Genomic DNA, 72,089 nt, shown 5'->3' on the forward strand with positions numbered 1-72,089 from the left:
ATATATATATATATGGTTACAATAGGTAAAGTCAAACCTAAGAGAGTAATTACAAATAATAACAAATATAAGTATTGAGAATCAAACTAAATTACAAGAAGAATATTCTATTCTATCCGATTTATTGTGTTTTAACGAAAGAAAAAGTATTTATGAATATATTATTGTGAAGATTTGGTTTAAATACTTGACAAACTACAAAACATTGCAGCTTTGTAGAAGGGGAACACTTCTTCGTGCACATAAACTTGGAAGTCCTCAATGTTCTTGTTAATACTTTAGGCCATGCATCATCTTGTTGCATGTACAAATTTAATGTGAAACTCGATCTTGGCTTCGTCATATAAAATGTATAGTTTAACTTGGTAAATGTTTACGCATCTTGCTCTTTTGCGGCTAGGAGGATTATATGGAGGGATCTAGTTCAAAGGAGAAGGAATGGTTTAAGTGAGGATGGTGTCTAGGTGGTTATTTTAATGATGTCTTTCATAAGGAAGAGAGATTAGGGGTGGGGTTGTATGCAAGAAGCAGTGAGATGAAGCCTTTCAGAAGTTTCATCGATGATATGGAGTTTATTGATATCCCATCAATAGGTTCGAGATATACTTGGTTCAATGGTGGAAGTACTGCGATGAGTAGACTTGAAAGTTTTTGTTATCTGAGAATATGGTGAGTGATTGGAATATCTCTGGGAATTTGGTGGGGAACAGAGACATCGTCGGTCACTGCCTCGTTTAGTTGAAGTGTTGCAATAAAGACTGGGGTCCTAAACCTTTCAGATTTAACAATTGTTGGCTTAAACATGTTTATTTTTCTAAGTTCGCTAAGAAGGAATAGTAGAATTGTGTTTGTTGGTAGAGAGGATTTTAGACTCATTGAAAAGCTCAAGCTTTTAAAAATCAGTTTGAGAAGGTGGAACAAAGAGGTTTTTGGTTAGATCGACATGAGAGTGGAGGACAATGTAACTTGAAAGCTTTGGATAATTTGTTAGTCGACAATAATGGAAACAACATTCTAAAGTTAGTGGAAGAGAGAGATAAGGCAGCTGATGAGTTGTGGAAGAATCTATAAAATAAGGAAATTTTCTTAAAACAAAAGTCTGGGCAGATTTGGTTGAAGGAGGGGGGTCAAAATTCTAGATTCTTTCATGATGCGGTGAAAGTTATGAATAGACGTAACTTCAATAACATGGTGGATACCCCTAGTGGAAAAGTGGAAGAAGTAGAGGAGGTGAAGAGTGTGGTTAAGTCACACTTTGAAAGTTTATTTAGGGAAATTAATTTCTCTAGACTTATACCCGAAGATCTAGATTTCAAGTGTCTTAATGAGCAGGATGGGTTAATGTTGGAGGAACCTTTTTTGGAGAGTGATATTAAAGAGGCAGTTTAGAGTTGTGATGGTAGCAAGAGTGCTGGTACGAATGGTTTTTCCTTTGATTTCTTGAAGAATTATTGGGATTTTATCAAAGAAGAAGGGTTTCTTTTTGTTCAAGATTTCCACTCCAGGGTTAAGTTAATTAAGGCTTGCACGACTTTTTTCCTTACGCTTATTCCTAAATTCAACAATCCTCAATCCGTTTTTGAGTATAGATCTATTTATTTAGTGGGATGCCTTTATAAGGTTTTGGAAAAGTTGTTATCTTCAAAAACGAAAAAAGTTATTAGGAAGTTGATTTCCATCAAGCAATCTGCATTCCTCACAGGAAGAAATATTATGGATGAAGTGTTAATGGTGAATGAAGTTATCAATTTGGCTGAGAGAGAAAATAGAATTTTCTTACCTCTAAAGGTTGACTATGAAAAGGCGTATGATAGTGTTAGCTTAAACTACTTAAGATTTATTCTGGCTAAAATGGGCTTTAGTGGCAAGCGGATTATATCGATGGAGGCATGTATCTTTAGCAGCTGTATCTTTAGGCAGGGGCCCTTTATCCCCGTTCTTATTTGTATTAGCCATGGAGGGATTAACTTGCTTGGTGAATAGAGCGGTGGAAATTGGGAAAGTACAAAGGTTTTCGTGTCAAGGAGGAGGTCAAAGTTGACATTTTTCAATTTGTAAAGGATACTTTAATTCTAAGAGATGGAGGAAGCAATTATCTTTGGAGTCTGAAGGCCATCTTGGGAGGTTTCAAGAAAATTTCTGGATTGAGGGTTAAATTTCACAAAAGTAACATCTACGGGATCAATATGAGTGATAGGAGTATGTTAGTTTCCGCATCATTTTTGTCTTGCACTATTGATCATTTCCCTTGTAAATTTTTAGGGGTGATGATAGGGGACAATTCGAGGAAAGTCTATTTATGGAAATATCTCTTGAGAAATCTTAGGAATAAGTTGTCGATGTGGAAAGGTAGAAATATCCCTATGTGAGGAAGAGTTGTGCTGATAAATGCTATTGTAATGGCTATTCCTGCTTATTCTTGGTCTTTCTATAAAGCTCTAGTTAAAGTCTTGAAAGAGATTCAGTGAATTCAAAGCAATTTTTTGTGGCATGGTGTTGAAGCATTAGAGGGTAAGCAACAAAATATCACTACAACACGCTGGGGCTTTAAAAGCGCTTTTTATGGGCTTTAAAAGCGCTTAAAAGCGCTGTGAAAGCCAGCGCTAGCGTAGGTAACAAAAGCGCTTCAGAAAGCGCTCTGGTAGGCCCCCCCTATAAGAGCACTTTTTTGGAAAAAGCGCTCTGGTAGGCCCCCCCCTATAAGAGCGCTTTTCTGGAAAAAGCGCTCTGGTATCTCCCCCTATAAGAGCGCTTTTCCAAAAGCGCTTTCGTATGTTGCGTTTTTTTTTATGCTTTTTTATTATTCTTTGGCAGCGCTTTTACTAAGAAGCGCTTTTGTAGGTGGACCTTTAAGAGCACTTTTTAAAAGCGTTGTCGTTGCTAAATGAGGTATTTTAATGTGCAGCCTGTAATTTAATCCTCCCAGTCGACCTGTAATATTTTCGACCTGTAATATGTTTTCAACCTGTAATATTTTCGACCTGTAATATATTTTCGACGATATAATTTCAGCCATCAGTAAGACAATATATATATATACTAATATAATACCATTATAATATCCAAAATTATATATATACATCATTACAACATCAATAATATTATAGTTCAAATCGACACAAATCCTACATGAAAAATTGCTTAATATAAAAGTGACACAAATCCTCTTTGATTTCTTCCAACTTAAGTCTCGGGTACCCAGCAGCACGGAATTCGTCAAGGTACTACAAAACAAAAACATAATATGAATGATATATTTAGTTAAATGTAATAAATTATATGAAATTATCATAAGTTATAAATTCATACCGTGAGCGGAATCTCTAATTGATTCGCCTAAAGGATTTCTTTCATAAACCTCAAAACAAAGTATCCGCAATCTGAACTATTTCGCTGTTGCGGACACTACATAGAAAAACAAATAAGATTTTATAGTTGTCTTGTTTTATCAAGTAGCATAAATATTATAAGCAAAATTGTGAAAAATAATGTACCTGCACTTTGATCCAAGGAATGTTGTTTGAATTAGTCCGGGATACCTGTGCGTCCCGTTGACTTCGGAACACTTGTATTGATCTAATTAACAAATATATAAAAGCATGTTTAGATCAATCCCACAAATAAGTAAATATATAAATATACACGAATATTTAGAACGATCCCACTTACAAATCAACGATTTCCTTCATAGCCGGATAATTGGTCCAGTCACCATTTACCGAATTCAGATAATACACGACTTCTCTTATAGGGTTGATAGCAAGAAACAACCAGTGTGCTCTATAAATTAAAACAATAGGTTATATGAAAATTTTGCTATACACAAAAGAAACAGAGATTAGATGAACCAAGAATGAGAAACTAACCCTACTGGTCGGGTATTATATGCCCAAAGATGCAGACTTTCTGAATTGCCGATGGACATGAATCTATCGACTAAGAGCTGTCTAACTGATTCCGGTTCCAAAGCAATTGCCATTCCAGTGCAATGGGTGGAAGACACGAAACGGAATCTGTTAGACAATACAGTCCCGCGCAACACTCTGTCATACAACAACCTTAAATAAAAACATAATAAACATTAGATTATTTTCATTGAAATGTGTAAATAAATTATATTGTGGGACTAATTAAATAATATATCGGATGAGTGAATATTACCGGATGTATGAGTGCATATTACCGACGCCTAGTTGTTCATGCGTAAAAATCTCTTCCAAGTCATCAATTGCAATATGTGACTTGAATTCAATACCGAAGACACTTTCATCCATATTGATTTCACGTAAAGCACCATCCTTCAAATCGGACATATCAACAATTGTTGCGAGCGTCCTCCGGTATCGAGGCACAAAAGCACCGCCTTTTTTTGCCGCTATCTTCGGAGGACCAGTGGGTGGTACGCTACGAACTTGCTGCGTCACTTGTTGTGACTCCCGAGCGGATGCCTAAAAATCATATAAGTTAGGTAAAATATAAAATCATGCAGATTTAGATTCAGATTATATCTTAACACTTTAAATGTACCTCTTTTAGTGATGCAACAGACTCCTCCTCCTGTAAAATCCCTTTACCCTTAATTGCGGGTTTTATAGGAGCAGTCTAAAATTAAAATGTAAAAAATAATTAATAAACGGTTTAGAATTGACATTCGAAAACTAAATGATTCATAATCGTTTTCAATATACCTCATCACTAATGGTAATGAGCTCCGAGGGCCATGCAACAAATGATCCTATTGCATCTCGCAGCAATGTCGTCTCTGAGACCATGTCAGGTACCTGTAGCATCGCATCATGATCTAATACAACATCCACCGATACTTTCAGGTGTCCATCCGGGAGCGTTCTATGGTGAAGTAAATCTCCCAAAGTGTTGTGCACTTTTCCCTTGCCAACTAGTCGATAATTCGGTGACGATAAGTATAGTTGGCAAGATGAAATGCCCTAAACCAATAGTAAATATAAAGTCATTATCATTAATAAAATAGAACAATTTGTAAGGAAAAAAATTTATAATTACCTCGGGAAATTTCCTTTGACAGTTGATACTAGCCTTATCACTAGTTTCTTTCACCGATGAAGTGTTGCACTTTTCTCTCATATACATATCTTTATCTCTTTGCAATTCACAGACTTGTGCTTGCAATTCCTGCAACTTTTGCAACACTTCTTCATTGGTAAGATTTGATCTTCTCCTAGGACTCTTGTAAAAAGAGGTTGGAGTCACACCATGACCCTTACCCCTCACTCGACTGGGATACTCAGGAGCATCTAGTGCTCTACTAAGTACGCTCCCCTCACCGGTGGATACCGATTGCGACAAGGTCTCCTGTAATTCATTTACATTTCAATAATTATTAGTGGAGATAAAAAATCATTTATATATTAAAAAACATTTGATTTAATTAAAGACACATCATTATACTTACACATTCAGTATAAACTCTCTGAACATCGGGATCGACAGCTTGATTCTTGCCCACACGAGCTTCCTTCCACAACACATGTACGGGAAGTGAAGTTTCCTCACTTTTAGTCTCCTCTAACTATGCATTGACACAAATGATAAAATCGTCAAATAAAACATGCACATTTAGACAATTAATTAAAACGTATTTCTATTTACTTACAATTTTATCCCCTAAGCGTGCATATCCCAAACGCCCTTTTTTGTATGGATACGCGGGTTTGGATGCTCTCGCACTATTCGTGGCACTCCTTTTCCGAAAATCTTCATCTCTTTGCTTTACAAACTCAGCCCAATCTTTTTCATCAATGAAGATCTCATACCTTTTTGGCCGTCCCGGTGCCTCTTCAAGAAAGTTTCCATCTTTATCCTTAAGATAGGTGTTTGTCAAAAAAGCTTTCCACCCTCTATATCTTTTGCCGGCCAAACTAAGTATGTAGCGTCTACGATCATCTAGTATCTCAAAAGTCCTCTGCAAAAAAACATACGCATAGTGTGTTAGTATAAGTAATTTAAACAATTTATCGTTAAGATAATAACAACAATTAACCATATATGATATATACCTGAAGCTCGTCCCAAATCGCTTTTTTTTTCGCATCCAACTCTTCGCTTTTCAGATTCCATTTAGCTATGGAGACCGGAATATGCATACGAACAAGTGTACCAATATAGCTTGTCAACTTTGCAAAATTAGGACCAATTGCTTGTTTATCAGAATTCCAATCCAAATGGTATACTAATCCTTGGTCTCTATGTCGAATGATTCCCTTCATAATGGTGATGCCTCGCGCAACTTCTTTTGCTTCAGTATCAGGTGGAGCATTTGTATCCGGAGCATCTCTTTCTTGAGCATCTCTTTCTTGTGAGTTTTCTTGTGAGTTTTCAGGTGGAGCATCTCTATCCGGAGCCATTGAACCTGTATCAAACAAACTAAAGCACATTAGTACACTATTAATAAGCTAACAATCTATACAAGTCAAATGGAAGTCAAACCATGCATGTACAAGTAAATCGGAAACGAAATCGGTACAAATCAAAATAAGCGTCAAAAAAGAAAGTTGTCGGAATTGAACGAAATTTACATGGCTATGGTAAAACGTCCCCACGGACTCAAAAATAAAGTCGGTTTTCCGAAATTCAGACCCTAAGCCCGATTTTTTATTATGGGCAGAAGCAAAACCGATAAAAAAACAGTCCCGAAATGTAAAGAAGTCAACAAACGAATACATGGTTCAAAAGTTATGTACAAAACGAGAATATGCACCAAAATTGAATAAGTACTATACTATTGAATAAAACAATCGGTACACATTGAATAAAGCAAATTAGTCGGAATATGTATACTATTACCTTTATCACTAACGTCTCTTTCTTTTCTTAGTAGGATTGTGTTCTACGCGTCTCTAACAACACGGACGGTTGGATTGATCCAAATACCCTCATTATGATCATTTCTAGTACACGATTCATTCTCATTTTGATCGTTTCTTGTACAAGATTCAATGCCAACACCAATATCACCTTGATCTTCAATGTTTTCATCAACTATTTTGTTAGATAAAAGCACTATAGACCATTTCGTACTTGTCGGATCATTGACATAGAACACTTGTTTAGCTTGAGAGGCTAGAATGAAAGGCTCATCTTTGTACCCCACCCTATTGAGATCCACTTGCAAAAATCCTGACTTATCCATTCGTATGCCACTATTATTTTCAACCCACTTGCAACCAAATACAGGAATCTGAAACTTCGCGTAATCAAACACCAAAATGCGCTCGATAACCCCAAAATATGACAAATTTGCAAATTTCGGATTTAAGTCATTCGCACTTGATATGTGCATTGCTTCAGCTACCAAGGTAACACCACTATTTTGCATAGTACTTTTATCATCCTGTTCTTTGGTATAAAATGTGTATCCATTAATTGCGTATGCGCTATAAGAAAGCACAATTACACTTGGACCATAGGCTAAACATCTCAACCTTTCTGTTACTGAAGCAGGATCTGAACGATACTTTGAATAAATATGATCCCTAAACCACGGTATGAAACTTCGATTGTGCTCTCGTACTATCCAGTTCTCATTTCTATTTGGATTTAAATCTCGGAGAACAACCTTGTGCATTTCAACATACGGCTCAACCTCAATCTCATTGTGCAGAACATACAAGTGCGCTTGATCCCGTTCGACCATTGATATTGTCACAACTTTATTTCCAATTAGCCTTTTTCCTTCTTTTTTTCGACAATATGAGATTTGGGGAGTCCAATTGATTGAACATTTGACAGATATTCAGTACAAAACTCAACCGCTTCTTCAACAATGTATCGTTCGGTAATACAACCCTCCGGTCGACTTCTGTTTTTCACGTACCCTTTTATTTTCATATAACGTTCAGCACGGTACATCCATCTCATATAAGCTGGTCCGCACAATTGTGTCTCTTTCACAAGATGAACGACTAGATGAACCATTATGTCAAAAAACAAGGGAGGAAAATACATTTCAAGATCACATAAAGTAACAACTATCTCTTTTTGCAATGTTGGTAAGATCGCTGGATCGACCACCTTACTGCAAATTGACCTGAAGAAGAAACACAGCTTAGTTATTGCGCTTCTTACTTTTTCTGGCAGAATAGAACGTATACCTATTGGTAAAAAGTGTTCCATTATAACATGGCAATCATGCGTCTTCAAACTCTTTAACTTGAGGTCTTTCATGGACACAAGTCTTCTAATATCTGAAGAGTGGCCTTCTGGAACTTTAACTTCACTGAGGAACTTACACAATGTTTTCTTCTCCTTTCTAGATAGAGTGTAAATAGCAGGTGGCAGATATGTTCGTTTTCCTTTCGTCACGGGTCCCAATTCAGTTCTCATTCCCATGTTTACCATGTCCTTCCTTATGTTGAGGCCACCCTTAGACTTTCCTTGTATATTGAGTAACGTACCTATGACGTTGTCAAATACATTTTTTTCAATATGCATAACATCCAGGAAATTTCTTACGTACAACGACTTCCAATATGGAAGTTCAAAAAAAAATTGACTTCTTCTTCCACCCACCCTTGACAAGTGAATATGCAAAAGGCTTGCCAAACTGAGTGCTCACATCTTTCACCTTTTCAAAAATTTGATCACCTGACAAAAAAGGCGAGGCTGTACGATGTTCGGCCTTTCCATTGAATGCTTTTCTCCACCCACGGTAGTGATGATTAGAATTTAAGAATCTACGATGGCCGAGAAAGACATTCTTCTGACAAAGCTCCAATCGTGTCGTATCGGTTTCATCTTCACAAACAGGACACGCCTTTTGACCTTTATTGCTGTACCCGGATAGATTTCTGTATGCTGGAAAATCATTAATTGTTCCAAACAACATCGCCCTCAAGTTGAAACTTTCCTTCCTATACCCATCGTAAACCTCCACACCGTTCTCCCACAAAAACTTTAAATCTTCGATTAACGGTGCCAAGTATATGTCTATGTCATCCCCTGGTTGTTTAGGCCCAGAAATTAGCATAGATAACATCATGTACTTACGCTTCATACATAGCCACGGAGGTAGGTTATAAATCATAAGAATCACAGGCCATGTGCTATGCGAGATACTTTGAATACCATGCGGGTTCATTCCATCAGTAGACAATGACAACCGAAGGTTTCTTGCTTCTTTTCCAAATTCAGGATAATCAGTATCAACTTTCATCCATTATGGTGAGTCTGCCGGATGTCGCAACTTTCCATCAATAATTCTTTCATCTGCATGCCAAGTCAAATGTCTTGAATCGGTCTCACTACGATACATGCGTCTAAATCTCAGAATTATAGGAAAATACCATAAGACTTTAGCAGGAGACAACTTTTTCTTATATCGAGGGGCACCACATTTAAGGACACTCATTCAACGCTGCATACTCGTTTCGAAACAAAACGCAATCGTTTGGACATGCATGTATCTTATCATAGCTCATGCCAATAGAGGACAACATCTTTTTGGCTTCATACGTTCGATTGGGAAGAACATTATCCTTTGGTAGCATATCTTTCATAAGGGCTAATAACTCTGTGAAACTTTTATCCGACCATCCATTGTCCGCCTTTAAGTTGTACAACTTTAACACCGCAGACAATCTTGTGAATTTTGAACAACCATCATACAACGGTTTCTCTGCATCACTTACCAACCTCTCAAACATTTTGGGACAATCCGCAAGATCTTCTTCAAGCGCTTCTGCAATCTCTTCGACTCGATCGTAATCGTATGTGTCTGTGCAATCGTCGTTTGAAGCATACTTCCTATTACAACTCGACTCAGCATTCCCGTTACTTTTCTCACCATGCATTGTCCAACATGTATAACTTCTATCAATTCCAAACCGTAGTAAATGGGATGCCAACTTATTCCCGTCAACCTTACCCCCATAACAGCAACCCAAGCAAGGACACTGCATTCGAAGCGGGTCTTCGGAGTGCGCAACCGCAAACTCAACGAATTCCCATACCCCTTTCTCGTACTCTTTCGACAATCGGTTTGAATTCATCCATGTCTTATCCATGTCTTAATTAAGCTAAACAAAAACGGTCAAACTTTCACTCTTCACAAGTAACCCCTATGGCGAATTCAATTCACAAAGTTAGTAAGTTCATCACTTAACGATTAACGAAATTGACATCAAGAATATTCCACATGTCGGAATAATGAGTATTACTTAATATAATCTAAAAGTTACAAAGTTAGTAAGTTCATCACTTAAAAATCAGAGAATATTCCACATGTCGGAATAATGAGTATTACACTCATGTCTTAATTAATTAAGCTAAACAAAAACAACTAATTATTAAGGAACAGAACGGTATAATGCGTTTCTGTCAAAACGCAAAGGATACACGGAATGAATCAGAAGCAATAAAACGCAACATATTACTTTGGCGAGAGAGAACAATTAATTACCTGTATAGTAGTAAGCAACTTCTTGAATGAGATCAAACTTTCACTCTTCACAAGTAACCCCTATCTAGCAAAGATATTCCTAAAAAATATAAAATAAAAAACTTAATTGAAGAATATAAAAATTAGGTCATAATCCATAGCTTAAAAAAATCAGCATTGTATCATTATGTCAAATGCATTTAAATTCAAGTAAACTCACAAACTAACACAATTTTCAAACCAAAAATGAAACAAGATGCAAGAAGTCACATTGTACCATGAGAAATTGGGTTCAAAACAAGTTCTAAATCCCTAAACCAACATCCCGGACAGCCATGATATACGTATAAATTGGCTCTCAAAATTCACTTCAAACAAGTTCAAGATGAAAGAAAGTAAACTCAACCATAGCCAAAAGATCTATCGATCAACCAAAATCATGCATATTCAAATATCAAAGCTCAACGATGTCTTTAGAATCAAAATCAAATAATATCAATACAAAATATGACTTAATTCCACTTCAAAACATGAGATCAATTCCAACCACCTTTGAATCAATTAACTTAGAAACCGGGAAGCCACTACACCAACCTATTAACGCATACTTAAGTTCACTTCAAACATGTCTACACAACGAACTCGGGCAGCCATGAACATGAACCAAAACCAAAACTCAAAGAGAAGCACAATATCATTCAAACCCAATCTAATACAATATATGGATTATCAAACACTTAGCAAAAAGAACCACCAATAGTTATACTCAAACCCGACACATAACTATGCTAATGTGAGTATTTCGAGCCATACAAAACATGAGAATTGAAGGCGTGCTCTAAAGTAAGGTTAGAAATACAACTGCCAAGTTCTTTATGTTATAGTAGTTAGCTTTACCGGAATTCTAATGAAAGAAAAGAGGGTTGAATTGGGTATCTTTAATCAAACAAAAACGTGGGATTTTGGTAACAGCAAAATTTACTTTAGAATAATAAAAGAAGAATTGTGGGTAAGGGATGTTTTACGAAGCACTGATACAGCAGAACCAAATACAATTATTTTCTATCCCAACACTCCAATAGAGCCACACAGTCACCATTCGTAATTCATACAAGACTCAAACTTAGAGTTATCCAACAACCATTTCTACTTCGTAACAAAATACTAGGAGCTAAGTAGGGAAAATATATGCATTCCAAAACTCCTAAATAGTCTAAACCACAGAGTAGGTAAATTGAATGTATCTCAGAGAAAGAACCTTTACCTGTATGTGTCTCTCGAATAATCTGAACAAAAGCCCAGAGAAGAAGACGATGAGAACAAGCAAAGAGCAGAAGACGATGAGAAGAAGACGATTGAGAACGGAGAATGGTGGCTCACGATTTTATGAGATGGTGAGTTTTCTGAGTTGAAATGGTGGGCAACGATGGAAACGATTTGAATTCGATTTTCAGATGAAATGATTTTCTGAGTTTTCTGAGTTCAAAGATTTTCAGTTTTCTGTGGGCAGCAATGAAGAAATTAGGGATTTGGAAACGATGAAGCGCGTTTAGTATAATTTGTTTTTAAAAATTTTAATTTTAAAAAGGGTATGACAGCGCTTTTGAAAAGCGCTTTCGTAACTAAGGCTATACCAGCGCTTTTTAGGATAAAAGCGCTCTTGTACCCCACCTCCTATAAGAGCGCTTTTGAAAGCGCTTTCATAAGCCCCCTATAAGAGCGCTTTCAGAAAGCGCTTTCGTACCCCCCACTATAAGAGCGCTTTTTGAAAGCGCTTTCGTACCCCAGCCTATAAGAGCGCTTTTTGAAAGCGCTTTCGTAACCCCCCACCTTTAAGAGCGCTTTTTTAGCGTGTTTTTTTATTTTGTTTTTAGCGCAACCTATACCAGCGCTTTTTACTAAAAGCGCTTTAGTAGGGGTGCTGCTAAAAGACAAATTTGATATAGTGAGTATGATACTCTTTGCCTACCAAATAATAATTTTTTATACTAAAATTACACTCAATCATTAATTGCATCTTCCTTCAAAATCTACTGGAATTTATATACTGTCTTCTAATATCAATAACTTTATTGTCTTCTAATATCAAGAACTGTCTAAAGGTAGTCTATTATTCATTGCCTCATAGGTATTCATCTTTTGTTGTTGGCTTTATACTTGTCATTCTAAACTTTTTTTTCTTCTATTAATCACTTTTTTTTCCTCGTATTTCTCTCAATCGTAATGAATTCCATTCCAATTAACAATTTTTTGTTAATGAGATTTAGAAGTTTATATAAATTTTGTATTATAATTCATTTTATCTTTTAAGTTATTATTTTTTCATGTTCATTCAAGTGTGCCCTTGTAATATTTGACTTTACTAGCCAAGCCATGGTTCTACCCAAATGAAAATAAGTCCCTCTCAAGAAGGTACAGAAAAAGTAGAAAGAAATAAAAAATCCAAACAAGGTACAGAATAATAGAATACCGTAATTGAAACTTGAACTTGAGATATAAAACCAACATAAATCTAAGCTTCATATTATGTAAACATTTCTTCAATTATAATTGAAATTTATTGGTGCCAACAGCCATATTTGTACAGAAAAAAAATTCATAAAAGCTTAAGTTTTCAAATAGGACAAGCGAGATTTGAAATTATAATTGAAAATAGTGATATTTTATTTATTTTAACAGAAATAGTAAAGAAAATTCTGGAAAAAAATTATTGACTAAAAGGAAGAATAAAATATTGCCATTTTTGGTTTGGACTGAAATATCTAATCTTAACTGCCCTCAACTTATTATTTGGATCATGTGCATCATACTTTATTTTAATTATTTAAATCTTATCCATTAATTAAATCTGATGGTTTATATTAATAGTTCTCGTTTCTCATATAAATAACAGTTCTCACTGGATACGCTCCCTATATATATATATATATATATATATATATATATATATATATATATATATATATATATATATATATATATATATATATATATATATATATATATATGGGTATAAGTGTAAATATTTGTTTCTTTAATATTACTTGAATAATCGGTTACCTACAATCAATCATAACCATTGCATTTATTTATTATTAAATCAATGGTAATTTTAATGGTTCACCATGATGAGGAAGTAAATTAAGTTCACCATCCTTTCCTTCACAAAAAATGCAATGAAAATATTAATTATTAAGTTTTAATAAAAATATTATACAATTTTCAATAAAATTTTAATTTAACTCTTAACATGTTCCCTTAGGGCACAAGTTAACATTACCCTAATAAAATATGTCATAAAATATTAAGTGATGAAAGAGAAGGGAAACATGTTTTGAAATTGAAAAAATCAGAGTTATCCAATAAGTGTCCAATGTTCATACACATATATTTGAATACTAATTCAAAGTTTAACAAATGAAAGTACACATTTTACAATATTAAGGTTGTTCAAATTTTTGATGTTTTGTTAAAACATAAGAAGATATTATTGAGTAAGTATTGTAAAATTCCTCCTTTGTATAAATAAGGTGAAGAAAGTACGATAAAATCCATAACCCTTTTGTCATCACACTATGTATGCATATATTTTAGGAATACAATCCTCAAGCAATAAAAAAGGCAAACGTGCTTTCTTTTTAAAGCCTGTAGCTTTTGTTTGCATGAGTCGACTCATAAGGCTTTTTAGGTCGACACATAGTAGAAACTTTTCTTCAATGAGTCGACTTATGGTTTGCATGTGTTAACACATGTGTCAAAATGAGTCAACATATGACTTACATGTGACGACACGTGTAATTTCTTTTGAAATTTTGAATTCTTTTCTAAACATCTAGTTATCTTTTTGGCTCCAACTTGCACACATATAAATACCTTATACATGCATCATTTCAAACTTGATGAAATTATAAACATATATAGAGTTAGCTTGATATTCAATCTCTCATCTACGCATACACACAACAATTACACAAAATCATTCTTGTTGAGTTTTATCTAGCTTTAGATTGATAACGTCCAATTTAGGTTGTTGAATTATAAATTGGGTTGATAATCTTTAGGGGTTTCATTAGGAAAAACCAGTTAGAGTTTGTCCTCCAAGATCAAGGTATTGATTTGGGGGTTTTGTAGAAGATTTTGAAATTCGGATTCAGTCGAGTGAAAGCTTCGAAGAAGGTGGTTCTCTCGAAGAAGTAACGGTAACGGGAGGATTGTTTGGAAATATTGGGTCCCGATAATTCGCAATTGAATTCATCTGAGTGAAAGCTTTGAAGAATGTGATTTTTTGAAGAAGTGGCGGTAATCGATGGATCAATTAGTATTTTCGGGTTGCTTGATTGAGCTCAAGATCAAGGAAAGAGAAAGAGTTAGAATCAACATCAAGCATTGGGGTTGTAGGGTTGTATTGCTACTTTTTTTGTTGTAAATAGATTTTGCAAAGTAAGATTGATATTCTAATTCCATTTGGAATTGGAGCAGACGTAGCCATAGCAAGGACGATTGGTGAACTGCCAAAACAAATCCTTGTGTCATCTTTCTCTCTCTATCTCTCTGATTTACATTCAATTGAAAATTGTTGAATTCGTTGGTTGTGCAATCGACACGGCTAGATAAACTCTTTATAATTTCAAAACTGTTGATTACAATCTATAAGATTATAATTTGATTTTAAATCAATAAAACCATAAGAAAATTATGGTCAACATTTATTACACATCAAGTGTTTGATAATTTGGTTTATCCGAGTGTCTTCTGTTTGCCATAGTTCTCATAGTTTTAAAACAGGATTTTTAAAGTTTATTTTTAACTTGGGATCTATCTATTCACCCCTCTAGATAATTTGTCTTCGTCTAACACTAGAAAGGTGTAAACCAACTAGTACTATCAAAGATTTTCGATACCCCGTGTTTAAAGACACACAAATTGGAACAAAGAAGTTTGGTCTAGCCTAACTTCGAAGAGGCTCGTGTGCTCAAAATGGTTTAAATCATGAAGGCTCTTTAAATGATTCCTAATGATGACATCAATCAAAGAAGAAATATATTAAGCCTATCAGTCAAAGATATCATATTTCAGTCAAAATTCTAGCCATTCGTGAATCAAGCAACAAAACTTGAAGACTTGAAATTATGATCTTGAATTTTGAAGATTTGAAGGTGTGAAAGTGTGAAAGCTCGCCTAATTATGTGATTAGGATTTTTCCTAGTCTTGAGCAGGTTATTGTAAAAATAACAAAAGTATTGAGATACTAAGAAAATCAAATACACACACAAAATATTTTCAAACCTCTTTTCTTTTGATAAATCTTCTAAAAACCATCCAAGCAAGTGCTTAATTGATTAGAAGCTTGTTTAATCAATTACGAAGGTCAAAATACATTGTTTAATTGATTAAAAGGTCTTTTTAATCGATTAAATTAAAGTGCATTGCCTCCTAATCGATCAATGGGGATAATAATCGATTAAGTGACTCAAAAATTCCAACTTTCCTAATTTAACTTGGTTAATCGATTAATTCATGGATCTAATTGATTAACTCATGTATTGTTTCTTTTTCTAGCCAATTTTTTTATATATAAATTTAGCTTGGTTGATCGATTAATACATGGATCAAATAGATTAACTTATTAAAATAACTCATAAATATATATATATATATATATATATATATATATATATATATATATATATATATATATATATATATATATATATATATAGGGGACGACTCAAGTGAGAACACTTGGTTATTATGAGAAATAAGAACAATGAATCACGATCATTAAATTCAGGTTTTGTTGATTTTAATAGACTGGATTGATTTCTCTTTCTATGATCCTTAGTATTTATTTTAAATCAACATAGAAAGAGAAACCAATTCAGTCCATTAAAAGCAACAAAATCAAAATTTAATGGTCGTGATTTATTGTTCTCATTTCTCATAATAACCAAGTGTTTTCACTTGAGTCGTCCCCTATATATATATATATATATATATATATATATATATATATATATATATATATATATATATATATATATATATATATATATATATATATATATATATATATATATATATATATATATATATATATATATATATATATATATATATATATATATATATATATATATATATATATATATATATATATATATAAAAGGAGTCTTCTCCTCATTTCAAACACATTCATTTTCTAAATAGAAACTCTTTCATCATTTTCTTCTCTCAATTCTTTTATAAATGTTTTTTTTATTGAAAATTCTGTGAGAGCTGTTGTATTTTTACCTGTCCTCATTTTTCATATTTTTATCCTGTTTATTATAAATATTTTTTACGATACTCATAAAAGTATAAGCCAAATTACCTTTTACCTTCTCTATTATTAGTAGAAATCTCAAAAGAAATTGAATAGACTAAATGGTTAATGAAAACCAATATAATTCTTTCCTGTGATTTCTTTATCTATTCTCTCTATTTTCTTTATTTATATTATTTTGTTGCTTATCTTTATGTATTTTCTTATTCTTGTTTTTATCTCTTATTTCTACTCTATTTTCTACCTTTTTTTTATTTCTTCTAAAATAAATATTTTAGTATCTAAGACATCACAGTCTCACGATGCTACCATCTTCAATCTTCCATCTACAAACCATTTAAGAGATTTCTAAATAGTAAGTCAATTATAACTAGGACTGTGACCAAAATTTGCTTCATAGAAAGCAGAATGGGGGATACACAATTACACGTAGCTTTTAGAAGTTTACCGCCCAAGGTCTTCGATTTATTTATGATCTTTCAGTTTGATTTAGCAACCATAAGTCAACCATGTTAAAAGCTCGAAATTTCTGGAAATTTCATTTCTCTCTTATTGTAAGATTTCACTTTCGAGATTTCATTGTTCCTTTATATAAGATTTTTTTATTTTATAAAAACTTCATGCATCAGAGGTAATCCTATACAATAAAAATCTAATATATATATAAAAAATATTATATATAATAAAAATTTAATATATAAAAAAAAGAGTTTAATAGTAGTGCGCTGTCAATGTAAAAAATATTATACAGACATCCAATCAAATTATTTTAAACTGTCAAATCATATCAATAATTTAAAATTTACATAGTGATTTGGTAGGATACATGATTGTTATTGATTGACGGTGTAAAAATAATTTACATTTTCTATAAAAAAATGATTAAATTATAATTAAATTTATTTTTAATTGTATTTTTGATATGTTAGTTTTAATATTGTAATAATATTTTTTAATTTAAGTATATATTTTTAATTAAAACAGATTTTCATATTGATTGGATCGTCCCTACATACATTACTATTTGTTATTCTTTATATTTAAAATTCTTATAATTTCTTTCACACACTAAAATACAATTTAATAAGAATAGCCAAAATTCATATCACAAACAAATTAATTATCTTTTAAGTTATGTAAAATAATTAAATTAATTTATAGTTTTGAACGAAGGAGTAAAGACCATGGAATGTTGCAAGAATTTCAAAAATACTTGGGCCTTTGTTATGTGATATTGAGGTCCACTATGCCTCTATGGTTTTGTTTTGATTTGGAAAACATATTCAGTTTTGCACTTTAATGTTGAATTTTTGTGAGGTTGCTAGTAGGACCTGCCATTTTTCCTTATACACTTCCGTACACACAAGCTTCATCCTCCTACCACGAGCTGTGTTTCATCCTCCTGCCCTCCTCTTTCATTTGTTTAAGAAAAATGCTAAATATAAATACTTTTGAAACATTGATTAAGAAAATTAATATATAAATTTTGTGTTGAAAATTAGCACATTTAAATTTTTAGAAATATTAAAAAATTATTGTTTTTAAAACACAATTTTGGCTTTTGATTTCTCTAACTAGTTCCACATGATAGCGTACCATTTAATTTATTTATTTTACAAATAATTGCACTGCTTCATGGTTTAAATTGGGAAGACCCAATTTGCAAAAAATCGAAACGTCCAGGTCACAAAGGTAACAGCGCTGCAAGCTTACCACCAAATCATTCATGTTTAGGTGTAAATAATTACAAAGGAGTTCTATATATTAATGCTCCATTCTTTTTCAATAATATATATATGTTTAATTTTATTAATGTATTATTTAATAATTTATTAAATAAATAATTTACTAAAATGTTGTATATAATTTCAAATTAATAAGTTTAGGGAATAATTTTTATAAAAAAAACTGTACATATAAAATGAATAATTTTTTAGAAAAAACGGTACATATTAATATATATACTTTTAGAAAATTTATTTTTTTATAAACTTTATTTTTTTATAAACTTCATTTTTGTATATATTAATTAATAAACTAAAAAACTGTACATATTATTAAGAATTAAAAAAACTGTACCAAAGGGAAATTTTTTTTGTTTGTTTATAATTTTGTTTGTTTATACATATTAATTTATAATTTTTTTTGTTTTATGTAATATATATTAGAATCATTATAAAAAAATATATAAAAATGATTTATAACACAATTAATTTAACACAATTAACTTTTATTTATAACTGAATTTTTAAAAATGATTTTATTTATTGTATATATTAACTAAATAAAATAAGTATAGATAATGCAATAATTATAAAACTAATTATATTTTTCAATTATAAAACTGAGCAATAATTAATAATTAAAAAAACTGAACAATAACTATATATAGATAATGTAATAATTTAAAAAATTGAGCAATAATTATATATAGATAATGCAATAATTAAAAAAACTAAGCAAATTCCTAACAAATATTAAAAAAGTTAATTAAAACATGGAATAGGGGGAGTCTGAAAACATAATCTTTTTTCTAAGGGGCGAAGACTAAATTTTTTTTAATAGCAGGGGAAAAATCAAAACACGCTACTATTGCAGGGGGGTGAAAGCTATTTATCCCTAAAATCAATCAAAAACTTCTAAAATGTGATAATTCGAAATTTTTACTTATGTCCAATGTTTATAATGTCACGAGACAAGTGTTAAAATCAATCAAAAACTTCTAAAATGTGATAATTCGAAATTTTTACTTGTGTCCAATGTTTATAATGTCACGAGACAATGGAAACAATTCAAATATAAGGCACCACGTAGTAAGATGTCTTGGGTTCGAACCCGCGATCCTGCATGTGATAACTCTGCACAGCTACCAACTGAACTGACTTAACGAAACTTTATCTTTACTTATACATTTTTTAGTTTAGTAGTTCATTCAAAAATGCAATATCGTACTTAATACTCTTTAGATAAGTTAAAGAACTCACCGTTGAGAAACTATATACTCTTTAGATAAGTCAAAGACTCACTCTTGAGGAATGTAGTTCATCTTTGACGTTATCGTTTGAAATGAAAATAAATTTATAATTGTAGGCTATTAGTCGACTCCTCGACTAACTATCAAACTTATCAACAACTATATTACAACAACTTAATAAAATAAGCATGTTATCAAACATCAAAAACAAAAATAAATTTTACAACCTTAAGATCTAAGACACATCGATGTATAAAAAATATTAGAAATACATATACTTATTGATACTAGAGTCTTTCATGAGAGTGATTATGGACAAGACTCTCCCAATATGTTTAAACTTGACCATAGGGTTGGCTTGGCCGCAAGTGCTACCCATGACTCAAACCTTTGGAGAGTTTTTTCTATTTATGGGATACAAAATTTATACGTCAGGAATAAGTAAAAAATATTAGAAATACATATATTTATTGATATTAGAGTCTTTCATGAGAGTGATTATGGACAAGACTCTCCCAATATGTTTAAACTTGACCATATGGTTGGCTTGGCCGCAAGTTCTACCCATGACTCAAACCTTTGGAGAGTTTTTTCTTTTTATGGGATACAAAATTTATACATCAGGAATAAGTAAAAAATATTAGAAATACATATACTTATTGATATTAGAGTGTTTCATGAGAGTGATTATGGACAAGACTCTCCCAATATGTTTAAACTTGACCATAAGGTTGGCTTGGCCGCAAGTGCTACCCATGACTTAAACCTTTGGAGAGTTTTTTTCTTTTTATGGGATACAAAATTTATACATCAGGAATAAGTACAAAGACTAATGAAACTCTATTACCAATTGAATTGGGTAACAAGCACATGTTTGCTTGTGACTATTGCTCAACTAAGACTTCTTATGGTTATCACTTCTCAAATTTGAGGGGAAATAAGCAACATTGGGTGTGTTTAGTATATTGAGAATGGTGATCTTTATGTATGGTAAGATAACCAAATTAAAGCTCTCGTTATTTATAAAAAAAAAAGTCAACAATAACATTTACTCAATATTTAAATTTATATAATCAAATAAACGACTTCAAACATAAGAAGAGAGCGAATTGAGGTATTTAGATTTCATAAAAAAAATTAGGAAACAGTTGATTTTAGGTTGGTTGATTTTAAGAAGAGAGTAAAAGTAGAGATTAAACCACATAAAAGATGAAAAAAATAAAGATATAAGGTTTAGAGATTCCACAGCAACAAATTATTATGGTTCGACCTTAAACCACACGGCCTACAATAGTCCCAGAGAGGTTGGTTGTTTTTAAATTATAGATTGGTTGTTTTTGTTTGATTGATTTCCTTTCTAACTCTTCATAGAAGAACTTGGATACTTTGCTTTGAGATTACTTTGCTTTGATTTATAATATATAATATAATTAAATAAATATATTTATATACAATATATTAAAATTAATATATTAAAATGATAATTAAACAAAATATATAACAAAATATTCCAACACTTAATGTTTATTTTCTTTTTTTTATAGTATCTCACTCATTGGACCTCTAATCTGATTTGAATGTCATTTCTACTATCAAGTGGTTACAGCCCCTTTCCGATTCCATTCTTTTATTTTTGTTTCTTCTATTTTTGTTTTTGCTGTATTTTTTTTTTTTTGTCAAGTTGTTTAATGGTTTAAATTTATTCTTTAAAGATAAACAAGTGAGATGTCAAATATTCGAATCCACACTCCTGTATTTTTATTGTACTTAAGTTTTTTAATAGTACAAAAGTAAAATAATTGATAAGATGTGGATATAATTAGAGAAAAAAAAGTAATTGATATAATCTTAAATTTTTAAAAGAAGAATAATTATGATTTATGAGCATTTTTCCCTTAAAACAACGACAATTATGAACGAATTCATGGAATTTTCCTTTTACACCAGATTTGCTAATGAGAGGTTATCTTCTTAACTTTCCTACTAATTATTTATGGCTAAGCATGTGATCTTATTGTAATTGCCCTCAAGTGCAACAAAAAGCATATTACACTCTTTGACTCATTGGAGACAAAAATTGAGTAAACAATAAATTAACGGGACAATAACAATTTCACATCCAAGTAGTATCCCCAATAAAGGCGGTCTGAAGTTTTTAGAGATCATGTATTGGTTAGTCATAGTTTAATATAATAAAACTAATATAAGATTTTATTTAATTATAATTTAATTTGATAAATAATAATTCAGCTATAATTTAATTTTAATAAATATGAGATCATGTAAAGTAGTTCGCCTTGCACGCCTTCAAAAATGACCTCGATTAGAAGGTTGGAGTGTAAATTTGATTTTGGTTTTTTCCAATTCTACCAAATTTATTTTTTGTTAAAATCAATTATATTCAATATTGTTGTGAATGTTGTTGTGAATTACGACAAAATTCAATATCAATTTGTGAGGCAAAGAATAGTAGCAACCAAAATAAATGGTCTACAACAATAATAGTTCGTATACAGATAATATAATACAATAAGGCGAGAAAAAGACGAAGGTTTGTTTACCCAGTTCGATCAAACGATCTACTCTGGAGGAGAGAACAACTCTTCAATTCACTATACTCAGAAAGATGTTAAAAGAGATTACAAATGAGTTACAAGAAAATAGCTTTCGTCGTTCTCAAAGAACAAATACTATTTTTTACTCAATTGTTTCTCAACCTCTCCAACTCTCAATATAAGAATCACTCAAACCCAATGTGTTTAGAAGTATTTCTCAATCCCCTTAGATAACTTCAAAGGTTTTTCAAAAACTTTTGTCTTTCTAAGTTTTACCTTGGAATTCCCTAAACCTTTATTCTCCCTTGTTGTTGTAAGTTCTAAGATTATCACTCTAAAATAATAGAAGAAAAACATATTTATAATAGACAAAATACAACAAATCCATAACAAATCGCAAAACATATCTCCTTGACTCTTAGAATAAAAGATATTATTATAATCTTATAATATCTCTCAAATATTATAAATATCTTATAATATCTCTTAGATCATTATAAATATATATTTTATAAAATATTATAAATATATATCTTATAATATCTTTTAAAATATTATAAATATCTTATAATATTTTTTATATTAATTTATATGATCTCCAAACTAATATAAAATATTCTAACATTAATGAATGGATCAATGAACCGAATCGATCGAACTCGATATCCGTAAATCACTCGAATTAGATTATTTTTTGACTTTATGATTTTTGGCAATCTCGAAACATGTTTTCTTTCTCTTCATGAACAAAGGTTTTAAGACATACTTAACAATCTCCACCTTGACTTAAAACTATGTTGATACCAATTTAATTATCAACAATATTACTGCTCTCTACCAGGTTGAAACTCTAATCAATAACCTTGATCAAATTCAAACAACCCTTAAATCTGGATCTCACCACTTGCATCCACTTGTTCCCAATTACCTTTTTTTGACTAGGTAATTTAACAAGCCTACAAGTATGATTTTTCAACCACCCTTGACTCCGGATGTTTTCACATTAAAAACATAATATACAAGGCTAGCATAACCGTCCCTTTCAAATGCTACAATAATCCTCCTTACCTTATCATGAGTCAAATGATAATCAGAGATCTTTGTAATCATTCTCTCACTACTACTAGTATCTATAGTAGGAAACTCCACCTTAAACTGAGTGTTCTCCGTTATAGTTTCTACCAGGTTTCTCCCTTGGTTTTCACTATTCTTCCTCTGAAGAAATTTTCTACCAACCAAGTGAGTTGTTTTATCTTCAGCTATTCTTCAAAAACTCAATAACAACTCAGCGGTAACATGCATTTTTATCCCTTGATTTCTGCAAAATTCATTATACTCCTCTAAAACTTTCTCAATGCATTCATAACACCTTAAAATCAAATCTCATAGTTCTTCCTTGTCATGAAAGCCTCCACTAGTTAACGATGAATAAATAACAACATTTGAACCTTCTAAAATATATAGACCACATATTTTAAACCATTTAGCAATAATCAGTTCACCACGCAAAATCTTCAACACTCCATGTTCAACTCTAGTACAATAGCCTAGATCATTAAACATACTTATAGATAACAAATTTCGCTTGAGTTCTGGAACATACCTCACATTGTGAATAAGAAGTTCACGACCATCAAATATTTTAAATCTGGCCATACTAATACCTTGAACTTTGCAAGCCTTATTATCTATGAGGCGAACAACTCCACCTTGCACCATCTTCAAAGTTTCAAAGTATTCTATTCTTGGACACATGTGATAAGAGCAACCTGAGTCAATGACCCAACTATCTTTAGTTTCCAAACTCGATACTACTAGTACATCGACATCCTCATAACTTTCCTCAGCCAAAGCACCTACAGCTTAAACAGAATCTCCATTGACCTTTCTCTCAGGACAATCTCTTTTAAAGTGGTCGATTTTCTGACAATTAAAACATTTTACCTTTGAATTGTCATACCTCTTTGATTTTGACATCCATTTACGCTCACCTCCTCCTCTTGACACATTTAAGCCTTCACCATTATCTTCAATCTTCAAATATTTCGACTTTGAAAATTCTTTGGATTTCACCATCGTCTAGACTTCATCCAAAGTAATAGTACCTTCCTTACCATAAAGAAAGGCATCCTTAAAGTGCTCAAAGGATCTGGGTAATGAACTCAACAGAAGCAAAGCCTTGTCCTCATCATCAATATTCACTTCAATATTATCAAGGTCATCATTAATCTTGTGAAATTTTGTAAGTTGCTTAACTATGGATTTATGCTCCACCATTCGAAATGAATACAATTGTTGTTTCAGACACAACTTGTAAGTCAAAGACTTAGTCATATACAATGATTCAAGTTTTGCCCACATGGAAACCATTGCTTTCTCCCTGGAGACTTCTCTTAGAACTTTATCCCCGAGGCATTAGATAATGGCATTTTTTGCCTTATCCACCGTCTCGGTCTTCTGTACCTGTGTAAAACCCGCATGCATCAAAGTTTCACTCTTCAAAGCATCAATACACTTCTCTTGAATTAAAATTATTTGCATCTTAATTTTACACAATCCAAAGTTGTTGTTTCCAAAAAAAAATTTGATCTCCCATCTACTAACCATGGTGCTCACTTGTAAACAGTACCTCTTTGCTTCATGCTCACCGCACTACTTGTTGTGAATTACTATAAAATTCAATATCAATTTGAGAAGCAAAAAATAGTAGCAACCAAAATAAACGTTCTACAACAATAATAGTTCGTACACATATATTATAACAGAATAAGGCGAGAAAAAAACGAAGGTTTATTTACCCAGTTCGATCAAGCGATCTACTCTGAAGGAAAGAGCAGTCTTCCAAATCACTATACTCAAACAGTTGTTATAAGAGATTACAGATGAGTTATAAGAAAATAGTTTTTGCAGTTCCCAAAGAACAAACCTTATTTTCTACCCAAGTGTTTCTCAACCTCTCCAACTCTCAATATAAGAACCACTCAAACCCAAGGTGTTTAAAAGTATTTATCAATCCCCTTAGATAACTCCAAAGGTTTCTCAAAAACTTTTGTCTTTCTAAGTTTTCCCTTAGAATTCCCTAAACTCTTATTCTCCCTTGTTGTTATATAAATTATAAGATTGTCACACTAAAATAATAGAAGAAATACATATTTATAATAGCCAAAATCCAACAAATTCATAACAAATCCCAAAATATATCTCCTTAATTGTTAGAATATAAGATATTATTATAATTTTATAATATCTCTCAAATATTATAAATATATTATAATATCTCTTAGACTATTATAAATATATATCTTATAGAAAATTATAAATATATATTTTACAATATCTTTAGAATATTATAAATATCTTATAATATTTTTTTATATTCATTTATATGATCTTCAAATTAATATAAAATATTCTAACATTGATGAATGGATCAATGAACCGAATCGGCCGAACTCGATATCTGTAAATTGCTCGAACTAGATTATTTTTTGGTTTTTTTATTTTTGACAATTTTGAAACATGTTTTCTTTCTCTTCGTATATCAACAAAGATTTTAAGACATACTTCAACAAATATAAACAAAAAATAATTTATTAAGTCTCGTGTGAATAGCTTGATATGATTACTTTGATGAATGGATCAATGAACCGAACCGACCGAACTCGATATCTGTAAATTGTTCGAACTAGATTATTTTTCGATTTTTTTTATTTTTGACAATTTTGAAACATGTTTTCTTTCTCTTCATATATCAACAAAGATTTTAAGACATACTTCAACAAATATAAACACCAAAATAATTTATTAAGTTTCATGTGTGAATAGCTCGATATGATTACTTTATTTCGATTATCAGAAAGAAATGAAAAAATGGTCAAAGAGATTCTTTTTCTCTAAGACTTTGATTATAGATTAATTAATTGATAATCCATGTTATTTTTAGTATCCTAATACAAGTAGGAGAAATCCTCTTTTGAAAATAAAGTCGGTGTTATTTAAACACCTAAATATTAACACTATATTCCAACATTAAATATAAATATATTATTTATAATGATTGATGTAACAAAATAAGAGAGAATAAAATAATTTAAAAATTGATACCATATACGAAACTGTATAAAAATATAGTGTTGTATATTTAATAATATATAATATTTTTTTAAAAATAAATCAATCAATTACAAAAAGTTTTTAAAATATTATTTTATTATAAATAATATTATTTCGTTCAAGAATCATAACTATTCGTGTAGATTCTTAATATGGTGGTGTAGATCTCTTGTGTGATTGCACGGAGATGGATTTGTAAAGTTAATATTGCAAAAAAAAGAAGGTGATAGAGTGAGTTATGATTGAAAATCATACATTTGCTTGCACGCGTGGTGGTTTATATATCATGGACAACAATTGAATTTATCAAATATATATATATATATATATATATATATATATATATATATATATATATATATATATATATATATATATATATTAGGGGTGCTGCTAACCTTCTAGGTCCAACCCGCATTGTTGTATCGAATATCAACACCATTAGTTTAAGATCATTCACTATAGATACATATTAACTAAAATATGGTTCTAGAATAGAACAATTATGCCGTCTGTGGGAATTGACTCTCAATTACCGTAAAATTTCACAAGTAGATCATCGTTGATCCAAAGTAAAATCTTTATCGGAGCCGAGAGAATAAGACATTCAACTAATAAGGAGATTGGTTAGATATTCTGATTTTATTCCACCGTATTTTATCTTCATCACTGAGATCCATAATGCCGCGAAATATGATGGTGATCCATCGTCGAAACACCTCTTCAAGCAGCTAGTGATACTAAGTCGCAAAAACGAGGATCGAGTCTTACTAGGATGTTCTCGAAGCGAGAAGACGGGTAGAGCTTCAGGTGTAAAGTTGTAGATGATTTTCGCAATCTCTATCATTGGAGAAACGCATATGAGATACCTCATGTACGATGGATTTCCCGTCGTAATTTTTAACCTGGCATAGTCGGGCAATAAATCCATCGTCAGTCATATGTAAATGCAAACGATGGCAGATATTCATTGACCTTCGGTAATTAGATAGCTTTGCCCTCGCGGAAATAATAGATCTTCACCCTTAATGGGAAAGAGCAGGTGGTAGGAAGGTGCCTCAGCTTTCTAGTAACTTCGGGTGAGAACATCGTCCAATGCGTCTTTATTAGCCCGACTTAGCAGGTTAAACACCCTGGCTCCACCAATTCGATTGGAGATAGTATAGCATGTAAGAAAAACTAGACTATACCCTCGCTGATTGTAAAAGGTCATGCGGGAGAAACTCTTAAAAATCGAATCCCTTTATCCAATAGTGGTTTTAGAGTATTCCAGATCGAGGATAGCCCAGACAAATCCCTGAGGATAGTCTTCAACATCCATTTCACACACCTTGTTAACTTAATTTCGGGTGATCACCGAAGACCTACGTCAACCTCAAAGTAAATAAACGAAAGAGAAAAAATAACTCGGTCGATCGTCCTTAAGAGATAGTCAAAAATAGTCATCAAGAGATGGACTGACCTCCATGGTCATAGATAATCAGGATAACCACAAGGGTGTTGGTCGCCCTATATTTCCAATCAAACAAAGGTATGCGAACGACACTCTTACGATAGGCACACCCATAGATCATATAAAAGGAAGATTGCGTCCACGAGAATAAGGACACGTATCCCTATAGAGAGAGGTTGATCGATTAACATCCCCCAACAGCATAGTCAGCCGAATAGTGTGTAAAAGAGAAATAGAATACACTTTTGTTGTGAATTTCTCAACGAGTTAAGTAATTTGTAATGTTTAATGTAATTTCAATAATTAATTTGTTAACCGAGAGACATTGTGAACACAAAGGGTTTTATAACACTCTGCAAGATGGTGTAAGTTACTCTATTGAGGCAGATTCTGCAATCGGTGAACACGGTTCAAGTGTAGCTAGTGCACCCCCTATTAGAAATTAGCCACTTTAAGTGCATAGGGGGTGGAGCCCGGAGACGTCCACCCTGAACTAGGCCAAACCTTAGGTCAGGGACACAAGCCTTACCTTTGGTCGGGGACGGTTCCTAGTGACACTGAAGTACGACAATAAGCCTTCTCGATCGGAGCTAGTAACAATGAAACTCTAGTTGGGACCATAGAGTTTGATAGACGCACCTGACACTAGTAGTGCACGAAAGACAAATATATTCAAATATACATGACCGATGAGTAAGTCCTGACACAACAAGAAATTTCCAATAGATAAAAAAATGTGGAGACCAGTAACACATAAGATGGGTCAGGGGACCACAAATAAGGAAAAAGAAAAATATATATCAAGCAGAACAATCTAAATAAAGGCTCCAAGTGGAAAGTTAAATATATAGGTATTATTATTTTTGCAAAGGCATAAAATCTCAACTAACGTTACAGAGATAGAAGAAAATGAAAACCATCATTCCCCGCTCTGAGACAATGTACCCCGGTTGTCCACCTAAGCCCCATCCCGAACAAGGGAATGGGCTGACGAAGCTCGATAATTCCTTGATTTCGAATATCATTCTGAGAAGTGTAAACAACATATAGTAACTTGAAAAATAACTCAGGAGAAGGCTTCCAAAACCTATACTCGGGCTAAAATTAGAACATCTTTATATAAGTCCAGGAGCCCAGCTGAAGTTGAGAGTGGGAAACTTTCAAGTACTTAAACACTTACACCTTGCATTCATATAGAGGCAGTCACAGATTTATCTTGGTGAACTGACACTCATAAAAGGGGATTGAACACCTTTCAAAGGTGATGCATACCTTTTTTCGATTCCACCAGAAGGACCGACCATTTAGAAGGGCGATCGATCATGTTAATGACTGAATTTATGGTCACATGAGTACTTAAAATGGAGGGGGTCCCCATTATCTATGCGGGCACACAGTTGCATTTGTCCATGTCATTCGGCTCCACGAGTGTGGTCCCTTAAAGGGATTGTTCGTCGACCTTAAAGTGTCAAGAGGGTTGAAGCCAACAAACTCCATTTGGTTGGGTCCCACGCTCCAAATGATCTTTGATATATGTATCTCTAGGGTCTGACTTATAGGCTTTATGATAGCCTTCGATGTAATCTATAACATTTTCCTTCCTCATGCTAGCAACTCGCATTTCTGAAATCAATAAGATAGGCACAGTCAAAATCCCTAGAGGAAGCTTCTTCATTTGGAGAACCTCTAAAAGCCTCTCTGAATCAGAATTATGGGTAATATATATGATCTCATAAGTCGCTTAATCAATGATTTCGGGGGGAAGACTTTGAACCAGAAGATTCTCCCGCCACAACTACAGGAGATCCATTGCTAGGCAAGCTAATGTGACTATTGCTCATGTTGACTAAGATAAAGGAAATGTTGAAGTTATGAAAAGCTTGAGGCAAGGAGGGTACTTGATAAAGCGAAAGTTGACGGGAAAGCAAAGTGTAATGGGGAAAGAATGGAAACTTTGTTCAAGGAGTTGCAATTGTTCTAGTACTTAAGAAAGAAGGGAGAAAAACACTCACAAATAGAAACTAACTCTTATATATATATATATATATATATATATATATATATATATATATATATATATATATATATATATATATATATATATATATATATATATATATATATATATATGAAGGCATGGAACTGAAAGAATATTGAATTAACGGCTAGAGATGTAAACAAACTTAAGTGCACTTGAATGCACAATAAAATGCGTTATTCCCTAACTTGTCATCTCAAGCTACACACTAGGAAAGAGCATTGTATCGTTTCTATGATGGGAAGACATTTAATATGCATGTTCCCCACTATTTTTACAACTTTCAAAGTGTTTCCACTTCTGACTACGAGTGAATAGCATCCTCAAACATCGGTCACAACTTCTAAGACTTCTGTGACTAATACCCGCTTTATAAACTTTGGGTGCAATTATTCTGTATTGGCCAAAGGCACAATCCATTGGCGGGGGCAAATGAATAGTATACACATATTTATAAAATAAAATTTAAAATTATATAATTCATAATTTTACATATATATTTTTAAATAACCAATAATATGTTGGACAAATTTCTTTTTAAAATATAATATGTTTTATATTACAATGTCTGTTTAATGTTAAATAATTTATTAAATTATAAAAATAAATAACATTATTACTAACATATTCTATTAGAATTTTATAAAAATTTTGTCAATAATTTTTTAACTAGCTAGCTAATATAGGCAATAACTATTTTTAATGGAAAAAAATAAAAGATATAACATTTTGTTAAGTAAACATAAATTCTTTGTGGGGGCATAAGTCCGTTGTTCATATATGTAGATTTGCTCCTCGCTCAATGCATTGTAAATTCATTCAAACGGTCCAAAGCACAAAAGCCATCACACAAGATTTAAGATACACTATTTTGACTTTCACTATTTACTACACTCATCTTAAATTTTGATTGATTTTGACGTTGGAGTACTAACACCGGAAGTTTAACCCGTCCCACCGCATCAGAAATCAATACTATCAGTTTGAGATCATTCACCATCGATTCATACTAATTCCAAGTTTTGGAACGGGGGACACGATGTAAAATTTCAAATATTATATTTATCAAAAGAGATAGAATAATTTTAAAAATATATGACCATTTTTAATATATGACCATTCGCCTATTAGACTTAAAAAACAAAAATACTGCCTTATATAATAATGGGTTAAATAAGTTTTTGGTCCCTATAAAATTACCAAATTTCGTTTTAAGTCCCTCTAAAATTTTCCTTCAAATTTCAGTCCCTACAAAATATTCCGTCTAAAGAAATGGTCCCTGACGTTAAAAGCCACTAACGGCTGCTGATGTGTCAAGACAGGTGGAATTTTTTTAAACCATTTTTTAATTGTTTTAATCCAGCGTGTTATTAAAGGGACAACACAGTGTCATTCCTTTGCAAATCCTTTGCCCTAATTCCTCTTCTTCATCTTCTGCCTCCATTGTTCCTCTTCTTCTTTTGCCCTACTTCCTATATCAGTGTCACTTTGTGCTTCTTCTTCGTTCATTCCTTCAAGTTATTCTTCGTCCATCGTGACCTATGTCGTCTGTTTCAGTGAAATCGCGATTTGGTGGTAGGTTTTGTGGGTGTCAAGCTCGGATGGTGATGTATCAATGTAACAATGGAGCAAATAAGGGGAGGTTGTTTTGGAGATGTCCTTACTGGAAGAATGCTGATACTTGTAATCTATTCATATGGGCTGAAGATGTTGGTGAAAAATCTGGAAATGAAGATCTTACCATTAGGAATTCAGAGTTTGATGTCATGGAATCTGTGGGATATATGAAGTCATTGTATGAGGATGCAAGGAAGAAGAACAAGAACTTAAAGGCCAAGTTGAAAATATTGGAATATCATGGAAAAATAAAGATGTTGGTTCTTGTTGTGTCCTGTATGATTAATTTGTATTTTGTGTTCAAGTGTAATTACTGAGTTGTTTAGGCTTGTGAAATAATGTAGTCTGGTTATGTTTGGTTATGTTTGGATTTTATGTTTGGAAAAATATTGTAGTTTGGTTATGTTCATTGTTTGATGTATTTGTTTGATGTTCTTGTTTGATGTTCTGGTTTAATGAAATACAATGTAGTTCTTGTTTCAATTTTGTTTGTTATGATACACATAAATGAAAAACCAAAGCAACTGATAAAATGGTTCATAATACCAAAGCAACTGATACAAAACCAAAGCAACTGATAAAAACCAAAGCAACTGATAAAAACCAAAGCAACTGATAAAACCAAAGCTCTTAGATTCAGTACAAAACAAAAGAGATACATCCAAAAGTGGTTCATAATACATCTTCATAATACAGCTTAGATTCAGTTCAACACAAAAGAGATACTTCCAAAAGTGGTTCATCATACATCACACAAATGTTTCAAAGTGAATAACAAAACAGTAGGACAATTATGGATCACTGAGTCATGCTCTTTTGGATGTCAGCCCATGGCTTGCTCCCACTAGCACTGCTCACAGTAGTGTCTTCATCAGGAATTTCAAGTGGATCATTTTGATCCCTTCCAGGCCCCGGTATATTTTTTGCCTTCAAAGTCCTTAGCCTATCACTCTTTCTAATTGGAGATGCAGCAAGATTGGACTTTTTCCTTGGTGATATCATTACCTTTACCTGTTAAGACAAAAAACAGTTAACAATGGTTTATAAACACAGCATGCCAAGGTACATCAATGTTTGTTACAAACTTACAGGGTCACTCATAGTTGACATAGTTGGCTTGTTGGCAGCTTTGGACACCTTTGGAGCAATGGATGGTTTGACAGTTTTTGGAACCTTGGGGCATTTCCCAATAAAGGTCTTGGGACCAGGTCTTTTACTCTTGACAGGACTAGTATCAATTCTCAATGGTGCAATGTCAAGTATTTCCTCATCATCTAACAAGGCCTCCAATTCATCAGGATCAATTCCACAATACCTTTTCATTGCCTCAGCTGAACTGACAGTGTTTTGTGAATGAGGCACATCTTCATTGGTATGAGGCACATCATTAGCAGGCACATCTTCATTGGTATGAGGCACACCATTAGCTTGATTCTCACTTACAGCTTCATTGGTATGAGGCACATCATTAGCAGGCACATCATTAGCAGGCACATCATTAGATTGCACATCATTAATTTGCACACCTTCAGCTTGATTCTCATTGCTATGAGGCACATCTTCAGCTTGATTCTCATTGCTATGAGGCACATCTCCAGCTTGCACATCTTCAGCCTGATTCTCACTTACAGCTTCATGTTGTGGCACATCATTAGTTTGCACAGAAGCCTTTGACTTCTTTGATTTCCCTCCTACATTTGCAGTAGACTTTGACTTCTTTGATTTCCCTCCTACATTTGCAGTAGACTTTGACTTCTTTGATTTCCCTCCTATTTGCACAGAAGCCTGCAACCAATGTAATTGTAAGAAAATCAACCAAAATAACTGTAACCAATTTAGTATGATTACTTACCCTTTTTTTGACTCCAGAAGTTCCCACATTAGGTGTTTGGCTTCCTTGGGTGGGTGCAACACCTGTTGGTACATCTGTTGGTACATCTCTTGGTACATCTCTTGGTACTTCACCAACAATAACTGCTAGCTGTTTGTTTTTCTTACAAGTCCTTTTGTTATGTCCATATTCAAAGCAAATCTTGCACCTATGACTTGTGTTAGTCCTTTGCCACCTTGTTTGACTTTCTTCATCAGCCTCTCTTCTTCTCAATTTCTTTGGTCTGCCAGGGCCTCTCTTATAACTAGGTGGCAAGATTTCAGGGTCAGTGGTCTTTGGCCATTTGTTTTGGCCATTAATAGGACTGATAACTTCATTGTAACATGTTACATAGGTAGACTTATGATAACACTTGTGTACATAGTTAATGGGGTTATCTACCTTCCTATGAATGGCTGCAACAGCATGTCTACATGGGATCCCTACCAAGTCCCAAAAATTACAAGAACATGTATGTTTTGCCAAGTCCACAACAAAACTATCTGTGAACATTACATGAGTAACCTGAAATGTTAATCTACCTGCATAAGTGGGCAGCCAACTAGCACTTTTTTCTATCTCCCTATCTAACCTTCTAAGTGGCTTAGACATAATCACTCCTTTGTAATTCTCTACCTTCTCCCTAAGAGTGGCAAACCTACCCATTAGATAGTTCCTAATCCATTCAAACATGGTTAGTATAGGTTTATCCCTTTGCATCAAAATAGTAGCATTAAAAGATTCACTTAGGTTGTTCATAAGAACATCACACTTAGAGTAGAAGGGAAAGGCATGCTTACACCACTTATTCTTGGGAATAGCATTCATCCATTCATAGGCATCTGGATTTGCCTCTTTAATTTGATTCATCTTAGCCTCATGGTCTTCAAAATAGGTTGCCTTTGCTGCAGCCATTATTAGATCTCTATAGAGTGTACCACCCCCAAACTTCTTCTTGAAGTTAGCATACAAATGTCTTAAGCAAAACCTGTGCTCAAATTCAGGATAGTCTTCCTCAAATACATTCACCAATCCCTGCATATAAAGACCTAAGTTAATACTTAAAATCACATATAATCACATATAAGGAAATAAAGATTAACAAATAACACCTTTTGCTGATCAGAAATGAAGCAACACCTATTATCAGAACCTATGTCTTCAAGAAGCAACCTCATAAACCAGCTCCAAGAGTCTCTACACTCAGTCTCCACAACACCAAAGGCAAGTGGAAGATACTGATCATTAGCATCCCTACTGACAGCTATCAACAATATTCCACCATATTTGTTCTTTAAGTGACAACCATCCAATCCTATGAAAGGTCTACAACCATTCTTGAATGCTCTCTTTGTACCATCAAAGCACATGTAACACCTTTCAAACTTAGGTGGCAAACCAGAAATGTTCAACTTAAATGTATTACCTATACATGCCCTTCTCAATTCAGCTCCATATGACCATAACATAGTGTACTGCTTGGCTGAGTCACCTTCAACAACCCTTCTAGCTATTTGCCTTGCTTTGAAAGCCCTACATCCAGTAATTTCTGTGGCAAACCTCAATCTAACATCAGAAACAATCTCATTCAATTTCATACCTGAATTGTTCTTCAACTTGTCCACAATTATTCTAGACACCCAATCAGCATTAGCATTCTTGTTGAAGAACTTCCTTCCACATTTGTGCTTCTGAATTAAAGTCTTAATCCTGAATGATTCAGTTCTCAACACTCTACTGCATAAAACAGTGTAACCACATTGTTGCTTATCCTTACAAATAACCCTGCACCTTTCCCCATCATTCTTGGCAAACTTAACTTCCCTCCCATTCAACACATTGTGTTCCAGTACAGCCTTTTTAAATTGCTTCAGAGATGAAAATTCCATTCCAACCTTGAACTTAAATTCCTTTCTAAGTTTTTCATCATCCCTAAACTTTACCATTGAAGGCCTACCACCATCACTATCATCATCTGCCCCACTATCAAGCTCATCTGTTAAGTAGTCATCATCAATTATGTGTTCCCTTTCCATCTCTGCTGTCATCATTCCTGTATGTATACCACCTGCACCACTTTCTGCTCCACCTGCACCATTTTCTATTCCACCTGCACCATCTTCTACTCCACCTGCACCATCTTCCACTCCACCTGCACCAGAATTGTTGATCTCTTCACCTACATCTTCATCATTATCATTCATCCTCTCCTCTTCACTATCTTCAAAATGTATGCCATCCAAAGAGTCTTCACTTGATTCACTATCTTCACTATCTTCTGAATTAACATTGTCTTTTGGCTCAGTATATATCTCAATATCAGACTTTGTTTCCTCAGCACACATAGCTAACAATGTTGCATCCTCATCATTAACAAGTGGTTTTAGATCATTTTCAAGTGAGCCATGTTCGGACTTCCACCACATTTTCACATCTTCCTTTATAAATGAAGCATCCAAAGACTTAAGTAAATCACATGCTTCAAAATATGACTAGAAATCTGGGTCCTGACCAGCTATAGCAAAAACATCGCCCCCATCATATGATACCCCTTCATCTCTTACAAATTTGCCATTGGTAAAAAAGACAACCTTAAATAACCCCATTCCCTACACATTTCAATGGTATATCAGACAAAAATAGAACCCTAAATACTGCATGCAAGGAACGCACAACCCTAAACAAGTTTCAAGACAGAAATGTCGCAATTATTAAACAATAGAATCAGAAAGTGGGACTTACCTTGTCGTTTTTTGGGACCGGAGCAGGAGCAGGAGTTGTCGTTGTTGGGACCACTTGAATGAAAGGGACAAGAATGGATGAGAGAAGAGGGACCACGATGAAGATTAGAGAAAGAGGAGGGACCAGAAGAAGAAGATCATCTTAAAGATAAGGCTGGATTAAAACAATTAAAAAATGGTTTAAAAAAATTCCACCTGTCTTGACACATCAGCAGCCGTTAGTGGCTTTTAACGTCAGGGACCATTTCTTTAGACGGAATATTTTGTAGGGACTGAAATTTGAAGGAAAATTTTAGAGGGACTTAAAACGAAATTTGGTAATTTTATAGGGACCAAAAACTTATTTAACCCTATAATAATTAGAGATATCACAGCAGTGAACAATAAAAATATAATAATTAAAGAGAGACATCAATTCATACAGTCTTGTTAATTTAATCACATTACTATATGCTATAAATTATAAGTTGTGTAATAAGTTAGTAGTTCACCTTGTCAAACTAACCAAACATAAGTGTGGAATTGATTATTTTTAGAGTTTAATTGGAATGCACTGACAGTGTGTTTACCCAGAAAACTGATAAACAAGCGTTAGTTTCCTTTTTAAAGGTTACTTTGCGGAGTCAACTAAAATACTCTAGGACTGATTGCTTTATTTTGTTATATTATGTGTATCTGATTTGTATTAAATGTAAATAGTGACTTTAACGTAAAAGTAAGCACTGAAATTAAAGGCTTTAAAGTAAATCAAAGCAATAAAAAGGCAGTAAATGTGCACTGAAAGATAAAATGTAATGTAAAATGATTGCATTTAATTAAACTGGTACGCATACGTACATTCCAAAGTTGCACTCGTTACTCATTGCGCAGAGATTTGAGTTTACTCGTGTTTATGTAGAAAATGCGGACCTCTAACTATTCCTATGGAACTTGCTTAAATAGTAAAAATAAAATAACTACTACTAACGGTCGACTGGTTATCAGTCAACACGTGTCTTCGACATGCAAGATCTTCAATTGTGAGACCTCCACGCGTCCTGTAAGAACTGCCAGAAAACTGCTTGAAACTGCCTCTTAACTTCTAATACCTCTCGACTTCCACTTCAGTTTCTGCAGCAAAATTCTTAAGTCTTCGCATACTTCTGATCGAACGCTGAAGCCTCTGATCATCTTTCTAGTCGAACAGCTTCGACTATTAAGCATTACTTAGTCGAACCACTTCGACCCAAATGGCAATGTAATTATTTAATTGAGGCCCAATTACCAATTTAGGGCCTTTTTACCAAATTGAGGCCCAGTTGCCAATTTTGGGCCTTAGTTGCCCATTTATTTAGTAAGTCGAAATCCTAGGGTAACAAATTGCCCCTCCAAGCGACTTCTTTCGACTGACTTTAGGAAAGAGAAAGATGTCGTTTCAGTTCTTTCTTGGGTTTCGACTTTTGTTAATTCCCATTACGCCATGATTACGTTTCATTTTTCCAGGCACTAATTATTACCTAAACGCTAGGTAATGGGCTATTAACTGCTCCCAGCTTGCTTGTGTCAGTTTCCAAGATATTTAATACGATTTTTGGTCTTCTAACTTCCTTCCCCCACGTTTGTCTTGCTGAAGTAACTACACATTCTCTATATATAGCCTCATTCCTTCCATTTCTTTTTTACATCTCCTTACGTACAACACCTTAAACTCTTTCATCTTTTCAATCTTTTCAAACCATGGCGCAACCTTTAACAAATGCCAACATAAGATCCTGCTTAAGAAAGAATTTAAGCTTTCTGCAGAAGAGTTTGATTCGAATCATATCAATGCTCGTGCCCTCTATGCTAGCCAGGGGCTTGCATTTTATCCTGAAATTCTAGATGGAAACATCTATCCCTGCATGCTGATTGAGTTTTGGAGATTTGCATCTTTGCGCATAGATCCAGAAGGGAGGACTACTATAACCTCCACCATTCGAGGGGCTCATGTCATCATCACTCCCTCAACAATCTCTGATTTGTTGAAATGCAGCAATACCGGTGCAACGTTTGTTGACAACATCTTCGACATGAACACTTCTAACATGTTAAGGGATCTCATGGACAATGACCCCTTTAGTGCCAGAGTTATCAAAATTTGGCACCAACTTTTGGTAGGCAACTTTCGTCCGCACAACCATAATAAAAATAACATCATGGTGGAAGACTTGGAGTTCATTTCTTGTGCTCTTCAGGGAAAGAAAATTAACTTTCCTCTTTTAATTTTTAAACAGCTCGTGGAAGCTGTCTCTTCGACGGCCTCTCGTCAAGGAATGGTGACTTGTCTTCCTTATGGAAGATTCTTGTCTTACCTATTTCTCAAGCAAGGTGTAGTGAGGAAAATGCGCAGGGCCGGGCGCATAGAGATGTTCGAAGCCGAAAGTCTGCCTCTACTATCTTTGGAGGACATCGACCAAAGAGTTCACTAATATTGGATATTTTAGTGGCTTTAGGGTTTGCCATTTTTTTTTTTGGTAATGACTGCGCCTTTTATGAAGGCACTTTTTGTAATGACTGGCCAAGACTTTTAGCCATTTTAATATAATCTCTTAGTCTTTTATTCTCTTATTCGAATTTCTTGAAGTATAGGTTTATATTTTTTCAAATATTTACCATTTATCCTCAAGATTCGACCATCTGAATTTAGTTCTTCAATTTCATATGCATTGTTTGAAAACACTTGCAAAATTTTAAACGGTCCTTCCCAACTTGGGGACCATTTACCCAATAACTTATTCCTTTGATCCATGGGTACAATAACCTTCCATACATAATTACCTACCATGAATGTCTTCTCTTTGACTTTCTTGTTGTAAGCCTTCGCCACTTTTTCTTTTTGTCTTATTAATCTATCCAACGCTATTAGCCTCTCTTCGTCTAATTCGACTAACTCATCTAACATCATATTCCAGTATTCGTCATACGAAAGACTGTTTTGTCGTTGAATTCTTGTTGACTGTAGGTGAATTTCTGCAGGCAACACAGCATCATGCCCAAATGTTAAACGAAATGGGGTAGTTTTTATTGCTTCCTTTGGTGACGTCCGACAAGCCCAAAGGATTTGGTCGAGCGTTTGATGCCAATTTCTTGGCTTTTTCCCCACATGCTTCTTTAATAAATTTATGATAACTTTATTAGCAGCTTCGACCTGACCATTTGCCTGGGCATAATATGGAGTAGATGTCAGCAATTTAAACCCTGTTTCTGCTGCAAAAGCTTGCATTTTTTGACCAACAAAAATTGATCCTTGATCAGTAGTAATAGTTTCTGGGATCCCATATCTGTAGATAATGTGTTTTTGTATGAAACTAATCACTGTTTCTTGATCAGCATTAACTAGTGGGATTGCCTCTATCCATTTAGTAAAATAATCTATTCCTACTAAGATGAATCTTTGTTGCTTAGAAGACGCAGGTTTGATTTCTCCTATCAAATCCAAAGCCCATCCTCTAAAATGCCAAGGTTTAATGATCGCATGCAATTCACTGGCTGGAACATGTTGAATACCTGAAAATTTCTGGCACTCTTGGCATCCTCTTGCATATTCAATACAGTCTTTTAGCATTGTCGGCCAATATAAACCTTGTCTAAACAACAACCATTTCATCTTATGACCTGATTGATGAGCTCCACAAACACCACTATGAACCTCTGACACAGCCAAATATGCTTCAGCTTCACTTAAGCATTTCAACAACACACCCTCAGCTGTTTTCTTGTATAAATCATTTCCTAATATCACATAGTTTAGAGCTCTGTATTTAATCTTTCGATCAGTTCCTCCGACTGGATTATTTAGGTAGTGGACCAATGGGTTCCTCCAATCAGCATCAGTCATATTGTCGATGGCAAAAATTTCCAAGGCATACAAATTTTCAATTTCAACATCATCGTCTACCCCCTCGAATTTTGACGTCGACAATTGACCCAATTTGTCTAATACTTCATGAGTTTCTTTATTCTTGATCTCGACCATATCTTCCAACTTGTCTTTAGAAACTCTATACCCAGAAGCAATTTGTGCCAATTCATTGGCAATGTAATTGTTGGATCTTGGTACATGCAAGATCTCAACATGTTCGAAGCTTTCTAATAAGCGTATCACGATTGCATAATACATTATTAGATTTTCTTTAATGCACTTATACTCTTTTTTGATTTGTCGAATCACTAGTTCAGAATCACCTCGAATCTCAACCCGGGTTGCCCCTAAATCTATTAGGGCCTTCAAACCAGTAATCAAGGCTTCATATTCGACTTCATTATTAGAGCATACTTCTTTCATTTTATACTGGAACTTAGTTGGAAGTCCTTTGGGAGAAATAATCAAGACTCCAATGCCTGATCCATTTTTGTGACTAGAACCGTCAAAAAACAATTTCCAGTTAGTTCGTTCGACTTGATTTACAGACAATTCGACTAACCCATGGTCGACTATAAAATCAGCCACAACTTGTCCTTTCATAGCTTTTAAAGGGACATATGTCAAGGAAAATTCAGTTAGCGCTAAGGCCCACTTACCAATTCGACTATGCAAAATTGGTTTAGACAACATATGTTTAATAATATCAAAATGAGAAGACACATACACATCAACAGGCTTTATATATTGCTTAAGTTTGTTACATGAGAAATACAAGCATAAGCATAATTTTTCAATATCATTATACCTAGTTTCAGCATCTACTAGGGTTCGACTTAGATAATATATGGCTCTTTCGACGCCATTATCATCTTCTTGGGCCAACATACTCCCAATTGTCGAGCCTGATGCAGCTATGTATAACTTCATACTTTTTGTCCTATTGGGGGGTAACAAAATAGGAGGCTTAGTTAAATAAGCTTTTATTTGGTCGAATGCCTGTTGATGCTCTATTTCCCATTTGAACTGATCTTGATTCTTGAGTTTCACAAGTGGTGAAAATATCTTCGTTTTGCCACTTAGATTTGAGATGAATCTCCTCAAGAAATTAATCTTCCCCAACAATGACTGGAGTTGTTTCTTTGTTTCTGGCGCCTTTAGCTCCAAGATTGCTTTCGTCTTATTTTGGTTTATCTCAATGCCTTTCTTGTGAACCACGAAGCCTAGGAAATCCCCTGCATGTACACCAAAAGCACATTTTAAAGGGTTCATTTTGAGTCCATATTTCCTCATACGTTCAAAAGATTGTCGAAGATGGTCTAAGTGACCATTTTCAGAGTTAGATTTTATTACAATATCATCAATATAAACCTGCATAAACTTGTCAATAAAATCATGAAACATGGAATTCATGGCTCGTTGGTATGTAGCTCCAGCATTTTTTAAACCAAAAGGCATTACCACCCATTCATAAGTTCCTAAAGCACCTGGGCATCGAAACGCCGTCTTAGGTACATCTTCGTCGGCTATAAAAATTTGGTTATAACCTGAATATCCATCCAATAAACTGAGATATTCCAATCCGGCTGCAGAGTCGACTAACATTTCAGCAACTGGCATGGGATATTCATCTTTAGGAGTAGCCTTATTTAAATCTCTGAAATCTATGCATACACGAAGGCTACCATTTTTCTTTATGACAGGCACTATATTAGCTAACCATTCGACATACCTCGCAGTTCGAATAAACTTGCTTTTCAGCAATCTTTCAATTTCTATTTTGATTTTTTCCATAACCTCTGGCGCAAATCTTCTAGGAAGCTGCTTGATAGGTTTCTTCCCTGGGTTTAGTGGTAGTCGATGTTCCACCACATGTCGACTTAAACCAGGCATTTCATTGTAATCCCATGCAAAACAATCTTTGTATTCTTTCAAAAGTCGAATCAACTTGGTCTTTAGGTCACTTGTAAGCCTTGTACTTACATAAGTAGGCCTTTTAATGACTCCATCACCTAAGTCAATTTCCTCAAGAGGATCTTGAGCTTGCATCCTTTTTACCGATCCTGATGGATCCATTTCGAAACCTAAAGGTTCGTCATCGTATATCCCGTTAAGTCGTTCGACTTGGTGATCGACTTCTTGATCGTTTTCATTTTTTACTATCATGGCCTCAATCGTCATATTTTTCTCTAGTTCGGCTTCTAAAGCCGCTTTTTCTTTGTTTTCGGCCAAATAGGCCGTTATTCGAGCCAGGTATTCTGACTCAGTGGTCATCGTCTTTGATTATTGTCCTCTGCTCTGGAGGACTTTCATGGTTCAATGGTTCATTAGGATCTTCTTTATTCCAAATGAAACCATAATTTGGGTCTAAGTTCAGATACTTAGACACACTTTCATCAGAAGGATATACATCTTCTGCTTTGTAGCAAGGAGCTACATTTGCCAAATACTGGTCGAAGTGTCTGCGACCACTTTCAGTTTTGTAATAACTTTGGTCAGCTTCAATATTCTCCACTATACCATCTGACCTCCAAATGGCCACACGCTGATGTAAGGTGGAAGGAACTGCCCCAATACCATGGATCCATTCTCGACCCAACAGCAGTTTAAAATTTGCCTGCGATGCAATCACCATGAAGACGGTTGACCTGACAGACGAACCAACAGCTAGTTTTACTTGAATTACTCCAAGTATTCCACTTGTCTTACCCTCATAATTAGACAGTACCATATTATGGGGTCTTAAGTCTTTGTCAGTCTTTCCCACTTTCTGTAGTGAGGAATAAGGCATTAAGTTTACTGCAGCCCCACCATCGACGAACACTTTATTTATAGGCACTCCGTCCACTTTTGCCCTTATGAATAGGGGCTTCAAATGATACATCATTCCTCGACCTGGCCTCTCGAACACAGCTTTTTGTTCTTCTACCACTCCTTTTCCCATCACATAGTAACAGACAGGTGTTTCTTCCACATTCTCGTCAGGAAGAAAATCATCTTCGTTCTCAGATACCTCAGATACTCTTACGAACTCTGCTGGAAGTACAGAGACAATTCCACAGTCAATTAGCAACTCATCTGACTCTATGTCAAAGTTGTCGTCGACCTCTTCGTCCGACAGTGGAGAATATTCAGGCTCTTTCCCCGTATTAAGAGCCGGGGCATCATCATCAACTAGTTCTTTGATGAGTTTCTTTCCTAGGACCATCCCAGCAGCTAATCTTTCATTTGCTATTTTAGCCTGTTCTTTAGTCAACTTCCTGTGAAAAGGTTTTGATTGATAGTGAGAAAATCCTGCCTGCACCATTTTCGAACCTTCTTGTCCATTCTTGTGGCTTCTTTGGTAACGTCTCCACTGCGTTCGAGTCATGGGGTTCTTTCCTTTGTAGTTTGGAGATATGTAATCTTTTCTTTTAGATCCACTATCAGTCCAAGAACCTTCAGCATTGGTTCCATCGCCTTGAATCTGCCATTCTGGGCGTTTACCTCTGAAGTTAATGGGTTTCACCCATTTGTCTTCAGGGACATCCGTCTTAGGACGGAAAGTCCTTGGTTTTTCAAACATCTTCCTGTATTCTCCAGCCCTTCGACCACTGTTTTCTCCTGTATACATGAATTGACGATTCTTGCCTCGACGAGGGTCGAACCTCACTTTGTTTGCAGCATCGACATTGAAAACAGCATCACACCTTGGGCATAATCCAACTTGAGAGTTGTTATTGTGGCATCTCTCAAGGAATTTCAAAAGACTCTCTTTTGGTTCAGGATAAACCATGTTCAAAACTTTGCCATCAGTAGTCTCGACCATCATCACATCAGCAAGCTCAGTATAGTGAGCCTCTTCGACTTGCAAAGGATCAGTATCAACTTGCATAGATGACTTTGGCTTTTCTCCAAACTGTAACCTTCCTTCTTTCAAAGCTTTTTGCACTAAATCCCTGAAAAGGACACATTGAGAAGTTTTATGACCCAAGAAATTATGAAATTTACAAAATCCTCTTTTTTTCTTTTGTTCAAGAGGAGGATTTTTAAGTCCCGGGGGGTACTATGATTTGCCCATCAGAAACCAACAAATCAAATATTTCATCACATTTCGTTATATCAAATGAATACGTTTTACTAGAGAATTTCTCATTTTTACTTTCAACCAGATTTTTATCTTTTGAAGGTTTAAGCAATTTACAAATATAAGGTGGTCCTGGCTTTAATTCAGCCACGTTAACCTCTCCCTCTTCGTATTCATTGTCGCTATTAGAGTCGAACTCACTTGTAGTAACATAAGCTATTTTTTCTTTCTTATGATATTTACTAGCTCTGGCTTTTTCAGCTTTTAGCCTTTCGACCTGGCGTACTCTGTCCGCCAGTTGCGCCATATCTCTCAAATGTTGGGTATCTAACTTCTTCCTGATAGAATAATCTAACCCGCCTGCAGCCATTTCGACTAACTCATGTTCAGGAATTTGTGTAAAACATCTAGCTTTTAGTAACCTAAAACGGTTTAGATAGTCATCGACTGGTTCTGTACCCTTTCGCCTAACTCCAGCTAATTCTTTCAAACTAATTTTCGACTGTCCCATATAAAATTATTCATGGAACAATCGTTCTAATTGGTTCCATGAGAACAAAGATTGGGGGGCTAATGTTGTGAACCAAGTAAATGCATTTTTCGTTAAAGAACTTGGAAAATACTTCATCTTTAGATTTTCATTGTTTGCTATTTCTCCAGCCTCTGTCTGGAACCTAGCAATATGTTCAACTGTCGACTCGCCAGTCTCACCAGCAAATTTGGTGAATTTTGGAACTTTCCAACCCCTGGGCAATTCTGTTTGTCTTATATATTCCGACAACGGGGAAACGAAATTTGGTCTATGCAAACCTACATTTATCCCATTTTGGACTAAAATTTGTTCGACTACATTAGAGATATTATTGTGTCCAACATTGACATCTTGCTGGATGTTCCTAAGAACATGGTCAGCATCTTGATGCCTTTGTACTATTCTAGGTATCTCTTGCTCAATTTGATCTCCTTGTCCTAAAGGTTCGACCCCTCTCACATTCGACCCTTGAGTAGTCGAAAGGTTTGGTTGTGGGGGCGCTCCAAAGAAATCTGCAATTCTGGCCATTTGTCCAGCCAATATTTCATAACTTTGATTCGTGTTATTTATCATGGGAGTGAAAACAGTTCCCATCTGTTGAGTAAGGGCATTCACCATTTCATGATTACTTTCGTCCATTTGTTGTCGAATTGACAACATTGACGTAGTACTCAAAGATGGTAACGTCTAGTGATTATATCCCATACTTATGGGTCGACCCCCCAGACTTGATGTGCTTGTAGCCATCATGCTGTCAGAATATAATGAAGGATTTGTGTGCAAACCTTGCATTATAGACGTGGGCATTCCAAACTGAGGATTAAACCCTGGTGGAGGTATCATTCCATGAAACGGTGGTCGTAATGGATTCAACGGTGACCGTACATTCGTTGGTGATGATACCATTATTGCTGTCGTCGATCCACCAGTATTTGTTGTTCCCACTGGGGATGAATCTGCGGCATTTTGTGGTGTTCCTCCGGTCAGAACACCTCCTTGATTTCCAGAAAGATCAGAATTATTTGTATTAACTTCAGCCATGTTAGTTAATTTCCGACCACTTCTTAATATCATTCATAACTAAAAAAAATAAAGAACAATCGACGGGTCCCACTGGGCGTGCCAATTTGTTTACCCAGAAAACTGGTAAACAAGCGCTAGTTTCCTTTTTAAAGGTTACTTTGCGGAGTCAACTAGAATACTCCAGGACTGATTGCTTTATTTTGTTATATTATGTGTATCTGATTTGTATTAAATGTAAATAGTGACTTTAACGTAAAAGTAAGCACTGAAATTAAAGGCTTTAAAGTAAATCAAAGCAATAAAAAGGCAGTAAATGTGCACTGAAAGATAAAATGTAATGTAAAATGATTGCATTTAATTAAACTGGTACGCATACGTACATTCCAAAGTTGCACTCGTTACTCATTGCGCAGAGATTTGAGTTTACTCGTGTTTATGTAGAAAATGCGGACCTCTAACTATTCCTATGGAACTTGCTTAAATAGTAAAAATAAAATAACTACTACTAACGGTCGACTGGTTATCAGTCAACACGTGTCTTCGACATGCAAGATCTTCAATTGTGAGACCTCCACGCGTCCTGTAAGAACTGCCAGAAAACTGCTTGAAACTGCCTCTTAACTTCTAATACCTCTCGACTTCCACTTCAGTTTCTGCAGCAAAATTCTTAAGTCTTCGCATACTTCTGATCGAACGCTGAAGCCTCTGATCATCTTTCTAGTCGAACAGCTTCGACTACTAAGCATTACTTAGTCGAACCACTTCGACCCAAATGGCAATGTAATTATTTAATTGAGGCCCAATTACCAATTTAGGGCCTTTTTACCAAATTGAGGCCCAGTTGCCAATTTTGGGCCTTAGTTGCCCATTTATTTAGTAAGTCGAAATCCTAGGGTAACACAGTGCAAAGAAGTTTTACACCGTCAGTGAATAATGAACGTTGGATTGTAAATTATATTTTATTTTTAATTTAATTATTTATTAATTCGTATTAGTGGGTGGTTATGATTCATTGACTGTGTAAAAAAATTTTGACAGTGCATAATAATTAATCTCTTATTTTTAATAAAGGTATACTTATCCATGAAAACGGATGAAATGCCACTCTATGTTGTAAATTGCAATGAGTACTCCCTGGCCCATATATTGTCATTCACTCCCTCTTTCTCATTAGTATACAATTTATTATTTAGTTAAGCATTTTGCACAATTAGAAAAATATATAAATAATATTTTTACTTTCTTATCTTTATCAAATATATTTTTTCAATTATCAGTATTATACAAAATAAAATATTTGCATTGAGAGATGTAGTATTAATTATTATAAATATAAATAATATAGATTTAGAAAGGTCAAAATAGTTTTATACTATTTAAAAATTGAGGTTAATAGTAATTTATATATAACAATTCATACATTTCAACTAAATAAAACGTCTTTTTAAAAGAGGGATTGTTAAAGTTCTCATATACAAGATGGACAACGGGCCAGTTTATTTTGACTTTTTTTAAAAATGATTTTTATAGTGTTACAAAATTTTGTATAAAAAAATTTTACAAGGAAATTTTTAATAAAAGTTTTAAATGAAAATTTGATTTGAATGGTTATTCTTTAAATGTGATTTAGGTATTTAATCTATTTATGGAAAAAAAACATTTTTGAAATATGACTTTTTAAAAAAATTGAGATTTTGACTAAATTTTGGTCTTAATAATGTATGTTTATGTTATAGGAGGTCAAAATGAGTGTTTCATTTTAGAAAAAACAATATAAAAAAATTTATAATATTTTAAAAAACAGTCTTAAAACATCTATTTTAAAAAATACAAAAAAAAAATTATTTTTTTAAAGTCGAAACAAACGGGCCCAACATCTCATAGTTACAATGGACAATGGTTCAAATTTGAGATAGATTATATTATTAATAATAGAAGGAAGAGTCTAGACATATATGTGCATCTTGTCCCTTAACTTTGATTAAGGCCATTGTTTTAAATTGATAAAATAGTCTTGCTTAAAAATTGAAATTTCTTTTTTAAAATAACTAAGTTTTAAAAAAAATTTACTAAATAATTAATGTTTCAAATTAACTACAAAAATATAATTTTTTCACTTATTTTACACATTGTCGGCATTCTAGGTGGCGACTACACCTAAAAAAGAGACCAAGTCGTCACCCCAAGTGGCGACAATATTTAAATTTAGTTTTTTTTGTAAATTGTGGAGGTTCAAAACAGTCACAATTTATTTATTTTTTAAAAAATAAATAAATTTGTGGCGGTTTTGAACGGCCACAATTTAAAAAAATTAAATTTAAATGTTGTCGCCACATGGGATAGCGATTTGGTCTCTTTTTTAGGTGTAGTTGCTACCTAGGATGACGATAATGTGTAAAATAAGTGAAAAATTTGTTATTTCTGTATTTTTTTTGAAATATTGGTTATTTATATAATTTTTTTGAAATTATTGGTTATTTAAAATAATTCAAAAATTGAACTATAATTTATAAGTATTGGAACTGAAGATTCTCATATGAATCTGAAAAGTGCTCTGCACTTTTTCTATACTTTGTATTGTATTGAGTATTATGAAATGGTTAACTATTACATGAAAATATAGCACACTATATATAGGTGGCTTTTCATTTGGTTACATTCAGCTATTGCATAACTACTTCTAACAAACTAAACAAGCTATGTACAAAGATAGAGTTGACTAAGTCAAAACATATAAAGAACTATATCATATCTAATACTCCCCCACATGATCATAGTGGTGAGACTTGCACAACTTTGAGCTTGTTCCTGAGATCCTGAAAAGCAGCTGTGGGCAGAGGTTTAGTCATAATGTCAGCTATATGTGTAGAAGCTGGGACGTGTTGTATTTTCAGTTTGTTGGCCATGACCCTTTCTTTTACAAAGTGTATATCGAGCTCCACATGTTTTGTTCTTGCATGTAGAATGGGGTTATGAGAAAGGAGAACAACACTCAGATTATCACAAAGCAGTGTAGGTGACATGTATTGAACCTTTAATTCAGTAAGGAGAGATTCTAACCATAAGAATTCAGAAGTAGTATGAGCAAGAGCCCTATATTCAGCCTCAGCACTCGATTTTGCTACCAGGGACTGTTTCTTGGAGCTCCAAGATATCAGATTATGAAGATACATGTTCCAGAGGTGGATCTCCTATCATCAGGATCATTTGCCCAGTCATAATCACTATAGGCTCTCAAAGACAGTGCTTGACTTGAATTAGTTGGAGATAGTAGCAGCCCATGTGTAGAAGTACCACTTAGGTATCTGAGTATCCTCTTCACAAGACATCAATGGCTATCAAGAGGACTTGCCATGAATTGGCAGACTTTGTTTACACAAAAAGCAATTTCTGGTCTGGTTAATGTGACATACTGGAGAGCTCCCACAACAGACGTGTATAATGTAGAATCTTGCATAACATCAGTGCCAAATCTGCTGGGTTTGCTGTGACTTAACATAGGGGAATGAACACCATTAGCTTCTTCCATATGTACTCTTGAAAGAAGGTCTTTGATATATTTTGTTTGTGTCAGAATGAGAGATCCATTGGACTGGTATTTTACTTCTAATCCAAGAAAATACTCAGGTTTGCCTAGCTGTTTTAGGGTAAACTGTTGATGCAGCTTAGTGATCAATTGATGAATGAGAGCAGAAGAGGACCCTGTGATTAGTATATCATCAACATACACTAAAGCATATAGAACAATACCTTGGTGACTGTAGGTGAACAGAGAATGATCACACTTTCTAGCTCTGAAACCAAAATGAAAGAGAGCTTGATTAAGTTTTTCATACCAGGACCTTGGAGCTTGTTTGAGGCCATATAAAGCTTTATTCAGTTTGCATACAAGAGCTTTGTTTGAGTGTTCAAACCCTGGTGGTTGTTGCATGTAAACTTCTTCATGAAGTGATCCATTTAAAAAAGAATTGTTTACATCTATTTGTTGTATCTCCCATTTGTAGGTTAGAGCCAAAGTGATGATAACCTTTATTGTGGTTGGTTTTACAACTGGGGAGAATGTTTCATGGAAGTCAAAGCCATACTGTTGATGAAAGCCTTTGGCCACAAGTCGGGCTTTAAACTTATTGAGACTACCATCAGATTTTTCTTTGATTTTGAACACCCACCTACAACCTATGGACTTTCTGTGAGGAGGTAAGGTAGTGAGTGTTCAAGTATTGTTGGCTACAAGAGCTTCATACTCTTGCTTCATGGCTTCAAGCCATTTTGGTTGAGCTAGAGCTTGCTTAACTGTAGAAGGTTTAGTGAAGGCAAGGTAAGCCTTTGGTTTAGAGTTGCTTGTCTTACCTCTGGTAAGCATGGCATGTTGATTAACAACCAAATTAGAAGAAGGTTGTTGCTCATGGAAGGAAACAGATAGAGAAGTATTTGTTTGAGTATGAGGAACAGAAACAGATGAGGAGTTAGGAACATTTAAATTTGATTGAGTATTAGGGCAGACATTTTGTAAAGAGGATGGAGTACCTGCAGACTCATTTTGTACAGAATTATCTAAGGACCCTGTGGACAACTGAGTGATATGTTGAGCACTAGAAGAACTCTGAGCCTGAGGTATAGACTGATTATCATGAGCTGGCATAGAAGAACTATGTCCTGTTACAGCAATAAGGGTATTAGGTACCTTAATAGGTTGAGAAATTTGATTTACAGGTTGTCCTGTACTAGGTCCAACAGTGATAGAGAGAGGAATGGACTTAGAGGGCCCAGTTGTACCTGTTTGTGAAAAAGACTCTTTAAAACTAGTGAAAGGAAAATGAGTTTCATTGAAAACCACATCTTTGGACACATAGATTTTTCCTTCCCTGCTTAGAAATTTAAAACCTTTGTGATGAGGAGAGATTCCTAGATAAACACATTCATCACTCCTAAGTTGTAATTTGTTTTTATTATAGGGTCTGATGTGTGGAAAACATGAACAACCAAAGGTTTTGAGACTAGCATAGTCTGGTAGTTTATTGTATAGTGAGTGAAAGGGAGATGTGAACTCAGGATATGTGGATGTGGGAAGTCTATTGATTAGATACACAGAGGTAGAAAAACTATGGTCCCAATACTTGATAGGTAGATTGGCATGTGCTAGCAGTGTTAGTCCCATCTCAACAATAGTCCTATGTTTTCTCTCAATTGTCTCATTTTTGGTGGGAAGTATGAGGACAAGTAAGCCTGTGAACCATTCCTAACTCATTTAGATACTTGGTAAAGGGGCGAAATTCTCCCCCAAAGTCTTATTGCACAACTTTGATTTTGGTATTAAATTGAGTTTGAATATATGTAACAAACTGTTTGAAAACAAAGAGAGCTTCAGACTTCTATTTTAAGAAGTATATCCAGGTGTATTTGGTGTATGTATCTACAAAGGCTATATAATAGGAATAGCCTTCACTTAAGGGATTAGGGGAGGATCCCCATAGATCTGTATGTATGAGCTCAAAAGGTTTGGAATAAATAGTTTGTGTTAATGGAGCATAAATTCTATGAGACTTCTCTATGCAACAAGAATTACAAAATTCAATAGTGTCTTTATTGCTTAAGGAAATGTTACAAAGTTTGAGTACATTTTTAACAGCAACAGAATTAGCATGCCATAATATAGAGTGCCACAAAGAGAATTTATTGAAACCTGAGTCTTGAGACTTGCTATTTGAGTTATTGACTTGGACACTAGCAGAGCTGGCTGTAGGTTGTAAGGAAGACTCCACCAGTGGATTGTGAAAGCAATACAGTCCACTGGGATCAAGTAAGCCCTTTAGAAGCACTTGTTCAGATGCCTGAGATTTGACATAACATTTGTCAGCATGGAACTCAAAAAATACATTGTTGTCCTTGGCAAATTTAGACACAAAGATAAGATTACGGGAAATGCTAGGTACATGAAGCATATTATTCAAAGATAGCACAATGTGAGGCAAAGTATTGGATTTAATCTTTGCTGAGCCTATAGACTTAATGGATAGACCTTGACCATTTCCTATTGGAACTTCATTAGAACCTACATAAGAACTATGACTATGAAAATAAGAGTTATAAGAGGTAATGTGGTGAGAGGCACCTGAGTCTGTAAACGAAGCTTGGGATTCAAGGTTTGAAAGTATGGTTAGATCATCTTGATGAGCCAGGAATGCTGAAGCTTGAGCTGATGTCGTGCCTTGATTTTTCTGCTCCTCATTTGCCTGATTTCCGTGAACATTTCCTTGGGTTCTGGCTTGAGCTGGTTCAAAATTTTCGTCATACCTGTGCCAACAGCCAGCTACAGCATGCCCATACTTTCCACGCAATTGACAAGTTGGACGATTTCCTGAAGTGTAGGAGCCTCTGGATCTGCCTCGTCCTCTGCCTCTGATGGTGTTCCCACGACCTCTTGCAGATTGAGGATTTCCTCTGGTGTTCTTGGTATTTTGACTCTCATTTGTGTGTGCTACATTGGTTGTAGCAGTTGTGAGTGAAAGTTCTTGACGATACTTGTCAAGTTGTGCTTCTTGCACATAGAGCAAGACTTCAACATCATATAGGGTTGGGGGTTCAATCTTGCCGTACACCATAATTACAAAGGGATTGTATTCTTCTGGCAAACCCTGCAATATAGCATCAATTTGGTCACGTTCAGATATGGGATCTCCAATAGCTAGGAGTGAATCTGCTATAGCACGAATTCGCAGCACATATTCAGAGATGGATCGATTCGCTTTCTTGGTAATCTTTAGCTCAACACGTAACTGATGAACCATAGCTCTCATGAGCGCATTGAAGTGTTTGTGAGTCTGGTCCCAAATCTGATAAGAGTGTTTGCAAGAAAGAACCCTAGGTAGAACTGCTTCAGAGATTGTGGATAGAAGCCATGTGAATAGAGCTTGATTTTGTACAATCCAAGCCTCATATTCTGCAGATACGGTGTTTGTAATTCGATCCTCATCAGTCTTGAACATTGGAGGAATCTGCGGATTCACCACAAATTCATGGAGCTTGTGTGAAAGAATCACTCCTTCAACCTACTGATTCCAAAGAAGAAAGTTAGTTTCTTGAAGTTTGATGGAGAGCTTTGGTCCGAACGCACTGTGACTCTTGGCGTTTGCGAATTGCGACGAAGTTTGGTCGTGTTGAGAGCTTTGATCGAATTCACCCATGGTTGATTCTTCTTGGAAGAGAAGCACGATGCGAGTTTCTCAGAAACTCAGAGACGATTGTGAGCGGAGGCGCGAAGAAAAGGACCTAGGCGAGTGATACCATATTGGAACTGAAGATTCTCATATGAATTTGAAAAGTGCTCTGCACTTTTTCTATACTTTGTATTGTATTGAGTATTATGAAATGGTTAACTATTACATGAGAGTATAACACACTATATATAGGTGGCTTTTCATTTGGTTACATTCAACTATTGCATAACTACTTCTAACAAACTAAAGTAGCTATGTTCAAAGATAGAGTTGACTAAGTCAACACATATAAAGAACTATATCATATCTAATATCTAATAATAAGTAATAAAGTTGTGAGAATTATCATGCTAAAACGGATTTGAGATCGACCGGAAAAATAAAAATCTCATATTATTATTTTTTAAGATGGATCCGAGATTCCGAGTAACCTTCATGCAAGGGTATATAATATATTATCGTGAGGGAAGGGCCTTACTATTATTATTGGGACCTTCACACTAGGTGGTGAATGATTACTCATCCTTCCCTTTCTGTGAGGTCTCATCCATTGCAATAAGTAAAACAAAAAAAGTGGGGTATATACCAAAATTAAATTAAATTACATGAAGAAAAAAATCACGTGAACGCGGTCACAAAAAAGAAGTATATGTGTTAATCTTGTTTAATTCATTTGATAATGATTAAGATTGGATTTTACAAGGAATATTTGAGCGCAATTTCTTCTATCTAATGTAATCACCTGCTAACTATTGTTCTATAATACTTCTTCTATAATTTTTATTTTTTAAATTTATTAAATAATTAATGTATCTAATTTATATATAGTCTAAATATATTATTTATTTAATAAAATTAAAAAATAAAATTTACTTATAAAAAATATAAATTAATAGAGAATATTTTTTAAAGTAATCATTTTAGTTTTTAATATATTGAATTTACAAATTTTAATTAAAAAATATTATTTTAGCTATTCTTTTTTAAACTCAAAATTCGAACATATAACCTATTAATTAAGAAGATAAATCTCGTCATTTATTTGTAGAAGTCTCGTTTAAAATTAGAATTTTGTATTATGTGTAAACTAGTTCACCAGATGAATTGTCACCATCTTACTATTTTAGACTCTTAAAATAGTATCTTTAAAGTACTCATTACTTCTAAGTTCTAATATCTCTTAATTTTACCTAAAAATATATAACATTAATGAATTTTACTATATTTAATTGCATTATTTTGTTTATGAAAGACAAGTTGCACACAAAATCCCTGGGTACCATTTTTATAATTTATATTTTTTACTTATAAAATTTTATAAAAGATTTTAATTAATTTATCATATTCTATAAGCGACTCATATATAAGAATGGATACATTATCAATTTTTAATGTAAAAATATTTTAATTTAAAATAGAAAAATTAATTTTATGAATATTTTAAAATAGAATGACCAAAATTATAGTTAAATATTTTATCTATATTTATAATAATTATTTTAAAATATTATTTTAATAATAAAAAATTTGTGACAAGCTACAATATTATTTATGTAAGAATAAAATTGAACTGTAGCTGAATTTAAATGTTCATAAACATATTTAACCATGTAAATTAAATTTCATTTTGCACTGACAATATAAAATAATTTTACACTGTTATTCAATAAAAATTTATTAATTAATTATGTCACACAACTAACTTAAAAATATTAAAATGACTTAACATGATACATAGTAATGATTAATTGACAGTGCACTGTTATTTTTAGGGGTGTAATCGGATCGGTTTGGACCGGTTTTTGGTTGAAAAAAGGTCCGAACCAATGATATTTCCATCGGTTTGGTTTGGTTCGGTTTTCAACATTTTTCAAATATGGAACCGAACCAAACTAACCGGTTTGGTTCGGTTTGGTTTGGTTTGGTTGATCGGTTTACAATGTTTATTTTTTAAAATATTATATTCATCTGTATATTCTTCATTATCGTGTTTTTTGGTGTATTTTATACTATTATTTTTTTTAAACATTATATTCATCTGTATATTCTCTCCATTATCGTATTTTTTGGTGTATTTTATACTATTATTTTTTAAAATAATATGTTTCATGCTATATTTGTTCAAACAAATTACAAGTTGCTCTTATTCCATACGAAATAGTGACATGATTTCCTTTGCATCATGAAATAAGTTTCCTATCAAATATAAAAGTTAACACTTAGTATCATAAAGTTGGAAAGGGATTTCAAAGCTTAACATATAGAATATAACAAAACACACATTCATTAACATGTTTCACACTTCAAACACACATCAAAACTATTTTGTAACAAGATCTAAATGAGTTTTGATGAAGAAAAAGAAGAAAAAAAGGTACAAAAATATATGAAAATTAACAAAAAAAACTTGAATACGAAGAAGACCACCATAACATATCATAATGACGGTAGTGAAAGGAACAATAGTTGTGGGCAGCAAGAGCAGCAGTTTTGTGAAAGCATAACTTTTGTGACTTATGGTTTCTATTGTCTATGCTTTAGAGTTTGATTCTAGATGTGTGTTTTGCTTAAAGGAAGGAAGTGTAAACAAAGATGGATAATGGTTGGACCGATAAAAAAATTGAGTTAAATGATGGGTAGAATAAAATATTTAGAGCGTCATTATTTCCATTGGTTCGGTTCATCGGATTGGCGGTTCCTAAAAACTAAATCCGAGAACCGAACCAAACCACATCGGTTTTTATTGGTTTGGTTCGGTTTTTGAACCAAACCAATAATAATCGGTTTAATTTCGGTTTGGTTTGGTTTGGATTGTCGGTTTAATTGGATTTTTTTGATCCACTTACACCCCTAGTTATTTTACACTATTTGTGTATATTTTTTTTCTCTAAAATTTATAAGAAACTGATTTTAAAAGCTCATAAATATATTTAACAAGTAAACTAAAATTTCTATTTAAATTTAGTAGAGACTGGATTTGACAGCTCATAAACATATTTAACCATATATAAACTTAACCTGTACTTGATTAAAGAAAAGTTTTAAGAAAAAGTGAATCATGTCAATTATTATATTTAAATATGATATGATTGACTTTAATACTACGGTACAATTCAAATCATGGTTATAATTAACGTATTCAAAAGCATAATGAAACCCTCAGCACTAGTTTTTCTTTATTTAGTAAAGCAATATCATTGCTCTTAACTTTTTGAGTGACCCTCTGGCTACAGAATAAATCACCAAGTGAATAGGTCATTTCTACTATTTGTGCGGCCATTTTTCGTCGAAACACCTTGAGTTGTATTCAATCAATTTTAGACAAAATCGTCTTAGGTTCTTTGAATTAATTTAAATTGAGTTTTAAACAATTTTGATCATAATTTTTTTATATTTAAAAGATCAACATTAATGGGGTATTCACAATTTTGTGTCTGTGTATTATAGTAAAGAAATTAAGGATAAATAAATATTCAACTTATCAAAGTTTATACCATGAAAAAAATAATACATCTCTTCTTTATAAAAAGTAGATTTTAAATTTTAGACTCATATAAGTAATGTAAAATAGAACAAAACAAATTGTTCATTCCGTTTAAATATGAGAAAAATGAAATATGATGATAAGTGATAGAATGAAATGAAATTCATTCTACTCTATTCCGCCCTGCTTCATCCAATTTTAAATTATTCAAACAATAGAATATCAATTTATTTCATCTCATTCCGCACTGCTCAATTTGATCCCATCAATCCAAATAAAGCCCTAGCATTTTAAAAATCAGATTGGATCGGCCGATCGAATCGAGAATATAAGGGGTCACCGTTCTAGTTTGATTGTTGGATAGGGTAAGCTATTGAAGCAGTGGAAATCAGACAAAATCGGCAAGTTAAATGCTTTCTTTTTTTTCCTCTGACAAAATGATGTTGTTTGATGATTTTTTTTTAAAAATTAAAATATAAATATATTTTGTTCAAAACTTATTTGGAACAACTTTCCTTCCTTAAAATTTAATTTATTAGACTTTGCTTAAAATTTATTTGAATTTTTATTTTGTACTATTTTGTTATGTGTGATGAATATGTTTAGAATTTCAATTCAAAGAACTTGTTAAATTATGATATTTTGAAGTTTTAAAATTACGTAGGTGTCGTAATTTTTTTATAGACCGAGTTATCCGGTTCGACCAGTTTAATAATTATATAGTTTTGTTATAGAGACTGGTTTATTCAACCTAGTTATCTGATTTAATCCAACTTAGTTATATGGTTCGACCGATGACTTATTGGTCCAACCAATAAACCAGTGACCCAATACCCTTACTAATTTGATGATCGGTCCAATTTTAAAAATATTAGATACATCAGTTATTCAATAAATTTAAAAAATTAAGATTTGTTTATAATAAAGAAGAGAACGATTTGTTAATTGAAATTTTTAAGTAATTGAATTTAACGTTAATCAGGTCTTCTTTTAATTGAAGGAATATTAGGCAAGTACAATGACAATTGAATACAAGTTAGTTGAATATTTTTAAATTATGTTGAGGTTCACAGAGGTCATAAAAGTGTTAGGTTCAATAAAGGATCATTGAAATTAAATTTTTTGACATTTTATTCATGTTCCTTATTTGTAACACTCATAACCAAAGAAGATATATTGACAGATAGCCATGTTTTGAGGAGATGGCGCGATCATGGATTAAAGAAAATAAGAAATGTCTTGAAAAATCAAAGAAAAATTAAAATAAGAGGTAGCATGTGCCCCTTGTTGCAGGAAAAATCAGGCATTACTACACAGTTTACCAAACAAGGATTAATTTTATAGGCCACAATTTTGTAGGCCATGAGTTTTGCCCAATAGACCTAATTTTTTTCTAAATATCACACTTGTAAACTTTTTCAACACACACATCCAACCAAACAAACTTTTTATGCATCTTTATGTCTGTATTTTGTGTTTTAATTTACTTTATGTATGTTTTAATTTAGTACCTCAAAAAATCCAAAATTTTGTATTTAACACTCTTTTGATGAGAAAGTAACTCATAACTAAGTACATAGTTTCTTTCTTAGTGTAATTTATTAAAGAAAAAAGAATCATAGCTGAGAAATATTAGTCGATGCATAAATTAACTTTCAAGTTTGACAACAAATTCGAAACACCAAGTTGGATATTATGTTCAGAACCATGGAAAAATCCAGTTCACCAGGCTATGACCATGTTTTTTTCGTATGCACTTGTGTTCAATGAAAATCCTCTCTAGTATGGGTTAACCATCAGTAGCATCATCATCTAAGAGGTCAGACCAACATACCTAAATATTTTTCGCTAATGTTGGCAATGACTACATCTTTTTTATTTTCTCAATGCTTATGGAGACATATTGATTGATCCACATAAAACCTCAAGGGTTATGATTATATCTTTCATTATACAGCATATTAACACGGGGATACATGACATTATGTACTAGGTCGCAAAACAACTAACTGACAATGGTTAATACGTGGTTCATATTGAGGTTCAACAAGTTAGAGAGTTAGAGGTCAAACAAGTCAATTTTGGTAACAAATTATCACCTCTATAATCTAAGGGATTTAAGGTAACCAAGGGTAGATAGAAACTCTAACTCAAAGCCAGTTGATTGTTGCAACGAAAACACCTTCACAATCCCACCGGCTCTTGTATAGAATGCACCATTTATTCATTATAATTCTAAATCTTTTAGTTATACCACAATTAACCTAGGGTGAAACCATTGGTAAATGACTCGTTTAACTAGCCTAATCTTCAATTTTAGGTACACTAGGAAAGAAGGTCATATGAAACAACAAGAAGATTTTGGTATTTTGCATGTTTTGTCTTTTGCCAACACTCTATAGGAAAGCAACATGTCTTGTGTGTTAGAGGAAATACCTTAGTCTAGTAGAAGGAATGAAAACTCTAGATGTGGATTACTCGAATAAATAACCACGGGGTAACTTCTCACCTCTATCGGTTAATCCAACAACAATACCTTCCAAGACATGAAGTATCAATACCAACCACAGTGAGTTCATCATACCAATATCAAATGGATGCTATGTTGGTGAAAAACCATGAATTAATAATCTAGAACTCCATTTATGAATAATGTGGAGATGAACCTAGAGAAACAATGAGGTAATACCTCGCCTTAAGCCCAACTTCAATAAACTTTTCACCATCCCCACACAATATGTGGAACCATCTATATATAACTAATAGTTTATAAATTATACCAAGCCAAATAATTTAATCACATGGATTGAGAAATGAGGCTAGTTCTGGTCAGCCTCAAATTACTATTGATGAGAGAAAAACCAGCGTAAAACAAAAAATATTGGATTTAACAGTCTAGAATTGTTTGAAGCTTAGAACAAGGACTATTTATATGAAACATGGTCTAAAGAAACACCAACAATTTCCACTTATTTTTTTCTTTTTCTTTTTTGAAAAAAATTACTTTATAACAGCTTAAGAAAATTTCCCTTTACGATACAAAATTCCTTTCTCTTCCACTTAGCCATGTGGCATTTTCCCTTCAAAATTAAACCAGGCCTTTAGAAATTAAATCGTTATTTCATTCGCGCTCGTAATTGTAATATTTTTCTTCCTTAGCACTGTCATGTTGTGGTTCAACATCAACTTAATCAACCACACCTTTATTCAATATCAACTTGATTGTGACTTTTTCCTTCTTCAAAAATCATATCAATGTTCAATTCTCCCATTAAAATTCATTGTTCAACTTGATTTTGCTCAACAACGAGCAAAATTGAATATGTTCTTCTCAATTTAATTCACATTCTTTTTCCATCTTTCAATTATTACACCATCTTTTAACTCACATGTCGTTGTTTCACGTCTCTTTTCACTCTTAATCTCCTATTTCATGGCTTTTTGCACTCTCATGTCTCTTTTCCTTCAAGTTTGTGTTCTTATTATATTTTGGGTATTATGTTTGATTTAATTTTTAATATTATTTTTTGTTGGGTTAAGTTTTGTTTGCATTTTGCTTTGTTTTAAGTATGAGAGTTTATGTATGTATTTTCTTTTGTGATTCTTGATTGGTGATTCTATTTTCCTTCTTACTTTACAATTGTTTTCTTTTGCATACCTTCTTAGTTTAACATTTGACCGTACTTCTCTATTTTCATTCTTTTATGTTTAACTTAATCTTTATTTTGAATGTTAGTCTTTATTTTTGTCTTCCTCTTATGATTTTTGATTGATGATTTTTTTGTCTACTTTCTTTATGATTATGTGTTTATTCTTATTCGATCTTCTTCGTAATTCTTCAATTTTTTAGAATTTTTCTTTAATTAAGTTTGTGATGACATATACCATTATGTTGCATTTTAATGTGTAGTGCACCATTCATCTTATTGTGTTAAGTTAGTAATTGTCTTGTGTTTTTATTTCACAACATCGTGTCAACATCATCATCAACATCTGCTAGTCAATCATAAGTAACGCATTATTCACGATCAACCATTCCAACCCAATATGTTCAATAGAATTTACAGGGTCGATCTCTACGACCAACTAGACAAAAAAATATTACAATTAGATCATAGAGCATGTAGGGAATAATGTTTATACATATGTATATTGTGCAAAAGAGTTTATAGATAGAGGAATCCCTAAAATAAAGCAACATCTTTTTAGAAATGTTAGTGATACACTAGGCTGCAAAAAAGTGGATGGAAATATTTGATATATAATGCAAGAGAACTTGAAGGAATTGCAACACGGGGGTAAGAAAGTGTACATACACGGGACAAAAAAATATCTCTTTGGTCTTAATGTTATGGATTTATATGGGGATGAAATCCATGAAATACCGCCTTTAGAATATGTTTAAAAAATAGTTAATAAGACTATATCATTCACCTCATAAGAAGGAAAAAATATACTAATTGAAGCAACTTAATTACTTTGTTCTCAGGACTATAGTTAAAGTCCAACAAATAATCAAGAGTGTGGTTGATCTTGCGATTAAGACATTTTTCTTTGAAAATTTCATCCATATGAATGTTTTAAATTCAAATTCTTATCAGCAGGTGATTGATGCAATTGTACACATGATCATTATCATAAAAATATTATGTCAGATCACGTGACATTCTCGTTATTTGGGTAGTGGTGTCGTGTTGCTAGATATTGCTCACTATTTATAATATTAAATAGGTGATTTAATATTATTGTCAAGTTACGATAACCTACAGAGTCACACATGTGAAATACTAACAATTGAATGAATGATTAAATTAAATAAGATTTTACTTAATTATGTGTTAATTGTATTTAATACATTAACACAAATATAATTTATTTGATTAAATAATATTTAATTAAATAAATGAAAATTTATAATTAAATAAATTAACTATGATTTTAATTAATTAATATTTTATTTTATTTACTTAAAAGAGTTTGATTAAATATAAATAAGAATGAACTTATTTCGAAAAAGTTCAAATACTAGAGCATTAGGGTTTTAGTAGCTCTGTATATAAATAGAGGAGTTCTTTCCCTTGCAAATACTGATTGTCGTCATTCTCAGAAAAACAGCTAGCACCGGGTTCTACTTTGTACTCACGTAGACTTCATAGAGATGATGATATTTTCCATGTCCGTGATCAAAGTTAAACCACGCTTAAAGAGGTATTCCTATAATCTCAACATGATTTTTAATTTGTGATTAATGATTAAATTAAAATCTGTTTATCGTAATTGTTCCGCTAAGAGGATCAAAATTTTGAAAAATCCCTTTTAAATTCCCAACATAAAGAAGGGGAGGTAGTTATCCTTAGTGAAAATAAAGCATGCAAGGTTCGTGATATTGATACTGTCAGGATTAAAATGTTTGATGATTGTGAGTTTTCTCTTCATAATGCGAAGTATATTCCAGAGCACTGTAAAAATTTGTTATCCATAAGCATGTTTGATGATCTTGCATATTGCACTAGATTTAAACATGGAGTTTTTAAAATTTTACATGATGAAGTGAGGACAATTAATGGGTCTAGAATATGTGGCTTATATATTTTAGAAGGTTTCAATGTTGTTGTTCCTTCATCAACATCTGGTGAAGACTTTCATGACAAGAACAATATATGAAATTTGAGGTCAAGGCATGGCTGATGCATATACACTGTTTCAAAGCACTTTAATGAGTTTTGCAAAAGACGGGATAAAAATTCATATTAGGAATGAGTTTTCATTGATTTTATGGGGTAAGGTTAATGCTAAAGTAGCTTACATGTTCCAAAAGTGTTCATTTATAGGAACAAACTTATAACCGCCTATGGTTGTTTGTAGTAGTAAACCTAAAATTACTCATACTCGCTAAAAAATTACAATAATGTAACCCTATAATTATAAGGTTGTTTGTGGTGTTTATGGTATTTTGATGGTACTTAGGGTTAGTTCACGCAGAGTGGTGAAAATTTTTTAGTTTTAATTTTCTAGGGAAAATTGGAGATCCCTCCTCAGTTACAAGATTGAGGTATTTTTAGAAGCTTTTATGGGCTGGATAAAAGAGGAAGTCAAGTCCTTTTCCTCTACATTTCTACATTTCCCCTCAATTTGCTCAGGAGGAGAATTTTCTTCCCCACTAATAAGGAGGACACTTTTGCCGTCCCACTTTGACCATCTTTTGGGTCCATGTGTATGTCATGTGTTTTGCCTACTGAGTTGAGAATGGAACGTGGATTGGATCAGGTATCTTCTCCTTAGTCTAACAAGGCGGATTATCCTTTCTTTGGGTGTTTTGGAGCCCTTCTTTAGGTGACCTCTCATAATGTGTTGGTCATTTGCCTAGTGTTGGGGAAGTTAGTTTGTATTGCACAATCATGTATCCTATTTCTTAAGGCCCAGTAAAATTATACTAGTACACAGTCCTTCAAGCATGAGGCCTTTGAAAGGGTAACATGATTTAAGTTAGGTTCTTTGAGGCCTTCAAGTTTTCATGCTTAGGATGACTGTAAAGGGTTGAATGTCTTAAGCAGAGATTTGAGAGAGACTTTAGAGTCAAGTCCCTCATGCAAGACTTTAGAGTTGAATCCCTAACGTGAGACTTTAGATTCGAGTTCCTCATGCGAGACTTTTGAGTCAAGTCCCTTAGGTGAGACTTTTGAGTCAAGTCCCTCAAGCGAGACTTTAGTTTGAGTCCCTCAGGCGACACTTTAGAGTCGAGTCACTCAGGTAGGACTTATAGAGTTGAGTCTCTCAGGGGAGAATTTTGACTCAAGTCCCTTAGACAAGATTTTAGGTTGAGTCCTTCAGGCGAAACTTTAGAGTTAAGTCCCTCAATCGAGACTTTTGATTTGAGACTCTCAGGGGATACTTTTGAGTCGAGTCTCTCAAGCAAGATTTTAGGTTGAGTCCCTTAGGGGAAATTTTAGAGTTGAGTCCCTCAAACGGACATTTTGAGTTGAGTCTCACAGACGAGACTTTAGGTTGATTCCTTAAGACGAGACTTTTGAGTTGAGTTCCTCATACGAGTCTTTAAAGTCGAGTCTCTCAAGCGCAACTTTAGAATCGAGTCCCTTAGGAAAGACTTTTAAATTGACTCCCTCATGCGATACTTTAGAGTTGAGTTCCCAGGAGGTGGATTCTTTAAGTTGAGTCCCTTAGAGGACGAGTCCCCCAAGCATTTCTTGGGGTGCGTTCAATTTTGTGTTTGTATTTTGTATGTTATTTGTATTCTCTCCGTTTATAGGCCAGTTTGTAACCATGCCCCTGTGAGCTTCTCTTTAATGAATTTGTTCACCCTTTTTGGTGATTTGCCTATGAAATTCCTGGGATTGTGGCTTTTTTGTTATTATAGGCTTAGGCCAAGTCGCCTGTTAAGGTGGAGATGATTCCTTACTTGATGTTAAAGGAGTAATCTATTGAGGCAGCAAAGACCTTTCAGTGAAGTTCTAGCTATGTATTGCCTGATAAATAAACAAGGATACTTCAATGAAGGTTCAGCGATGTATTGTCTTATAAGGTGACAAGGATACTTCAATGAAGGTTCACTGATAACCTCAAAAACATTGCCTCTCTATAGAGAAAATGTGCAAGTTCTATAAAAATTCAAATCATACGAATACTCTCTAATTAAATAACAAGTAAACAATGAATATATAGCCCGAACCTTACTCGTTTATGTATCTAAAATTCGAGTTATACCTCAATCTTTAGTCATTAACCTTCTCTTGGTCTTTTTGAAATTTCATTGATTTTAAGTATTCACATTTGGCATATGATCTATTTTGTAATCAAACTCTTATTTATTATTAGAAGTGTACACAGAAATCTATAAAATGATCAAATCTCAAAATTCCATCAGTTTCATTAAATAAGGAAGTGATTACAACTTTGTTGTTGTGAGTACTTCCCATCAACGAGTCTCTCGCCTAAAAGTCAGCACTTTCATTAGCGAAGGTGGTCACTATGACGGAATGTTACATAAAAGGTGAGGAGAGCAACACTGATGGGAGTCGTATAATTATAGTGGCCGGAATGTTACTTAGCGAAGGTGGTCACTAAGACTACATTCGCACCACAAGAGGAATAATAATTATACGACTCCCATCAAGGACAAGACTACATTCATGAGAGTGGGCAAGATAATTAAGATCACCACGCCCCTGAATACTCGCTATGAGAAAATTTGGTGTGAGGTCTTTACGTACATAATATCCCTATGCCTCTAGCTCTAAAAGTGGGCGTGATAGGTCCTGAACCAGGTAGACTGTGCAAGTTTAGTAGATTTAAAAGGCACCATGTAACACCCGTATATTTTAATTTTTAATTTAAATGGAAATTTAATTTATAATTAGAATTATTGGTGGTTTGTGGGATTTAATTGGAAGAGAGATGGTTTTTAGTATTGGGCCAAGTGTGGTATTAGTGAAGAGGGGGTGCTATGTTAGTAAAGCCCTTTACTAATTAAAATGTTATTTTTCATAAAAATAAGGAAAATTGGGAGAAAGGAAAAAGGAATGTGAAAAGCAGAGCAGAGGAGATGAGGGATTGGAAAGCTGGTACGTGAAGAGGAGCAATGGAGGGAGAGACCAATCAAGAATCTTTGGCTAAGGTAAGGGGGGACTCTCCGGTTATCATCTATTATCGTATTCTTGGATAATAATATTGATTAGGGATGTTGTTGAGTCAATTGGATTATATGTCGGGTTTAGGGAGGTTATGAATTGATGAAAATTGCATGGATTATTGATTGATTATGTGTTGTTTTGATGTGTGATGATGAATAATGATGCAATTGATGATTAACTGCCTGTATATGACGTTTAGAGTCAGTTTTGGACTCAGATTGAGTCAGATCGCAGGATCTGACGCAGACCTGAAAATCTGTGAAATCGCCAGTTCGCGCCGCGTCCCCGTGTTGGCGCCGCGAAGGCGTACTTGTTTTCTCGTATCGCGCCGCGTGCATAGGTTGGCGCCGCGAACGCGTTTGTGTGGTTCAGGTCGCGCCGCGAGTCTTGGTTGCGCCGCGTGCTGTAGCGATAGTTGTTTTCTTGAAAAGTTAAATGATGTGTAACTTTCGAACCGTAGGTCTGTTTTTAGTGCCGTTTCGAGCACGATGAATCTTATGAGATAGCCTATGTTTTAAATGATGGAATGAGGTGTGAATCCAATTATTTTTAAATATGATTTTATTTCTTGGTGAATGATGTATTGTACATATATGTGATGAGATGTGTTAAATACATGCTACGTTGAAATATTAATCATGTGACAATTTGTTTAATTGGATGATATATTATTGACATATATGATGAAATGTGACAATATAAGATGTTGTTTTGAAAAAACATTATGATGTGATGATTTGTTGAGAGTTGTATGATGATGACTGATTTGCTTTAGAATGATGTGGATACATGTGTGTTCTTATTATTGATGATGATGATTGATGTGGACACATGTATGTTCTTTAATGATGATGATGATGATGATTGATTGTATTTGAATGATGCTAATGTATATAAACATACTTTGATGATGATGATGATGATGATGATGATGATGATGATGATGAAATGGGTATTTGATGATGTTACTCATTAGACTTGACGATGGTATAAGTATGTTGTATATGTTGCATTCATTCATATTCATTGATGATACTGTATTCATAAGGGTGTGTTGGATCAGTAAAGGGCATGATTCCCATTGTGTGGAATCTGTGCTGGCAGGGCCGTATCTGGATGATGTTGGATCGGTCATGGGTTATTCCCATTGGATGATGTTGGTACCACATGCATAGTGTCAGTTCATACATATGCATAATTTTATAACATGATTGGAAGTATTCCAGTGTTATAAATATTGATGACATGTTGGTTGTGTGTTTGTTGAATTAATGTTGAGTATGATTGTCTGTTTGAAAGATGTGTTTTGTTGACGTTTGTGTAAATGATGGATGTTCCTGATAATCTGAATATGATGAAATTGGGTGAATAATATAACCATGATATGTTGTTATTTAAGATGCAATAACATTTGTTAACTATGATGAGACTCACCCTTACTGTTGACATTTTCAGATTGAGGATAGCTGCTTTCGACTTGGTGAGGATTAGCTCATAAGTCAGTGTTTTAGTGTAGCGTCAGGTGTCATGCTCTGATATTGTAACACTGGGGGAACGCTAGTTTAGAGTTTATGATGATACTCTATCGTGTTGCTATTGTATTAGATTCTGTGGGATATTGCATAAATGATGTTATGGTTATCCGTATGATAAATTTTCCGCTGTGTTAACATGAGATGTTTATGTATTATGATGAATTGTTCCTTAGTGAAAGCATGACAATGAATTTATGATAAATTTGTTTTAATTGGAATTGTGGCACCCTTGTTTTCATGTTTTACTCTGAATTATTTTATAAATTTCCGTGGGGTTTAGAAGGGTGTTACACACCACATTGAAGACCATTACCAACTCAAGAAAATATATTGAGAGGCTGATCCAAGAGGAACGCCTCAAGAAGTATATCAAGTGAGATTCCTCCTGTGGATCAGACAAATCTAGCTTTTACGTGCGAGACGACGCATGGATCCCTAAGCATAGCAAGGAAAAAGAGAATCCTAAGGTGAGGATAACCAAGTCGTGTGTCACACACTCGGTCCTATTGCAAGAGGATTTGCCAGAGACAAAGAGACTAGCTCCTCCTATAAAAGGTACACTCACTAAGTTTTGAATGTAGAGGACGTTTTTAATATCAAAGGAGAAGGCGATTCGAACACTCCAGAATCCAAAATCCCATTCCATGAGGAGGAATCAACTGGTATCCACCCTTATAATTATGGCTCCATGGTCATTAACATTAGGTGTGACGAATGGGAGACTAAAAGAGTTCTTGTAGACCCAATAAGTTCTACAGATATCCTATACTGGGATGCGCTTGAAAGACTTTAAAATGACTTAAAACCCTTCAAGGAATTTCTAGTTGGATTATCTATATAGCATGTGCAAGTGAAAGGCTACATCACACTAAAAACCACCTTTGGAGATGATGATTGGGCTAAAGGAATTAAGGTCGAGTATTTGGTTATTGATGCCCCCTCTTCTTACAACATGATTATAAGGCGGCAGACTTTTAATCAATTGGGTGTCACTTTATCCACTTTGTATTTATGCATGAAGTGCCCACTCTCTGATGTGCGGGTAGGAGTTAAACAAGGAGATCAGGAAATTGCCAGATAGTGTTATGTGGACAGCCTCGAGTTGAATATGGTCCTCCCTCTAGGTGCGAACACTAAGAGAATAAGTTAAGGTATAAAGCCGCCAAGAGAAGCTTGCAAAGGTGAGGAGCCTCTCCCCTCAAGTTGACAGGGAGATCGAATATTATAAGCCGGGGAGAAATGCCCTCTGGAGAAAATTTCTCTATTGGCAGTCATTATTTTCCTTATTGTCGTTTATTTACTTCAGTGCCAAGTTTTTGTTAGGCGAGTATCGCATTCATACCGTATGTAAGGATACGTTATTTTCAAAGGCACGCTCTTTTCCCTCTGTACCTCTACAAAGCGAGGGTTTTTAATGAGGCTTCTCATTATTATTTTAAATACTCTACATTTGTTATTGATGACTTTTCGCAGGAAGCCTGAAAGTTTTGGAAAAGGTCGCCCTTAGAGGTGATCAAAATATTGGATCCTTAAGTAGGATCTTTACTGCACTTAGAGGCGATCAAAACGATGGATCCTTAAGTAGGATACTTGTCGCCCTTAGTGGAAATAAAAAAACGGATCCTTAAGAGGGATTGATTAGTCACCATTATACTATGTTAAATCCTTAAGTTTACATTGAATTTGTTAACCTTTTAGTGTTTTTGAATAATAAATTTGGTAAGCTTTGCAAGTTTATCAGGAGTATCTTATTAATAATATGATGTTTTGGTAGAGGATTAACGTGATTTGTAGGTTGGATGATGTCAAAGAAATTACCGAAAAAGGAACGCGACGAATGTTCAAAAGGATTTATAAAGTCTATTTATTATCACATTTGACATCATGGTGTATGTGTGGTATTTCGATCATACCTAGAGAATCATAACTTGGATTGATGTGGGATTGATGAAAAATTAAAGCTAACATCAAGGTCTATAACTCTCAAGAAGATACCAAAGGTTAACTCGACATTTTAACCATTGTCCATACACGTATATGACGTGTATGGAATCTTCTTTTCTTTTGCCAGACGTGTCAAGTGACATCCAAACACATTCAAACAGATCCCATACATCACATACACATCCTGTATTTCCCATACACGTCCCATATGTCACATACACATTTCAGACGTGTTTTTCACTATCTGGACTCCCAGATCTCGTCCAGACGCCCTTGTATGCGTATGTTATCATCTAAATTCCCAAAATCCATATTTAAATTAAGGAAACCTTATTTTCACAGAATCTCTTAACTTTGAACGATAAAATATCATGTTGGAGCAAGACAAACACGATAGGAACAAAGGGAATCACCAAATTCCTCCATTAAAACTTCTTTTTTTTTGTGATCATTGTGTAATATTTATGACTTTTAGTATGTCTTTTGTTACAGTTATGAGTAGCTAAATCCTCAAATGCTAGAGAAGGGTCATTGTTCTTGATTAAGTTTGAATTTATGAATTGACTTTTGTAATAACTGAGATTTTATTCTTATATGATTTATTTTTTCCGTGCTTAATGCTTTGCTCTTTCGGACAAACTGAGAAATGATTTACGGTTACATATTAGAAAGGACTTTCAACAGCAACGCTTGATTGAAATATTCTAGATTAGATATCACCTAGGACTAGGAAAATCTTCTAGAAATTATTTTGTTCTTGATAATTACATACTTGAGTTCATTTACAATTTACTATGGCCATAGGAATTGATTTGAATAGTCAAAGGTTGATTCATTAAGGACTTAGGAATGAATACACTTAAGAACTAATGATATGTAGGAATAAAGCAAATTGTTACAAGGTTAAATTAGTTTATCAATATTCATATCCATCAAATTCATCAATTTTGTCACCCCTAGGATTTGATCATTGTGAAGAGCTAATTTAGACAGCTCACATGGTTCACACAAATTAGAGAAAATTTATATAAGGAGACTTATTATTGGGAAGTTAACCATTCATCCTTAAGGGATTTATGTCAAAATAAACATTACAATTGATGAAGGATGAAACATTTGATGATTCATTACATCCCCCCTATGCAAAATATACATTCATTAGGATAAAATTTGGAACCCTAACAATTTGACATTTTTAAAAATTTATAGAAAGAATTATATATTTTTGTAAAATTATGTTGCACTTCTCTAATGTCGCACCACGATTTTGCGATGTTGATGATTTATCTACTCGATGATTGCTAAAATGTAATGTGTTATTTGTCCTGCGTGATACAATTTTTCCAAGGACATGTGTTGTTTATGTGCTTCACATATTCTAGTCAACAATGCTTCCTTTTCCTATTTTCTTATGTTTCATGTATCAAAGTATTCTCCACCTTTTGTAATCAAGCTAAAAAACATGTAATGATGAATTATCTTTGTGTATGTTAAAGATGAATTCTTAAATGGATTTATTACTAAAGTAGTTTATGTGAAACAACTGCTTGGCTAAATATTTTCAATATGTTAAAAAATTAAAGAAATTGCTTTATTGTTGGAAACAAGCTCCCAAATTTTTGTATATTACATAAAATGGATATAACTCTTATTAGAAATTAATTTAAGAATGAAATTTTTATAGTATTATATATATATATATATATATATATATATATATATATATATATATATATATATATATATATATATATATATATATATATATGTGTGTGTGTGTGATATATATATATATATATATATATATATATATATATATATATATATATATATATATAGAGAGAGAGAGAGAGAGAGAGAATTATATTATATTTGGACCTTATAATATTAAGTTTTGTTAAGAGTTTTCTAAGCTAATTCAAAAAGAATTCGATGTGAGCATAATGAGAGAAATTAAGTTATTTCTAAGAATTCAAATAAACTAGAGTGATGACAGAGCTCATAATGAAGACCTTCACAAATCTAATATAGTTTTTGTTGTTATCTCAAGTCTATTGCAATGTGTCAATATGGTATTGCCTGATTTGATATTTGTTGAAGACCTTCACAATTTTGTTCTTTGAAAAATGCATCTTATTGGATTGGGAACAATGAGTGTAGTTAGGGGTGTAAGCGGATCAAAAAAATCCAATTAAACTGACAATCCAAACCAAACCAAATCGAAATTAAATCGATTACTATTGATTTGGTTCAAAAACCGAACCAAACCAATAAAAACCGATGTGGTTTGGTTTGATTCTCGATTTTAGTTTTTAGGAACCGCCAATCCGATGAACCGAACCAATGGAAATAATGACGCTCTAAATATTTTATTCTACCCATCATTAAACTAAATTTTTTTATCGGTCCAACCATTATCCATCTTTGTATACACTTAATTCCTTTAAGCAAAACACGCATCTAGAACCAAACTCTAAAGCATAGAAAGTAGAAACCATAAGTCACAAAAAATATGCTTTCAGAGAACTGCTGCTCTTGATGCCCATAACTATTGTTCCTTTCACTACCATCATTGTGATATGTTATGGTCGTCTTCTTCATGTTCAAGTTCTCTTTGTTAATTTTTATATATTTTTGTACCTTTTTTTTCTTTTTTTTCTTCATCAAAATTCATTCAAGTCTTTTTTTTTGGCTTTATACCACCGGTTTAGTCCGGTTCGGGGGCGAGTTCTGGCATCAAGTGGTTCCATCCCCCTCCCGATCGCAGTTGCGGGCGATCGAACTGTGGTTCTCCCTACCAAGTCCAGCGCCAATCACCACTGGACCAACTAACGATTGGTAAATTCATTCAAGTCTTGTTACAAAATAGTTTTGATGCGTGTTTGAGGTGTGAAACATGTTAATGAATGTGCGTTTTGTTATATTCTATATGTTAAGCTTTGAAATCCTTTTCCAACTTTCTGATGCTAAGTGTTAACTTTTATATTTGATATTGAACTTATTTCATGATGCAATGGAAATCATGTCATTATTTCGTATGCAATAAGAGCAACTTGTAATTTGTTTGAACAAATATAGCATGAAATAAATAACATGAAATGTATTATTTTAAAAAATAATAGTATAAAATACACCAAAAAATACGATAATGGAGAATATAGTGATGAATATAATGTTTTAATAAATAATAGTATAAAATACATCAAAAAACACGATAATGGAGAATATACGGGTGAATATAATATTTTAAAAAATAAACATGGTAAATCGATCAACCAAACCAAACCAAACTGAACCAAACCGGTTAGTTTGGTTCGGTTTCATTTTTGAAAAATGTTGAAGACCGAACCAAACCAAACCGATGGAAATATCATTGGTTCAGACCTTTTTTTAACCAAAAACCGGTCCAAACCGATCCGATTACACCCCTAAGTGTAGTATAAAAATTACCATTAACTTTGATTTTCAGTTAATGTGTGACTTTCTTAGTGTGTCAGAACATAAGCCCTCAATTGTGGCTAATGAGCTAAAAGGTCTAACTCTTCACCAAGCTCATAGGTTCAATTCCTACATACGACACCAATGTTCTAACCTTAAATTCACTGCACCATGCTATGTGATATTGCCTGCTTTAGTCTTTGTAAAAGATCTTCACTGTTGTGT

General features: G+C 33.6%; 2 protein-coding genes across 2 annotated transcripts; both read right to left on the minus strand.

The window, feature by feature from the left end:
- Window positions 1-3,947: 3,947 nt before the first annotated feature.
- On the minus strand, window positions 3,948-5,050 carry LOC131633845 (uncharacterized). The gene is made up of 4 exons (XM_058904528.1): window positions 4,689-5,050; window positions 4,528-4,602; window positions 4,320-4,448; window positions 3,948-4,013 (listed from the first exon to the last, which is right to left on the minus strand). The coding sequence occupies exons 1-4, from the start codon at window positions 4,788-4,790 to the stop codon at window positions 3,948-3,950; spliced, it is 372 nt and encodes a 123-aa protein (XP_058760511.1). The 5' UTR covers window positions 4,791-5,050.
- A 27,230-nt stretch (window positions 5,051-32,280) lies between these two features.
- On the minus strand, window positions 32,281-35,782 carry LOC131633842 (uncharacterized). Its single transcript, XM_058904519.1, has 4 exons — window positions 34,469-35,782; window positions 33,339-34,391; window positions 32,576-33,271; window positions 32,281-32,497 (listed from the first exon to the last, which is right to left on the minus strand). Exons 1-4 carry the CDS (start codon window positions 35,780-35,782, stop codon window positions 32,285-32,287), a joined length of 3,276 nt encoding a protein of 1,091 aa, XP_058760502.1. The 3' UTR covers window positions 32,281-32,284.
- Between the last annotated feature and the right edge of the window lie 36,307 nt (window positions 35,783-72,089).

Source organism: Vicia villosa, unplaced genomic scaffold (genome assembly GCF_029867415.1).
Source record: "Vicia villosa cultivar HV-30 ecotype Madison, WI unplaced genomic scaffold, Vvil1.0 ctg.001179F_1_1_3, whole genome shotgun sequence".
Lineage (NCBI taxonomy): Eukaryota > Viridiplantae > Streptophyta > Magnoliopsida > Fabales > Fabaceae > Vicia > Vicia villosa.

What these genes read in the sequence shown, in the direction of transcription:
- LOC131633845 (XM_058904528.1), bottom strand. Translation starts at nt 4,790, where the DNA reads ATGCTACAGGTACCTGACATGGTCTCAGAGACGACATTGCTGCGAGAT. An exon ending in TCATTACCATTAGTGATGAG is followed by an intron (nt 4,603 to 4,688) that starts GTATATTGAAAA and finishes TTTTAATTTTAG; the next exon opens with ACTGCTCCTATAAAACCCGC. An exon ending in CTGTTGCATCACTAAAAGAG is followed by an intron (nt 4,449 to 4,527) that starts GTACATTTAAAG and finishes TATGATTTTTAG; the next exon opens with GCATCCGCTCGGGAGTCACA.
- LOC131633842 (XM_058904519.1), bottom strand. Translation starts at nt 35,782, where the DNA reads ATGTGGTGGAAGTCCGAACATGGCTCACTTGAAAATGATCTAAAACCA. An exon ending in TCATTTCTGATCAGCAAAAG is followed by an intron (nt 34,392 to 34,468) that starts GTGTTATTTGTT and finishes CTTTATATGCAG; the next exon opens with GGATTGGTGAATGTATTTGA. An exon ending in TGTCAACTATGAGTGACCCT is followed by an intron (nt 32,498 to 32,575) that starts GTAAGTTTGTAA and finishes TTGTCTTAACAG; the next exon opens with GTAAAGGTAATGATATCACC.